This window comes from Cupressus sempervirens, chromosome 10, assembly GCF_028749045.1.
Source record: "Cupressus sempervirens isolate cs-2001-9-10 chromosome 10, ASM2874904v1, whole genome shotgun sequence".
Classification (NCBI taxonomy): domain Eukaryota; kingdom Viridiplantae; phylum Streptophyta; class Pinopsida; order Cupressales; family Cupressaceae; genus Cupressus; species Cupressus sempervirens.
This window is the reverse complement of record NC_143127.1, coordinates 945,808,221-945,880,309: the sequence shown is the minus strand read 5'-3', so window position 1 is coordinate 945,880,309 and position 72,089 is coordinate 945,808,221. Positions and strand designations below refer to the sequence as shown.

The following is a 72,089-nucleotide window of genomic DNA, read 5'->3' as shown; positions in this document are numbered from 1 at the left end:
AAGCGTTCGTATAATTCGATGCTTTGTAGAAACTAAGAAAAACAGACATTTGGTGGGGACTTCGTTACATAGCTTTGCTCTCCAAGTCGACGAGAGTGATAAAAAGGTATTTGAGACTTTGAACAGAAAGTATAGACAATCCAATGCCTTTTGAACCTGCAATTCAGGGAATGGCTCACGAGCAGGACAATGGAGGCGAAGGTCTGCAGGAATTCATTGTTGGGGATTTGCCCACAGTTATGTACATTTCAAATTTCATCACCGACTCCGAACAAAATCATATATGGCATCAGGTTTAATGCTTCGTTAATCAATTGCATACATCTAATTTTCTCAGCATAACGATACTATAATTTTGATATTAAACAAAATGTCATCGGTGGTTTTTCAGATAAATACAGTTCCCATGTCAAAGTGGAAAACCTTAAAAAATCGCAGGCTTCAAAACTGGGGTATGCTTAGAACCCTCATTGTTTTCTTTAAATTAGTTGTTTTCTCAGTTCCATGATGTAAAAATTAACACTATTCATAAACGATTATTAAACTGCCATAAATAAATTCACAGCTAATATCGAAAAATAACAGAACTACAACTTCACCAATAAAATATGGAAAGAAATTCGCAACACAGTGAACACAATATTTTCATACAAATTGTCCTTGAAAAAAACCCCTAAGGGAAAACTAGTTCTGCAAATAGAAAATATATTAACTAATCAAGAGATACAAAATCCCTTGCCTTTCAGTAACAAAATTCAAACAACCTCTTAATTTCTCCTGTTGATATTCCCCACTTCTATCTCCAGCACTATCATTGTACCCTTGCTAACACTGCAAAATTGTTCGCTATCACTTCAAACTCATTTGCTAACACTGCAAATGCTTCTACAACTCTTGTTGTTCTATGTTCCGTTCTATTCTCCAAATGCCTCCCTTGACCCCCTTTTATACTACTTAACCAAGAGGTTTCTAGTTGCTTCTTGATCAAAACAACTCAACCAAGAAGTTTCTAGTTGCTTCTTGATTAAAATAACCTAACCAATAGGTTACTAGTGGCTTCTACGAGTCAATTAATTAACAAATATTTCTCGTAACTCTAACAATTATTTTTCAATTAATCACATATGGATGAATAACTGTCCAAGCTACCTAAAACTAACACTCCCTCTTAGCGAGGAAGCTGTTTTGCATGACACCCAACTTTTTTTTAAAGAAGATGAATTTTGCCTTCCCCAATGCCTTTGTCAGAATATCTGCTACCTGCTCCTCTGTAGGTATGTATTGTAGCTGAACAACCCCCCGTTGTACACAATCTCTGATGAAGTGATATTCGATGTCTATATGTTTAGACCTATCATGAAACACTGGATTCTCAGGCAACTTGATGCAACTCTAATTATCGCAGTGTATCACAGTAGTCTCAACCTTCTAACCAAACAAGGCTACTAACAACTTCTGAAGCCATATAGCTTCACATGTCGCCATGCTAGCTGCTATGTATTTTGCTCTTGCTAAACTCAGAGCTATAGACTTTTGTTTTCTGCTGAATCAAGATACAACTCTTGATCCCAAATTGAAACAACACCCTAAAGTGCTTTTTTTGTCTATTGTACTTCTTGCGCAATCTACATTAGTATAGCCTATCAACCTAATACCTTCGCCTTGAATATATCTGATCCCATACTCAACCACGCAAGTAACGCAATACATGCTTGGCCGCTGTCCAATGCATTCTCTTTGGTTCAACCATGAACTGACTAAGAGAGTTTACTACAAATGTTATATCTGGCCTAGTGTTGACCAAATACATAAGCGAACCAATCAACTGTTTGTATAAGGTGGGATCTACATTCTTCTCCTTAGATGTATCTACCTCCCTCTGATTCGTGATCATGGATGTAGACATGGCTTTGCAATCCTCCATCCCAAATCTCTTCAAGATTTCAATGCAATATTTCCCTTGACCGAGGAAAATCTCTCCATCTGTCTACCACACCTCCATGCCTAGAAAGTAGTGCATGATTCCTAAGTCCATTTTAAACTCTTCTGCAAGGTCCCTCTTGTAGTCTTCTATGAGCCCTAGTGAACCTATAAGAAACAAGTCGTCCACATAAAGAACAAGAATGAGAATCTCACTGCCAACCACCAAGTAGTAGAGGTTAGCATTTGCTTCACTCTCCACAAAGCCCATTTCCTACAAGTATGTATCAATGTGCTAATACCACACTCTAGGAGCCTGCTTGAGTCCGTACAATGCTTTCTTCAATCTGCACACGTGGGTCTCTTTGTTGTGTGCTACAAAGCCTTCTAGTTGCTTTATGTATACCTCCTCCTTCAACTCACCATTAAGGAATGTCGTCTTGACATCCATATAATGGATCTACTATCCCATTTCTGCTGCAAATGAGATCACAACTCGTACAAAAATATACCTGGCCACTGGAGCAAATGCCTCCTCGTGATCTATTCCCTCCTTTTGAGAAAACCCCTTGGCCATGAACCTTGCCTTGTATTTCTCGATGCTACCATCTCCACCGTGCTTTATCGTATAGATTCAGTGTGATCCAACTACTACCCTATTTGTTGGTCTAGGAACTACCTCCCACACATCATTCTGCATTATTGAGGAATACTCCTCAACCATAGCATCTCGCCATACCTAATGCTCTGCAGTCTCCTGATAGCTGGAAAGTTCACTATTTACCAACCGACTAACTAATGCCACATAGTCATTGAACTCGACTGGTTGTCTCCCTGTCTAGTACTCTTCCTAGGAGCTCCCACAAACTCCTAAGTATCCCTTAGTGTCTCTTGAACCTCGTGGTTCCTACTGCCAACTATAGAGGATGAAATATCAAGCTCTAAGTCTTCTAGATGCATTTCCTGTTGCTCCATGCTCTGTGAATCTTCACCACCTGAGCCTACACTTGTACTAGTAATTGTACTTGTGCTTTGCTGCCCTTGACTAGGCCTTGGAGCTTCCGTTGGCTGCTCACTCTAATCATCTGTTGACAAATCTCTGGACCTTCTAAATGCCTTGACCTCCATGAACTTAACATCGCGTCTGACAATAATTATTCTTGTCTCAGGGATAAAAATCCTATATGCCTTTGAGGTTCCACTCTACCCAACACAGTACCCCCTCTCTGCAGTCTGATCTAACTTGATGCGTGTATCACCTAGAATATGACAATATGCCAAACTCTCAAATATTCTGAAATGGCTAACATCAGGCTTCTTTCCTGTGAAAGCTTCCTCTGGTGTCATCTTCCCTAGTACCTTGTGTAAAACCCTGTTCTGAAAGTAGGCTGTTGTACTACACACTTCTGCCCATAAGTAGCGGGGCATATCCTGGTCATGTAGCATAGATCTTGCCGCCTCCGATATAGAATGGTTCTTCCTCTCTGCAACTCCATTTTGCAGTGGATTGTAAGGAACAGTCCACTGTCTCTTGATTCCTTCTTTAGTACAGAACTCGTAGAAGTTATTTCCTTTGTACTTGCCTCCATTGTCTGATCGAAGAACCTTTATCTTCTTTCCTGTTGAGTTCTCCACTAGAGCCTTGAACTCTTGGAACTAACTAAAAACCTCATCCTTAGTCTTCAAGAAGTATATCCAGGTCTTCCTAGAGAAATCATCGATAAAAGTCATATAGTACTCATATCCTCTAATAGACTTTGTCGACATTGGTCCACATACATCTGAATGTACTAGATCAAAAACACCTTCAGATCCGGTATCACTCCTTGGAAAAGATGCTTTCACAAACTTCCCCAATGGGCATTCTTTACATACAATATCATGCTTTGTGCTCACCTCTGGAATACCTGTCACCATCTCATAATGCAATTTGAGTGCTCCATGATGAATATGGCCCATCCTCCTATGCCATAGCTCTTCAAGATCTCTAGGATTACAGCTGCTCATGAGTGCCTTAGGAGTATCAAACTGCAACCTATAAAGCGACCATTCCTATGGGTGATTTCCAATCCTTGTGCTTAATCAACACGTGTCCCTCTAAAGAGTATATTATACCCCCTATCCTAAAGAACAGATACAAAAATCAAATTCATGCCTAGTCCTGGCACATGCAATACATCATGAACTGGAATTGTCTTTCCATTCTCCCTCTAAAACTGAACAGTCCCTTTCCCAACCAAGTTGAGCTTGGACAAGTTTCCCATAGAAATTTGGATACTGGTGTTCTCCTCCTTATAACTAGAGCAGTGTTCTCTAACTCCTGTTTTATGAAATGACTCCCCACTATCTATATACCAGATAGTCTGTGAGGTTGAGCTCACCATACAAGCTATAAGTGCAAACTCATCTTCCAGTCTACTAGAGAGTTCTTCCGCACTTGCTAAAGCTATCGCTTGCTTCTTTGCCTTCTTCCTTTCTAGGCAATCACTAACATAGTGACCATACTTGTGACATTTAAAGCACTTGACCTTAAAAAGGTCCTTCTTCTTTTCACTTTGTGAATTCAATCCTTTGCTAGATCCCTTCTTTGCTTTCCCTTTCCCTGCCAGGGCAATGTTTTCTTGTTCCACCTCATTTTTTTGACTCTTGTTGGCCCCATTGACAAGACTTAGTCTAAACTCCTCTTGAGTGAAATCAGTCCATAGTCTATCCCAACTCGATAAGGTATCTAGTCTACTAACAACTTGAACAAAGACACTCCACTATTTAGAAAACCCATTTAGGGCTATTCTCACTAGCTCATCATCACTGAGACTATCTCCAATAGCTGCTAACTCGTCCTTGACAAGTCTAAGCCTAGTGAGGTAACTTGTAATGTCTTCTCCCTAGTTCACCCGAGTATTCTTTAGCTTCTCTCTGAGAATCATCTTCCTGTTGGTGGTAGCATTTTGGTACAAATTCAGAATGGCATCCCACATCTTCTTCGTTGTATCTAGCTCTGAGATATGTGGAACAATATGATCCTTGACACCATTAAGGATAATCCTCCTCGCCTTGGCATCATCCTTCTTATATGTTCCAAGTTGTGTAGCATCTTAGGTACAGCTATACTAGTGGTAGCATAATCTTTGATACCATTCTCTTCCAACAACAAAGAAATTTTGGCCTTCCAGACACCAAAATTCGAGGCAACACCCATTATGTTTTGATCTCTCAAACCAACTAAAGCCATCTTAAGGGATTAAAGCAATAATAATTCTGAAGAGATCACACTAGGTTATATAAACCCTTAATTTCTTTCCTAGGGCAAAACTCTCCTACCCTCAACACTGCTCTGATACCATGTGAAAATTAACACTATTGCAATCACTGATTATTAATCTCCTATCGTAAACGATTATTAAATTGTCGTAAATAAATTCACAGCTAATATCGAAAAATAACACAACTGCAACTCCACCAATAAAATACGGAAAGAAATTCACAATCAGACAAATTGTCTCGGGAAAAAACCCCTAAGGGAAAACCAGTTCTACAGATAGAAAATATATTAACTTCAGCAAATCAAGAAATACAAAATTCTTTGTCTCTCACTAACAAAATTCAGACAACCTCCTAATTTCTCCTACTAATATTCCTCATTGCTATCCCCAACACTATCACTGCGCCCTTGCTAACATTGCAAGACTATTTGCTATCGCTGCAAACTCATTTGCTAACATTGCAAATGCTTCTACAACTCTTGTTGTTCTCTATTCTATTTTGTTCTCCAAGTGCCTCCCTTGACCCCCTTTTATACTACTTAACCAAGAGGTTTCTTGTTGCTTCTTGATCAAGACAACTCAACCAAGAAGTTTCTAGTTGCTTCTCGATTGAAACAACCTAACCAATAGGTTACTAGTAGCTTCTAGGAGTCAACTAATTAACAAATATTTGTCGTAACTCTAACAATTATTTGCCAATTAATCACATATGGATGAACAATTGTCCAAGCTACCTAAAACTAACACATGATTCGCATGAAGCCGTTAGGGTTTCGAGTATGTCAACCCTCATTTATTTGTGAAAATTCCTATTGCAGTCACTGATTATTAATCTCCTATCGTAAACGATCATTAAATTGCCGAAGATAAATTTTCAGCTAATATCGAAAAATAACGCAACTACAACTTCACTTATAAAATATGGAAAGAAATTCACAACACAAAGAACACAATATTTTTGGACAAATCGTCCCTGCAAAAACCCCTAAGAGAAAACTAGTGCAACAAATGAGAAAATTATATTAACTTCAGCAAATAAAGAGATACAAAATTTCTTGCCTCTCACTGGCAGAACTCAGACAACCTCCTAATTTCTCCTGCTGATATTCCTCCGCTGTTATCCCCAATGCTATCACTATGCCCTTGCTATTACTACAAGACTGGTTGTTGTCACTGCAAACTCATTTGCTAACACTGCAAATGCTTTTACAAACTTGTTCTCCAAATTCCCCCCTGACCCCCTTTTATGCTACTCCTGTTGGAAAACCAACGGCCGAGATTGATTCTCAATCGACAGTCGAGAATAAAAACAATTTAACAACCTTAACCAATTCGGTTTCTAGTTGTTTCCAAAAGTGGTCAATTAATTAACAAATATTTGTCCTAATTCTAACAAATTGGTTAGCAAAACAATTATTTGCTAATTAACTACATATGGACGAACAGCTGTCCAAGCTACCAAAACTAAAATTATTTACTTTATTATGGTAGTTTTGAAGTTTAACGGAGTTACAACTAATATCTGAATAAATTTAAACTATAACTTTGATTCGTCTTTTTTGTTGAAACAATCAACTTGCAATAGTAGCACAGTTAATCTTTTTATATGTATGTTTAATGGTGTGAATCCATCGTTGTCATTTATGTGGTTCACTGCATTTCCTCATTATAAATGTTCGCTGAAGAGGAAAGGGGAATTTTTTTTTTGTGAATTGACAAAGTTTTATTGAAATTTTCAACAAACAAGTTCACCAATCAATAAAATTTTGCTAAAAATTGCTAATTTATCAGATTCATCAAAATTTACAAATATTCGTAGTGGCTCTACCATTCTGGAAACATTAAGTCAGCCTGCATGACTTCGGATTGAAAGTTTTGGCAACAATTTTTATGTTACTAAATAACATGTGTTTCTGCAAACTTTAGTGGTACTGAGAAGGCCTTTTGTTGGAGTTGATGAACAGGTGGCGTTGTGCATGAGAAGGGTCTTTTACCTCAACCCTGTAAGTATAATCTTTCATAACATCTTTCTTTAAGTTCATAAGATCAAATGCCATGGCAATGAGTTTTATAAATGATCAATCTCTGTTATATCCCAGTTTCGGGTAACCAGTAGAATCCTGGCACAAGTCATCTAGTCAACAAGTAGGTCCTGTGCAGTGTTTGTGACCATTACTATTCAATACAACAAAAGCACCATAGCAGCTTTAATGCTGACATTGCGTCACCTGAGTGATCTGAGGCATCAATAGAAAATCAATTTGGAGATGGTTTTTGACCAAAACAAATGCTCTCAGTACTGGAATTGTCTGTGCTGATAAATGATTTTTTTTTGACAAATTTATTTACAAATAATGGTTGTCATAGACTTAATGGAAATCACAATGTAGAATTTACAATATCAGTCCCTCCTTTCTTCTTGTACTCTATGACACAGAAGTTTCTTCAGAGTATGGAGTTGCTACTTTATATTTTCTAACAGTTTTTATAATGTTTTTCAGCCCATGCACTAGATATAGGGCAGGGTTTGCTTCATTTACACCCAGATCTGATTTGTTTTGGGCCCATAGGGGGTCACACATTTTTGAATAAGATAAAACAGGTTTTGAGGGGACACTGAAACCCCGTACAAACAGATTTTGACAAGCTCTGGAACCCACAAAAATGGAACGCTGCTCAGACAAGGGCCAGCAGCCCAGAGCCAGCAGAAAAATCAGCAGCTAAAAGAAATAGAGCATACAAAGAACTAGCTGCAACCGACACTCCAAATGAGGAGGTGAATACATTGAATCAGCAAGAGCCTCCAAAACAAGGAGCTCAGAGGAGATTTGATGGATCCCCAAACCACACTTTTGGGTTTTACCATGGACCCCAAAACCATCATCCTGAACAGCCTTCATAAAATGATCATCAATGAGTTTGCAGAAGCTGAAGGAGAAACTCTCCAAAACAAACCAGGTATTGATCACACCGTTGTCAAGGCCTATACAACATAGAGTCTCCTACAAAAGAACTTCGATCACCACTACCCGAGAATTCATGTCTACCTCTATAGGAGTGAACAGCAAGAGTAACAAAAGACCTGTGAGCCAAATCCTGTGTGTAGGAAAGCCAAGAAGCCCCACCTCGATAGGGGCCAGCTCCCCCTCAATAGGAACTAAACATGGTTGAGGCCAACCACGAACAAACGCAAACCATGAGGACCCAGGATATACGAGGGATCCAGCAAAACCATTACTTAACCAAAAGCCAGCAAGATTCAAGCCGAGCCCTTTAAAACTGCCAACATTGGCCATCGGCAAAAAAACTTTACAACAAAAAACAATAGCATCCAGACATAAGGAGGCACTAACATAAACCGCCAGAATCAAAATTGTTGCTCCCAAAAGAGTAATAGAGACGCTGAGAAGGAAGGCAGTCTCAAGAAGGCTAGTAGGGGTAAGACCCTGAGCACAGATGGATCTCCAAAAGCAGCCCCCAAAAAAAGTGTTGGTACCAGAAGCAAAATCTCTCCCCAAAATAGCAAGAGTGCACCGAATAACACCAGGGATAGGAACCAAAAAGGCCCTCCTCATAGAAACTTTAGCCTCCAAAAGGAAGACCATGAAACCCTCAGAGGGAAGAAACTTGTCAAAAGATCAAAGATCGGCACCACCCAAGAACACATGTTGGAGACAGCCAATCTGAACCACCAGCAAACACCACCAAGCCCCCAGACCTGGCCAGCCATACAACAAAACACCCTCGGATGCAACAAGTTAGGGTTCAACCTGGACTAACCATACCCAAACACAGTAGGGGCCAAGACGAGGAGATCTCCCCATTGCCTAGCTCTAATAAAATAGACATCCCCATGCCAAGGAGGCCAAGACACTCCTAGCACGGGAGCACTGCAAACCTTCTTCCCCACAGCAGCCAAAATCAACAGCATGCATCCCGACCAAAGGGTATTAGGCATAGCAAAAGCCCACCAGCCATCAAGGCCATCCACAATAAACATAGAAGTTCGAGAAACAAAGCCATGACTACCCCTCTAAAAAGAAGCACAAATCTGCCAAGACCAACCAGCCCCGCAGCAAAACTCCTCAAGACGCAACTAGTTGAGAAATGTTGCAGGCAAACCCAAACCAGAAGCATAGAGAGGCACGATAGGGAGGACCCCCCATTGCTCAAAGGCCACAACAACACCACCAAAGCATGATCTCCCACCACAGAGCTGTAGCCGAGATAACTCCGTGCCCTTGAACCTTAAAAAACCACAAGTATTCGACCGCTAGAAGACCCCCAAAGCAGGAGCCCAGCCAACCTTCTCCAACAGCCTGCAACAATATGGAGAAAAAGACAAAGAGAAGCCCCAACCAATGTCTCGGTCATCCTCATCCCCGCTGCCATCAGTGGAAGCCCTAGACTCTCTTTGCGCACAATTCAACCTAACTCCCCCACCCCATTTCCTGCCTGACGCCATTGCTTCCTTCATTAATGGATAAAGGGGGTCACACATTACTTGTATATGTCTTAACCTTAAACTCCAATGCAACTCGCCACCTTGAGGATATGTTTTGGGGTTTAATTAGTGCCCACTATCCACACGTTTAATCATTTATAGATCTTGTTTTAGCTTTCTGAGTCCACAAATGGGATTTTAGAAGACATTGTCTAGAGTTTTGAGTTCTAATTAATGAGTTTCAAGGCCAAAGTTTTCGTGTATTATCACTACCCATTAGATGTGGCTTCTTTTAAGGCTCTAGCGGTGGCTTTGGAGACCCAAATAAGGTCTCATCCTATTTGAATATTAGTCTAGTCCATAAGCCCACACGTTTTACAAAGTTCTGTCACAGGGTTCGCTGAATTTTCAGCATCAGATTCGAAATTCAGCGAACTCAAAAAAACCAAAAAAAAAAAATCATTAAAATTCGTCCAAAGTTCATACAGAAAGTTACAGTTGTCGTCTCACCCTATTGTTTAGGGTTTCAACCATTTTTCGTTAAAAATACAGCCACCTGCATACTGAGAATACACCAATAGTTTTGAGCATCGGGCTTTCGTTTGCATTTTTGTGACCATCGACAGTTAGAGATTTCGTGCGTATTATTCAACACGTGGATCTGGTTCAAAGCATCGATGGCAACTGTCATTTGTGACTCAAAGCGCAGATCACATTGCTGATCAGAGTGGAATCTAGTGGGATTTCATTCCAGTGCCATCTCTCTTTCTCTAGTCTTTGCAACCTGACAACCAGCCCGTGGGATTTGATTCTCAAACGAATTTCATTCATCTGCAGCCAGATGACCACCCGTCTGCAACGATCTCGGCTTTGGCTTTGGCAACGAACTGTCTGTTCTTCCACCAATGACCACCAGGTAGGATCTAATTTTTAAGATTTCAAGTTTTTGTTTTTAGGTTTAGGTTTATTTTAAAAATATATTATTTTATGTTAATGTTATTTAATGTTATTAGATTTAAAATATTAAAACAATTATAATATTTCATTGGGATTCGATATAGATTTTAATTTGTTTTTATTTTTTATTAAGTTGTGTTAATGTAATATAATTTTTGTAAATTTTAAAATGGTTAACTTTTCACATATACATTTTTTGAACTTCAAATTTTTATGTTAAAATATTATACTTATTTAAGAAAATTGTAAACTATAAATATTATTGACTTTATTAATATTATTTATCATGGTTACTAGGAGACCCGTCTCCTACACCTGGAGACGCGTCTCGGAGACCCCCAGTACCGGAGACACGTCTCTAGGTACCAGAGACGTCCCCAAAAATGTTTGGATGCATGAGGTTTTGGTTGCCATCTCCAAAGTCCCCCAACCAACAATTGATGTCTCCCACCAAAAATATTGAGCATAAGGCAGTCATAAAACTCCTAAATCTTATCCTCTATCATCACCCCTTAAAAATTTGTTATTACTTATATCATATATGTTAGTAATTATAATAATAGCCACTATAGTTTTCCAATCAATTTGCTTAATTGCCTCTAGAAAGACTTGTCAATGATGTATAATTATTTCTTTATTAAAGAACAATTAACGTCTCCAAGTACCCTTGTCTACTATTTTTGAAAATTAGCCGTACCAGTACCAATACCAGTCTCCAAGGTCTCCAAGTACCCCAATCTCCTGGTAACCTTGTTATTTATCTTATCTTTATGTATTTTTAGTTTGTAAAATTCAAAATATTATATTTTATAGGTCTATAAATTATTACCAAATTATTTATTATATATTATTTTGATTTAGTAATATAAATTTGTTTTTCAAGTTTAAAATAGTTTTAACTTTTTATTTTATTAAGAGTAAAAATGGTCATTTTTTATTCCCCTAATTAAAATAAATTTGCTATTTTTTTATCATGCATTATAGAGTTTCAAATAGTTATTTCTGATATTTTGTTAAAAAAATTTAAACTATAAATATTAATTTTCTTGTACATAATGCAGGTTGTAATTGAATAGCTCCCAAAATATTGAATTCTGAAGTAGGGAAATATGTGACAAAGGATGATTCTAAACTCTATTGTACTAAATGTATGAAAGATTTTACCGGAAGTTTAACAAGGGCAAGAGACCACTTGGTATTAATGGGGGAACAAGAGGTGTTAGAGCATTTCCAAATGTGAGTAATGAACTGAGAGCTGATATAGAGAGAGAACTATCCCTTTTGAATGAAGCTGACTTGAAAAAGACGCAATAAAACAAAGAATTCAAGAGGATGTGTCTAGGTTCTCATATATGGCCTCTTCTTCTAGTTTCCTTAAGTCTACAACCACAGGTGCAATAAAACAAAGTGGAACATTAAACAACTTTTGGAAACCAATAGAGAAACAATAGGTGGATGATGCATGGGCTGATTTTTTTTTACAAGTGTTACTCCATTCAATTCGGCAAGAAATCCCCATTTCCATAATGCAATTTCAAAAACTGCAGAGTTTGACAAAGGTTTCATACCTTTATCTTCAGAGGCTATCAAAACAACTCTTTCAGAGAGGTTCAAAGATAGAGTGACGAAAATTAGTTGATATCAAAGACTCTTGGAAGTCAACAAGTTGCACTATATTGAATGATGATGGTCAGATATATGTCAGAGGCCATTGATTAATGTTTTAGTGGCTTCCCCTGAAGGTGATGTGTTCTCGAAAGTGATTAACACAATTAATCAAAAGAAAACTTGAGAATATATTTTTTAGATATTAGTGGAAGCCATTATTGAGGTAGGGGTGGAAAATGTAGTTCAGGTGTTTACTGATAATGCAGCAAATTATGTGGGAGTTGGGAAACCGATTATAGAGAAGTACCCGCAGATCTATTGGAGCCTATGTACAACCCATAGATTGGATTTTATGCTGCATGACTTGGCCAAGTTCCCATGGATACATGAAGCAATTCACAGAGGGAGAGCAATTGCAAATTTTATTAGAAATCATCGTCTCACATTGAGTCTTTACAGGCAACATGCATCTAGGGAGTTGTTGAGGCCTCGTGACACAAGGTTTGCTTCATTTTATATCACTTTGAGGAGAGTGATTGAAGAGAAAGCAGCTTTAAGATTCGTGATTTGTTCTAATGAGTGGAAAAATTCAGCTCTTTCTAAAAGTGCTAAGGGGAAGAACATAGAGAAAATCATTTTAAACAACAATTTTTGGGAAAGTAGAGCAAAGGTTTTGAATATATGTGAACCAATTGTTGATGTTCTTCATATGGTGGATGGTGACACTCCTTGTCTCGGCATGCTTTTTGAAAGCATGGACCGTTGTCAAGAGTCCATTCAAAGAGCACTAAAAAATGTAGAAATAGAGTACATGGAGATATGGGAGGAAGTTGATTCTAGGTGGAAAATGATGCACACACCTTTACATGCAGCAGCTTGCCATTTGGAGCCAAGGTTATTTCGTATTGATAGACAAACTAATTCTAAAATTATGACAAGGCTTTATGATGCCATTAGCAAGTATGAGCAAGATCAAGACATTGCATTTCTGATCAAAGAACAATGTTGGAAATACAAGAAAGCAAAAGGGATGTTTGGAATGGAAGCAACACAATATGACATGACACGAGCTGAGGTAACTGGGTATAGATGGTGGATGAGCTATGGGGCACAAACTCCTGAACTACAACACTTTGCCATTAGAGTATTGAGTCAGGGATCAAGTTCATCAGCGTGTGAGAGGAACTGGAGTTGCTTTGGCCACATTCACTCTAAAAAGAGGAACAAGCTATTGTCTAGAAAGCTGGGAGATCTTGTCTATGTTCGCAGCAATTAGAAATTGCTCATGAACAAATCAGCAAAGGACTCCACATCTTTGCAACAAGGAATTTCAGAAGACATGGCAACTGGAGCTACAAAGGAACGTGACTTCTTGGATGATGAGCTGAATAGTGATACTAATTATGATTCTACAGCAGATCAGCCAAGTGCTCTTGATGACTTGGAGCTTTTTTGAAGTTTTATAGTATTGACTTTGAACTATAACTTTTTGACAAAAACTATCTTGGTACTTTTGATAATTTTGAGTTATTTTGAAGTTCTGAAACGCTGATCTATGTTTTGGATAGTAAAAGAACTTTAAATCATGATTTCACATGTTTCTTATGGCTTATATCTTATAAATGTGATATCTTTTCTGGAATGATTTCAAATCTATTTTGTAATGTCAAACTATTTTGATTAAATATTGGATATATTGTTGGACATGAAGAGATGTTTTCTTTTGTAGTTTTGAATTGAAAAGTTTTTTGCTTGAAACTCAAATATATAACAATCAATAGGATATATTTATATTTTTTTGAAAATTACATAAGGCGAATTTAATATCAATTTTTGTTTTCAATTTTTTGACTTTTTGTACTTCATCCGAACCTAGTCACAAAGGCCCATATATCTTGTCATTCAAATGATTTCATGGGCCCAAGGCCTCCAACAATGATGAGGGCTTATTACTAAGCTTTGGACCCCTTGGGATTTGGATTTCAAGCACTTTCTACTAGGACTGAACTTCCTGTCTTGTCTGTATTTTACCTTTGCCCAATCATGAGAGGAAGGGGTGCTTCCTCTACCTATAATATGGGACAAGGAGGTGCTGTGTTTAACTAAACTTGAGACTAAGAGGGGCTTCCTCTACAGATGAAAGGGTGCTTCTTCCCATTTCACACTTTGAGACAAAGAGTTGCTTGTCGCCTGCACATGAGACTAAGAGGTGTTTCATCTCCTTCCATACTTTAGGCAAATTTATCCTTAGTTCAAAAATTCCTCTTCAATTGCCAACTTCCAGACTTTGCTAAATGTTGCAAATTTTTCAAATTCTACCCAAAGAGGGCCTTTTAAATCCTAGACTGTTGTCAAACTCAGTCTACCACCTAAACCTATCAGCAAAAAGAGGGGGTCCCCATGTTCAATAGGGCGATGGTGTGAAAACCACACAACAAGACTGTAGTTGTGTGACTGTAAAACTAAGTACTTTGTACCATTGTCAAAGCTGGGTCTTTCAGTATGCCAAATTCTATATAGAGAACTCCAATTCAAACCTTTCTGGTTCTTTATGTCAACATATTAGCTCAATTTCCAATACAATCTTTACTTTGTGGCATCATATGGTATGGGAATTCTAGAAGAGATGAATTGTGCTTTGAAAGTAAACAAAACCTGCTACAAAAACTCATAAGAACCATTTAGATGAAAGACCCAAATTGTCAATATGTGCAGAGACAGAAATATGAAATCTTGACATAGCTAAAGATGCCGAAGTCACAAGGGTAGAAGTTTGTGCATAGAATTTTGCAGTGTATAAAATCTAGTTGATGAAAACTCAAATAGTTGAAATAGAAGCAGGTGGATAGCAAATGAACGTAGTTATAGATCAGTGTGAGTGCTAAAAATGTTTGGAGTTTGTCACTAGGGCATACCAAATGGACTTGGAGTTTTTTTCCTTTTAGACTCCAGTATATATTCTTCCATAGCAGGAGAAGCATCTTTATTTCTTAGAAATGAAGTATGATCCACCTAAATAAGAGAATGATACATATCGTATCAGTGGGCAGAATTGAGACAGATGCAACATAATCTTGGGTTTCAATAGAAAGGAAGCTTCTCATTTGATTATGGCACTCATGTAGTTATTTGCTTGTGTTATTTTTGTAGCGGATATTTTTACAATCTAATATTGTAATCCCTTATCCAGTGGAATTAGAGCAAACTTCCCCACACAACTTTGGACTATACTAAATGGTAAAGAAGCTTTGGAGTCATGACATCACAAGCTTAATATAGATGTTGGATTTGTTGTTGAAGTCTTTCAAGGCCTGCCTCTTGGTCTTGCAAATGCCATCCTTGTGATATGGAATGTTGAATGCATCCCTTATTTCATTCGCTGTTAGTGCAGTTACAAGGCTCCCCTTTGGAGTGAAGATATTCCTTGATTGTGGTACAACTCTTGGCACATTCAATTATTAGCTCTGTCCATTCTATTGCCAGTGGGTAGGCAGCTGCATGCACTACTCCATTCCTCACCATCTTCCTTGCCCACTTTGATAGATTGCTTTGAAAATTCGACCTCTCACTAAATCATATTGAAAGGACCAAGGTATGTATCATTTATCTTCTTCTATTTTGATGTAAACTTGTTGCCAGAGTCATCTCTTGCAAGTCGTGTTTGATTTGTGCTTGTCTCAATTGTCTTGAATTTGTTCCATCCTTAGCTCCCATCATCTTTGATCTGCAATACAACATTATTTGTTAAACATTTGGATTTTATATTTCATCCCAAGTCAAAAGGTTAGTACTAACAAACCTAAATTCTTGATAAAGACATTCTACCTAGACAGCTTCTATGAACCTTCCTTTGAATTCAATGTCATAGATTATCTCGTAAAACTTGATTACATCTAGGCAACATGAAGACTTCAAATTAAACAATTAATCACACATTTCCTCAAGTTTGAATTCCTCATTTAAAAAATGCACCTACAGCTCCTTTACCATCCATAGATTGCCCCTAAAACTTCACACACCTCACTGATTGCCACAAAACTCTGAGTTTGTAACTCAGACTTGGAAGTGTTCGATCCCCTAGAAGACGTATTTACTTTCAGATTTCTACTTTAGGCACAGATTTGCAATTCGCACCCTCTCAAGCCTGATTTTCTTTGAGAAACTTGATTTTAATTCCTTCAATTCGTTGAAGTCTTGGTGAAGTTCCATGTCTCATTTCAAATGTTTTCAACGTTATCTCCAAAAACAACATGCTTTTGTGAAATTCACTGGCTTGTATAGTTGATCTGCTCTGCTAATGTGTGATCAAATTGAGTTGGGTTTTGAAATGAATTTCAACACCCAACATATATAGGCGATGGGCTTTCATTTCAACACCCAACATATATAGGCAATGTGCTTTTAAGGGTGTGTCTCTTTGAGCTGGGCTGACCTGGCCTTTTGTCAACAGATTAAATCCAATTCATCTAATCTTTTAATGGGCTGACCTTAATATAATGCAAGGTTATAATTAATAAATGATTTCATTTGCATTTAATGATTGAAATCTCCTTGTCGTTGACTTGTCTGGGCGGAAATTGTCTCTAGCTTTGGCGCCTTGATGCCTAGGCAAAAATTGTTCATGTGCGGGGCTCCAAGTTTAGTGCTGGGTGGGTCTTGCTAATGCATGGGGCTCCATATATGGCTGGAGCGGAATCGACAACTCCTTGAGCGCATGCTCAAACCGTCGATGGAGAATGCATTCTTGTTGGACAAAGTGGTTGGGCGGCTATTTCATAGCTGTTGGGTGCCTTGCTTAAACCTTGGGGCAGAATTTGACTTTCTGTTGGGCTCTATGTACCACCTTGGGCGGAGAATGCTCATCCTTTGGACTCGCATACTTTCGAAAACACCAAGGCAGAAAAAACTCATTTGTGGGGTTTGGACGTAGAATGCAAATTGAAATTTGCATGAGTTGGGCTCATCTTCATGACTTGGCAGAATTCTTGATCATCTTTGGAAAAATGACTAGGTGCAGGTTCAAATCTGATCCTTGCCCAAACTTTATGAACTCTATGCTTTTGACTTAATCATTCCCAATCCTAATTTCATTCTTCTCTTGGGTGCACATGTAGGATTGATTGAAAACTTGATATACTTATGGCGATTGGATCAAGTCGGAAAAGCACTTACAATCCCCTTCCAAGGCTTGAGCACTACATATTGTCTAAGGTTCTGAACTTGTCATTCAACTGAAAGCTCTTACCTCCCTCAAGACCAGCCTCACCCAAGACTTGGATTTCTAAGGACTTGCAAGACCTCTCCAAACTTTGAATCATTGTTAATCTATTCCAAAACTAACACCTATGAACAGATCCACCTCCCTAGCAACAACAGGAGGCTCGAGAGCCTCTGATTCTGAATTAGGCACATCAACTGTAAGATGTTCTCGAAGAGAGCCCTACCAAGGGGAAGATCATAGAACCTTAATGCATGGGTAATTAGAAACCAAATGGCCCATGGCAAAGTAACACTCGCAATGAAAGGAAATGTCTTCATAATAGATTTCTGAATAGGTGGTACTAGATGATATATGTATCCATTTATTCATATAGTTGCGTACAGATTCACAGAAGTGACCAAGGAATTTTGAGTCCTACATGATTGGATACAACAAATGTTGATGAATGTAATGCTTTATTATTATTTGCCCTTTTAAATATGTAATATTCTTCTTTTGGACTAAGATTTATTGATTTATCAAATTATGTAATGTCTTCATCAGAGTCCTGTCGTTGAATTTCCATTGTTTGGTATGTCACAAAAGAGGTATTTGTGATTGCCAATTGTATATGTAATAGAATGCAATGTCCCAATTTTATATTCCATATTTTCTATGCCAACGCACTGTGTGACTTTGTTATTGTATCCTTGAATATATGTCAATTTATCTGCATCATATTTTTACAAATTAACTATATTTTTTAAATATCTATCATGAAGATGGAAACTCATATATGCATCTTTTTTCATCTTTTGTTCATAGCTTCATACTTAAATCCACCATAGGCCTTGAGAAACTTGGTGCCAACTAAATTATTTTCCACTCTGATTAACATTTCATACTCCACCTACAAGTGGAAAATGGCTGTAGGACAAGAAGTTTTGCTGGCTTGTTTACAACACTATGCACATGAAGAGAAAATATACTGTTATTTTTTTAGTCTAGGATAACTATTTCATGTTTCTACTTCGCAAGACATTTTAAATTTGAGATCATGCTGCTTTTTTAAACTACAGCATATTAGCCATTATGATATATTTATTTTGTTTGAATAAACTGTATGACTTGCATGCAGTGCCATCCTGGCTTTCTACAATCACACAAAAGATTGGCGATTGGACAAAGTTATTTCCTTCCCCAATCAATCATGTGCTAATAAATGAGTATCTACCAGGCCAAGGGATAATGGTATTTATATGACAACATTCCAGAATATATACATATATTTTTGTATAGTTACCTATTATGGTTTTTTTTAAGGAAAGCTCAATTTTGAACTCTTGCAAATACTCTGCAGCCTCATCAAGATGGTCCTGCATATTTTCCTGTTGTTGCAATCATATCTCTTGGGTCACCTGCAGTGATGCGTTTTACTCCTCATCCAAAATTGTTAAGTTTTACAGATACCGAGACATCATCATCAGATCAGGCAGCTTCAACAGAGAACACGACTCTAACCTGTTTACATGAAGGAAACTATGAACAACATCAAATAAGATCAGACAGATCTAATGTAAGAAACCAAACTAAGCACAAGACCTTCTCTATTGCTTTAATGCCTGGAAGCCTTCTCATTTTCAAAGATTCTGCCTATGTAGGTAATAACATCTTTTTTATCCAGGCATCATTTATATCATGAATATTTACATTAATTTTTTGTCAGTGCTAAATTTCACTTTTTTTAATTGCCTCAATGGCTCTAAGCATGAAAGACTGTCAACCCCTCATCTGCCCCATCTCTCTTTAAAGATATGAACATTTAAACATTATGTACGTGAAATGCAATCTGTTATCTCAACAATTTCTACATATTTGAAATTTAACTGTTCAAGACTTTGTTTCCATTTCCTGCTCTGGGTCACGTAGCATTTGTCTAATGCTTGAATGTTAATGCGTCCGGTGTCCTGATTCTTTCTTTCTTCTATTGTATTTCTATTCAGACTATCTACATGGTATAGAAGAATGTACCGTACATGAATTTGATGAGGTGAGAATTCATTACACAATTTTTTCATATTTTCATTTTCGTGCTTGTACTGTTAACTGTAGTAAGTCCTGAAAGGACTTGCAAATCATACTATTGTTTTCTTGTGTGTTACAATTATTTTCTCTATTCAGGTTATCAATTCAGATGCTGCTTTTGGAAACACCATGAACAATGCTTACAATACAAAGCTAGTCACAGACCACAGTAAAACTGTAGAAGCGCCCAATTTGGAAAAGAAGCCTTCTATAAGTCGGACAGGAACACGGATTTCACTTACTTGCCGCCTAGTGCCAAAGGTGAACAAAAGCCTTATCAAGCTTTAGAAATAGGCTGGTGATAACAGCCAATAATAATACACTACTCTAAGAGACTGGCAATCTTTTCTTATCATGAGCTGCAAACTGCATATTTTTGGTCAAATATCAATTGGGAGTTGGCATGGTTGTGTAATTTAGAAATGAGGTCCATTGCTTGAAATGAAAGGCCTCTGTACAAATTGCACACAGAGAACCAGTTATTTCTGAGAGATGAAGGTATATCGATGGCTTGACTTTATTTCATATCTGCTATAAAGAGCAAGGCATGTAGCCATTTTTTTTTTTTTGTTAAATTCATGATGAAAATTTATAGAGCAATTCATCTAAACTTATAACGTCAAATTTTAATAAGAATAGGATCAATAAATAATCTTCCAAAAATTTTATGCTCTCTGAAATTTTACGGTAATTTAGATGTGTGGAGTCTGCAGACTATGCAAATAATTCTGGGAGCTCCATACTGATGCAACAATTGCAATGTGCATTTCATTCAGCAACTTCTGATATAACATGTGGTTGGGTCAGTTGAAGGTCTACATTTATTTGACAAGGAATAAATTATGCAGTAGTTATTGCCAAAAAGATGTTTTTATGGTACTATGATGATGATGCATTTTAACTTCCTTAACCCCAAATATTCTGAAGTGCTCAACAAAGTGTAGAACAATACAATACAACTCTTTGTTGAAATATATTTTTCAAATTCTGTAGTTCTGTAGAGGACAAGTTTATGGGAAAAACTATGTTTTGTTTACATCAGTGTTCCAGTTTGTTGTCAATAATTTGCTATTACATTTCGTTTATGAAATTCAAACGAATAAATTGGCAAGTCCCTTTTTCTTAAATAAATATTGGACTCTTAAGAGGCAATATGATTGCATTTATAGAAGTCAAGCGATTGTCAAAAGAAGGCAGGGCTCAAACATTAGTGTGTCCTACAACCCCTTATTTGATATGATACATAATGGGTCTTTAGGTGTTGTGATGCATATTAAGGGGTCCTAGGACACTTGATGTGTTCTAAGGCATTCTAAGGGGTACTAGAACACATTAAATGTCCCGTGGGATGATAAATATTCCTAGGACCCCTTATGATACATAATGAGTCTGAAGGGGTCCCGATGGGCATTAAGGGGTCCTAGGACACATTTATGGGTCCTAGGACACATTTATGGGTCCTAAGAGTTTCTAAATGGTCCTATAACCCATCAATGGTTCTTATGTCCCATTATGAGAAATAATGGGCCATTAATGGTCCTAGGATATATAAGGGATGTTAAAGGCTCCTAGGACGCATTATGGGCCCTAGGATATCTTGATTTCCCTTAAGTGTGTCATGCCCAAACTACGAGGCAAGAACACTATTTTTTTATTTTTTTAATTAATAATTAAAATGCTCTAAGTTCGATAAGGTTGTGATCACAGTTTAAGATAAATGATTCTCTACATAGCATCTTAAGTTTAAAAACTCTAGTGGATGAATACATCGTTAAGATTTTGAAGCTTTCGTTATTAAGTTGATATCGTCAAAAGTTATGATATTACATTAACGTACAATGATATGCGAAAATTACTTAAATAACAATGTAAATGAATTCGGATTTTAAATTAATTGAAATATCTAATCAAATAAAACCCCCATTTAAACTTATCTTAAATAGCCAATTAACCTTTAAATTAAAACCAATTAATACTCAAAAATTAAACTAACTTTAATACTAAAACTAAATACATTTAAAATTTTATTAAAAGAATTAACACGTCTACCCATACACCTATATATACTATACTTAATTATGATCAATTATCAGTCAGAGTTTTCTCTCAATTCTCAACCATTAAAATCTCTTAAATCAAAGTGTTAATTCTACATTTACTGATTTCATCAATATACATATATATAAAACATTAAATGACGAACATCAAATATCTGAAAGTAATATCACACAACATGAAATAATATAATATGTTCAAAGCTATCACTAAGCTACGATGGGTCGGGTCGGGGCGAGGCCTCACAAAGTGGTACAAAGAGGTCTTAGGATTACTCATTTATTATCCTTTTAGGGGTCGTTTGGTTCATGGAATTTTAAAAACTGGGATTTCTACAAACCTTGGTTTAGCCAAATCAAGATTTTACAAATCTTCATTCTGATTTTTGGGATTTTACTTAAACCATTTGTTTCACTTGGAAGATGCGTGTGAAGACACATTTTTTTGCGTGAGCTTGGAGTTGAAGGCAAATTTCAAAAAGTAGTCCAATCTATTGTTTTTACACTCCTCAAAAAATAGATCCAAGTTTTGATTTTCAATTCCTACTTGCTAATAAGAAATTGAAAAACTTAGTTTTTGAGGCAAAATTGGAAGTTCGGTATGCTAATTCCATTTTGCCAATTTTGAAACAAATGCAAAAAATTTCAAATCTAGATTTTGAAAAAGTCAATTCCTATCATCTTCTAAGAACCAAACGGACCCTTACACAATAAAAGTAAATAAATTTAATGTATTACTTGTTGTAACAAAAATAACAAAAACTACTAAAAAACACAATAATAAAAACACAAAATATTAAGAGTCTACCTAGTAGGTTAGAAAAATATACAAACAAAATGAGGTATCGTTCCAAACATTACCCTATTTTGAAACGAGGTAACGTTTGAAACAAGACACTATTTCAAAATGGGGCCCTATTTCACAAACTTAGGCTCGGGGTCTCATGCCTCAGACGATCTCAATTTGAATTTCCACTTGGGGCCCCAAAGCGTAACATACTCCATTTTTAACAAACAGGACTATTTTGTAGACACCATTTTTGAGAAAATAAAGTGTGAAAGTTCTCCCTTAAGTGGATTCATCTTTTTGCCTTAACCCACTAAGGAGAATTAAATACTAGTTGGGCTCCAAGAAGGTTTTCAAAACCATAGGAAAGACCAATGGAGATTATTGTTTCAACCAAAGAAAAATAAAGGAAGTGTTTTGTCGGGACCTAGACAAGCTATGAGAGCCCCATTGGAGTTTGACAACAGTTTTATAATCGAAGGTCATTTTTGGTGAGTACAAAATGCTTACATGTTAATTTTTATATTTTAAATTAAATATAAGTCAGGTTCACATGGATCAATAGACTCAACACATTAGGACACAGATTTAGTCGAACTGAATGGCTATCAAAGTTTTTTTTTTAAGTACAGCAAAAAATTGCGGCTACATATACTAAAGTAATCAGTTTCTTTAATGTTCCCATGACAATTTAAGTGCAAACCATCAAGATTGCACTTAAAATGATCACACATCTTTAGGACTTTCTAGTCCATTGGGGTAATATCCTTTTCACTCTTACCTAGTTTCCTCCTACCTCCACATTCCCTCAAGAGTATTGATATGGATATATTCACTTCTCGTGATAGGATCAAGATAGCCGTGGAGATCTTGATTCTTGTTCCAATGGTCTTGTGTCTTAGGATTCTAGGGACTTTATTTTCTAAGGGTTTTAACTTTCTCATCTACCATCCCCAAGGCGAGGCTTAGGTTGGTTGAGCATTGGCAAGTTCCCTTGTGTTGATATATCTCTAGTTCACACTCAACAACTTGTATAAGATGATAAAGAAGATATCACTTCCCCTAGTGAGGAGATGTAGTGTATGCCCCTAGTTCACATTTCTATTATCATTGTTGAACTCTTTTAGGCCAGTTTTGTGCTTATGATTAGTAGCATTACTTTGAGTTTATCAGTTATTGTTTCAGATTCAGTTGATTTTTATATGAGATTATTTGGTACTCTATATTTCATGTATGTATGATGATTATTCAGTATTTTCAGTTATTGGTGATGATAAGTTAGGTGGATTATAATATGTGTTTCTTATGGATACTTACCCCATACTGCATGTGTATGGTGCGCGTGTTTGTTTTCTTTATGTATGGTGTTTCTGATTTGGTTAAGGAAGGGAGTCGTAGTCACCTGCTAGTCGGAATCTACACGATGCACCACTTCCTGTCATTGCTTGTTTAGCTTACAATATTGTGTCTGTATATGCGTGGATTTTATGCAGGTTTTAGGTACCGGGTATCGACTTCTTTGAATTGTCAGGATGAGCATACCCTATCGCATTATCTCAATGGTAAGAGAGGGGAGATAAATTCTTAAGTCCAAATTCCATACCTTTAAGCCATTTTTCCTAATTGAAAATTAGGACAAGTATCTGAGTCAGTACCCTTCGAATGCATCGAATGACATTAATTCATGATTATAACCTTTTTTGTTTGATTTGATATGTGCTTTTCTATGATGGGTTTTTGTATGTTGCTTTATGAGTCTTTCGTGTAATTTTTATTAATTAAGTTTAATTAAAAGATTAATTAATGATTTAATTTAATGAAAAATTATTATGATATTTTAATATTTAATTATATTTAATTAATTGAGAAATTAATTAAATAAAAAGAATTAAATTTTGGAGATAAAAGTTTTAAACATAAATTTAGAACGTGATAATATTTAGTTAATTTAATAATAATATATTTAGAGTTCATTTTTAAATAAATGCTAAATATTATTATTATTTGAGTTAATAAATATTTTATTAATTAAATTTCTAAAATAATTTAAAAAGTGAAAATATAATTATTTAATAAAAGATTTTAGATTTCATGATGCGTGCATGAGTATAAATAGAAGAAATTAATTAAATAAAAAGATATTTTAATTTCATAAAGTGTGCATGAGATTAAAGTAATTAATTAATTAAAAATAAAAGTCTAGTGAAAATTAAATAAAGTTATTTAAAAATTCATTTAACGTGAATAATAAGATACTGCAAAGATAAAGAAAGTTAATTTGGAGTTTGAGTCTTTGTGAGCAAGGAGTCCTCTCGGGTGAACGCACAATCAATGTCTCGATTTGAGGAGAAAACTTCTTATCACAACTTTGGGGGTTCATTTTTGAGGACCGTGAATTTTGGAGACAGAAATTTTGGGGAAGACAATTTTTGAATAGGAATTGGAGATGAAATTTAGAGACGAATTTGGATGCAAATTTTGGAGGTGAATCTTTTCAAAATTCTCGGATGTTTGTGTGTTAGCATCAGGTTCAGGTAGGGTCTTGTGTTTTGATCATTGGTTGAATTATGCAATTGTAAGAACTTGTCTTCTCAAATTTCACAAATCTGTCAATTCTACGTTCTAAGTCTTTTGTTGTTCAATTTCATCTATATATAGGGGTTTAATGATCTTTTAGAAAACCTCGCTGAATATATTATGAGGAATTAAATTTTATTCGAATAAGGTTGATTAATAAGTCAAACAAATCTGAGATCCTCTTTCATAATCGAATGTTGGAAATCGGGTTTTGGGTTTGAATAAATAAATAAATAAAATAGAATTGTAAGATTAGAGATTGACTCGAGTAGAATTTGAGATAAAAGAAAATTAAAAATTAGAAATTTGAACGGTTAATATTTCCTCTCATATTATATTTATTAATATTTTTAAAATGAAAATAAAATTAATAAAAAAAAAAAAATTAAAAAAAATTATTTATTCAAATTATTATTATAGAAACTTAAAATAAAACAAAACACACATTTTTATGAAGGAGAATTGATTTGAAATTATTTATGATATATAAAGTGTAAAATAATAAAATAAATTAATATATATACACACATAAATATTTTGACACAATTTGGAGAGGAATGTTTTAATGTTTAAAATTAAAAATTAATCAAAAATAAATAAAATAATAATAAAGTAACATCACATTTAACCCCCCACTTACCTGTTTTCATCGGTGGATTCCTTGCACGCGGGTACTACGTTTTAAACGCAGTGTAGGCTTAATTTACTGGCGGCTCTTTATTAATGAAAAAGGGGTACGTTTAAAAAGGTTTTATAAACTTTTAATTAAAGTAAGATATTTAAGAGTTTTTATAAAGTTTTATTAAAAGAAGATACGTGTAAAGTTTTCATAAACTTTTATTAAAATTTTAAATTAAAGTAATTCGTTAATAGTATTATATATTTTTAATTATTATTTTTAATTTATAATATTTATGAATTAATTCAATAATAGTTATTTAATAAATTTAATAATTATTATTAATTAAGTATTCTTTTTAAATAGTTTTATTTTATTTTCATTAATTACTAATTTGTAATGCTAATTATTTGTGTGAATACGAATATAATTATTAATGAATTTAATTAAAGATAATTTAATTAAGTTTAATTAATAATTGAAGATAATTTAACGGAGTTTAAAATTTATTTAATTATTATTGATTAACAATATTGATTTTTATAAAATTATAGTTATTTTATTTGAAGTCAATAAATAGCTATTTTTGTAAACTAAATAAATAAAAGAATATCCTTAGATTATTTATAGGGTAATTGTACAATCATTTAAATATAAAAATGGGTTGATTGCAAGGGATAGTTGCGAAAACTTGTTACTTGAAATGTATATGAAACTGAAAAATAGAAACCTTACTTTAATTCAGCAATATTTTATCTTTCAAAACCAATTGTGATATTTTGATGATTTATATGTATTGTCTATGCTTTGGGGGTTTTGGGGTTGTTTTAGATGTTTCCTAGTTTAGGTTGTTACCAGAGGCTCGGGGTTATGTGATTGTGGTGATATGATGATTTGTTCTCGATCTTTCTAAACCCAACCATGGTGATTTGTTAGTATGCTCTATGACATGACTGTATTTACTGGTTGTTATTGCTTTCCAGTTTCCTTGTGAGAAGCCGAAATGTATGTATTTGAGATACCTAACTTAACCATTTTTGAGTCTCGATCAGTTATATTTGATAACCATTTTTGAGTCTCGATCAGTATATTTGATTTGCCTTCCAGTCGCTTTGAGAGGACTGAGATGTTTTGGATGGTTTACTCTTGATGATGTCATGTTGTGACATGTTTTGACTTGACCATTTTGGAGTCTTCAATCAGTATTGTGATTTATTATTGGGATACTTTTTGGTTGCTTGTTGGAGAACCATTGGATATTGTGATTTATCATTGATGCCTTCAAATGCTGATAGAGATCTGTTGTGATCATTATGATTATTATTTGATGCTTTTCAGTTGCTCATGGAGAACTGATGTGATTATTATGACTATCTTTTGATGCTTTCTAGTCGCTTGTATAGGGCTGAGGTGATTTTATTATGATTCTTTGATTTGAGATTTCATGAGCCTATGGTGGGTTATCTATGTGTAGTGTCGGGAAGTGGCTTGCAATGGGGGTCGGGGCCCTAAGAGGCTACCTGGAGAAACCCATTGTAAGTTGTTTTTAATAAGTGAAAATATTTACACTAAATGGGGATTAAAATTAACCTAATAAGATAATTGTATGTTCTCTCCCATGCCTTGAGTGCTAGTACAGACTAGGATGGGGTAGAGAGAATGCTTGGTTGCGACCTTGCATTCCGTAGTATGCCTTGTCAGTACGAGAGGATACTAGTGGCCGCAGGAACACAGGGGACCCAAGATTCCTAGGGGATTGCTCGGGTAACTTCCAACGTGATTCGTGCAATGACACTTTCTCGCTTGCATAGTAGGTTTCCTACGTGTCTGTGTGATGCCTCTGGCTCTAGATGTCGATCTATGTGTTGGAACCTTTGAGTTAGTATACTTTTAGGATTTCTTGGACTTAGAGAGTACTTGTGATTATGTGATTTGATATCCTATTTGGGACTTGAGACTATCTCCTCAGCGCGGTGGGAGTGGACCATTTAGGTTCCACGTGGTCGGGTGGTAGTGCTTTTTACTCTTACTCTTTGAGATCCGTCCAATACTACCATGGCTGGAGCTTCTTGGGATGCTTGTTTATCATGGTTAGATGATGTTATTTATTGGTGTATTTCCTTATATTGATGATTGGCATATTAGATTTCTTTATGCATATGTTGTAGCATGTTTAGGTGTGACATCCCTATCATGATAGTACCAATGATCTCTTCGATGACTTGGGATGTTACGTGTGGGGGATGGCTAGGACCCACGATGGTCTAATGATGCTATTGACGGTTGGGAGGAGCCACGCACTTAGATTAGTTGTATTTTATGATGTTATGTCTTTATTATAGATGTATCATGTATGCTATTAGTTTCATTTACTTTATTGTACTTTGTATCATAGATTCGAGGATGATGGTGTATCTTTATATGTATATTCTTTTAGCCTTTCATACCCTGTGACATGTACAGTGGATGATTGAGCATTCCGAATTAATTTGCCAAGAGGCATTCAGAAAAAATGTATAATATGGACTTTGGATTTTCTCATTATTCTTTCATGTGGATGTGGTAGTTGTTAGACTTAGAATTAATTAAATTTAAATGTGACTCAACGTCTTGGGATCCTTAAGGAATGTAACCTGTTATGTATGTTTACAATTGATTGTATGTTATTGCTTTCGCTACTATGTGATTGATGTGAATGATTTATCTTTCTTGTTTTTTGTTTTTTTTTTAAATGTTTAGCAAACTTAGTAAAACTTTAGGTTAATTCTTTTGGGTCCCTTGGCGGGACGTTACAATGACACCACCCTTGGTGATGTTTGGAGGAAACTTGGTAATCAAGACCTCCCTCTTCCACTTGGCATAGCCATAATTGTTTAATTATGTTTTTGGATTTGGCCCCTTTGTTATGATCCTTTTGATATGAATTTTTTCATATACCACTCTTTTTTCTGGCTATTATATTGTTTACTTTTCTATTAATGTAAATTAAAGAGAAAAATACATAGAAAATAATATAAATATACATTTGAATGAAAAGGCAAGTTAGACAACAACTTTCATTTGAACCTCTTAGTTTATTTTCAAAACAATATAAAATGAAATTCAATGGTTTAATATTGCTCTAAGCACATTGAAATTAGTGAGTATTTGAATTTCCAAGATTTGAAGGGAATCCATTAGCCCCATAAGCATTTAGATCTAAACACCCTTGATTTGGCCAACAAATCATAAAACCCAAAACAAGTTGTATGTTGTACTTTGCCTTCTAGAGGTCATAACACAATAGAAATTTAGTCCAAAAGCTAAATCTATGTTGTATTTTTTTTTATACTACACTATCTTCCTTGAATGTTGCCTCTTGTAAATAAAGAATAATGATCACTTATCTATGTATTCCTTCTCACTGTGTATCTCATTTTGCACAACATACGTTTGACCAGTTCAACCTTGGAACACATACACAATGAATATATCAAACATTGATGGATGTTTATGTATTACGTATATTCATGTGGGTGTGTTCCATTGGTTAAAAATTTATTCCTATATTATATGCTTGGAATGAATTGAATGATAAAAGAGGGAAAAAAAAAAAAGTGTACGCTTACTTTCAACCCTCCTCTTTTGACTACCTAGATGACATGTTTGCAATGCCTTTTTCTCCCATTTTATTTATTGATAATATATTTTTTATCTTACTAAAAATGTTTTTTATGCTTTCATAATTTTCTAATGCCATAGGAGGCTGAAACCCTAACCCATTATGTTTGTTTTTCAACTTGTTATGATTGTTGATATACATCGGTTCAAATTCTTATACAATTTACATTGATATTTGTGAAAATTATTAAACAATGCATATATTCTATTTGGGATAGATTGTGTAAACAATTTTTATCACCAATGTTTCAAATCATAGTACATGAACCATCCTTGGGTGCAAGAGAGAAAAGGAACATGATTTTTCATGTTCCTTTTCTCTCCTGCACCCCAAGGATTGACCATGTGGTATGATTTCATGTTCCTTTGCTCTCCTACACCTCAAGGATGGATTGTGTAGTATGATTCATGTTCCTTCTCTCCTACACCCTGAGGATGGATCATGTAGTATGATCCAAAACATTGGTGATAAAAATTGTTTACACAATCTATCTAGAATAGAATATATGTATCAATATGGATTGTGGAAATATGATAGACTTAATTGTTAACAATGTTATTCTTATATTATAGGTTGATGGTCTAGTGTCATTCAAACTCATTCATTCATTCATTTAATTTAATTATAAGCATATGTGTAGAAGAGGTAATTTGAGAGGCAAATTTACTCTAGATTGAAATAAGAATGTTAAGATTTGATAATTTAAAAATCCCACAAAAAATTAATTACTTAAAACTATTTTTAGGCAGTGAAAATATGAGGAAATTAAGTGAATAATTTGCGTAGAGAACAATTAGCTATGGATTTAAAATTGGTTATAAGGTCACTTGTTGTAGATTGATAGTATTATGTGGAGATTTAGAGAAGTATATGTTTTTAGTTAATGTTTGTTTAGAAAATGCAAAGTTTATAGAGATTTTATTTGAGTTAAAAGATAAGTGTATTCATGTAGAGAACGATAGGTTGACTTGACTTGAAATAAGTTTTCTTTTTGATAAATAAGGGGTCAAAGTTGAAAATTTTGCATTTAAATTTTGATGAAAAATAACATAGATTAAATCATCTTAGCTGCTAGATAAGATAAGATAAGATAAGATAAGATAAATTTATTAATGTCCAACAAAAGACCACAACATGGGTCTATGGGACTGGAAACTTACAACAAGGAAAAAGCAGACAAACGGAGCACCAAATGGTGTCCAAAAAAGAACAAGCACAACAGAAGAAGAAGAAAGAAGGAAACATCATAGAAAAGATTAGGTATCCGTTTTCACAAGGAAAAAGTCTAACAGTGACTGATATGTGCGGCTACCAGAAGCCCTGTGATGAAGCTGAGTGCCACGAGAGGAGTGTCGTTGGCAAAAAGGTCCCCTACAGGGTCTCACCGATCTGGAATAGCTCGTGTTAGGGAAACTGTACGGTCGCTTCACACCCCGATCTGGAGTTAAGGGCGAGAAGAAGGTCGTAATAAGTTGTGCCTGGGTCTGACTCCTGGGAAATGAAAGCTGTAAAGTATGGTCACGAAGCTGTAAGGACTCGTGGAGATAGAGTGCAATGCAACATTGATCGGTGTACCTAAAAAAATCTGAGAGGGATCTGCAATCTCTAAACAGACAGTAAAATCTCCCTCTAATCTTGTAGTATATGGGGCATCTGAAAAGAAAATGAATCTCAGATTCTGCCTCTGCTAAGGTACAAAGTGTACACACTCGATCCTCTCTAGCAATATGGTGATCGACCTGAATCTGGAGTTTGTGTGAGCCCACCCTAAAGGAGCCAAGGGAGATACGCAAGGCGTGAATCCAGTATCTATGTAAGTACTCAGGGCGTACAATAATCCCATCTCAGATAACTAAGAAGTGCTTAGCGTAGAAAGCCATCCTTGGACGTAGTCTCCCTGGAGGATCCACCCAGGTCCGTGTGATATACTCCTTGTAAATGTCAAGTCTGACATGACCTTTCAACTCCTGCCGAGAAGGGAGTAGATGAGCAGAGGCATCCAATGAGAACTAGTAGGGAGGAAGATGATCAATGTCGATCCCCACTGAACTCAGTAGGATAGTAGCCTGAGCATACCAACCACGGGCTCTAGTGGCAGGATCGACGTCAGCAATAGCAACTGAGGAGTAGTAGGCTAAATAAGGGTATCTATGTTGGCCTTCCTCTGAGTCAGAAAAGCCACGAAAACGGTGAAGAAACTAGATCAAGTCAAAAATGGTTGCAAGTCTGAATGGGTGAGCACTGAACTTGGCCAAAATAATACTATGGGGAGTAGAACCATGACATCTGATAATCCGATGGAGGAGCATAATCTGGGTACGCTTGATCATGGCCCAATCCGAGTCTAAAAGAGAAGGACCCCAAACCACCGAACCATAGAGCATTATGGGTCTTACTAAGGAATCCAGGAGGGATAGCTTAGACGATGTATCTTGAAAGTGGTGTCTGAAGCACTATCTCTCAAGCATGGCAAGGGAACCCAACCCTTTACTAATCCGAGGCGAAATAGCTGATCTCAAGTTGAAATGAGATCCAGAAAACTTAACCCCAAGGTATGTGTAAGATGATGTAATCTCAACTTCCCGATCCTGGAAGTGAAAATGGAGATGTGAAGTCTTCAGACCATTGAAGACCATAACCCAAGTTTTCTCAAGGTTCACAACCAGCTATCTCATATCACAAAAAGATGCAAGTCTATCTAAAAGCCTCTGAAGACCCTCAGGAGAGGAAGCAAGAAGAACTACATCATCAGCAAAGAGAAGGATGGAGATCAATACCTGGTGTAGATGACAACCATCACCTAGAAGCAAGGAGTCACTAAGAAAAGCCTCGAGTTCATCAACATAAATCTCGAACAAGGTGGGTGAGAGAGGGCAGCCCTGCTTCACCCCAATGGTGCTCTGGATAGGATCAGAGAGGCCCTCTGTGGTCCTGAGTCTACCAATCACAGTCTCATATAACCTCATAATAGCCGTCAATAAGATCTGAGAAATACCAATATCTCTCAATCTCTAAAAAAGGGTTGCACTGGGGATGGAATCAAAAGCCTTACGAAAATCCACAAAACAACAGTAGACTTTCTTCGAGTGATGTCGAGCCTCCTTGATAATAGCTCGTAGTGTAAAGATATGATCTATGGTTTGGTACTCTGTCTTGAATCTTGCCTGACCCTTAGCCCTGCAATTCCTCCTATCAAGCTCACTAGATAAAATAGTATTCAAAGCTGTAGCGTAAAGTTTGGCAAATGTATGCCCAATCATGATGGTCCTATAGTTTTCGGGATCAGAGGTTAGCCCAAACTTATGGATCGAGTGAATAATGTAACTCGACCAAGAGTTCAAAAAACTAAAACAAACCACTCTATTAAAGAGCATAGAGAGATAAGGGCCCAAGATTGTGGTACCGAGTTTGAAGAGCTCCGCCTAAAAACCCTCCTCATCAACCACCCTGCTGCATCTCATAAGTCTAATGGCCTCATAAATGCTGGAGGTGGAGAATAAGTGACAATGGGGGAGCGGACTGGGAAGGGAGATGAGTTGACCCGGGATGTCATACAACATGGAGATATGGGAAGCAAGGAGATGAAGGTCGGGGGTGGACTGGGGTTGGCTATGCCTGGGGAACATGATGTGCCAAAACAACTTGGGATACTGAATAAGCGTGTCTCGGAGGGATTTGCCTTGTGAAGCAATAAATAATCACTTCTTATGGCGAAGAAAGCATTTGTAAGAGAGTCGTAAATTGGTGAAAGCGAGGGAATGAGTATCAAAAGTTAATTGCAAGGAGCGGTGGAAAGTTTTGCAGTCATCATCAAACCACTGATTCATGGGACAAGTATTTCGTCGAGCCAATCTATGAGTGCTAGAAATGGAGCGGTGAGGGATAGAGAGGAGAGCCGACTCCCAAATCACAGTAGCTAGTGAGTGAAACATGGTGGACACCTGACTGTGATCTGTGAAGCTAGTTGGGCAAAGGAATCTTCTCAAATGGAAAATGAAGAGGTCTTGATCACTATCCTCGAAACAGAAATGAGTGTGGGGGCGGAACCGGGCAGGGTGAGTAGAGATGGGTGATAAAGGGTGGGAAGAAACATGGACTGAAAGGCTAAGAAGGGCATGATCAGCCAAGGGAAGACGGGAGATAGTTAAATTTTGGATGGAGGGGAGGAAGGAAGCAACAACAAGGATGTAATCCACCACGCTCACACCCCCACTATGAGGCCAACACGTAAAAAGCTTAGAACCCGGGAAACAAGAGAGGCCATTCAGAATCACCAAGTTGGAGGACTCACAGAGCTAGAGAAGGTGGTGATCATAACAAGTTAGAGGTCCACTGTGATCCTCAGATAAATGATGAAGCCCCATACTAGTAAGATCCCTCTCAGTAGTACAAATCAAATCGGACCCACGGTCATATTGGGGGGCCTAGAGATCTTTAGTCCGTGCATTAAAATCTCCTAAGATGATGATGTCGCCCATAGCCCCAAACTTGGAGATGCTCTCGAACAAGTTTGAAAAAGGGTTCCCATCCTCAACACTCTGAATGGCATAAGGTGAGGTAGTCAGCAGAAAGTAACAAACAGCAATGAAGATATCTTTCTGACGGTGACTGGTACCTCCAACTCGGATCCACATAAATTTGGCATAAGTGTTAAAAAGAACCAATGTGGTATTACTGAACAGATCATCTCTAATCAAACAAGCAACTCCACCGAAACCACGCACACCACCCGAAGCTCGGACCTCCTCTTTGCAAACTGAAAGCCACTAATACCCTATGTAACCTGGAAGGGGCCAAGTAGGACTCTCACGAGTCTCGGTAACAGCTAACAAATCAGCATCCCCAACTGCATCATGAAGTAAGCCTGGCAAAGACCACAGGGAACCATTGCCATTCCAACAGTTGACAAGCAAAGAGCCAATGGAGGGTTTAGACTTGCCAAACTGTTGGTGCTCAGACTGTCATTTGGCTTGGGTATGTCTCTCATCCCAACCCTTGGGAGGTGAGTCACGAATAACTGCCTTTAGATTCCTTATAACTGCCCATTTCCCATTACTCCTTGCTTCTACCACAAGACTCCTAGAGTGCTTTAGTTTAGCTACCTATGATTTTGTGAGGTCCTCATCAAGAAATATCTTTGTGGGAAGAAGGAAGAGCTTCTTCTTTTCCCTAAGAGCTTGTAGTCGATTAGCCAGTGAGAGAAACCTAAGAAAAAGGGTGTCGTCATGTCCAAACCATGCTCTGTCTAATGTAATATCTGAAATACCCAGTTGCCCGTTGAGAAATGAGTAGCCTGTGAGGAGAGGATCAATGGAGGATGAAGGAAGACCTCTAACCCGAAGGTTGAGTTCCCTGAAGCACCTAACTCAGTCTTCTACCAACTTCTCTTGGACAATTTTTTCAACCACTGGCAGAGGCATAGTGCTAGAGTTTTTGCAAGTAGAGGCCCAAGTTTTAATTTGCTGCTCTGTTTCAGTCAAAAGAGATGATTGTTTTTTAACAAGCTCAGTCTGCTTATCCTTGAGGTTTCCAATGTCTCTGAAGTCTTCAATGATGGAGCTGATATCTTTTGTAATGCCTATCATTTATGTGGTAAAAGTTTCAGAAAGGTCCTGGATGCGTGAAGAATTAGCTACAACCTGTTGGTTCAAGTCATTTAATGATTGAGATAGGGAGTGAATAGTATCCTGGAGAGTTTGATTCACTGATTCGAACTTCTGGAGCTGCACTAAGAGACCTTGGGAAACTGCTGAGAGAGAAAGAGTTGTGACTTTCAAAGCTGCATTATCCTTCTCTAATAAAGCCAAGTGGCCAACTATCTGTTGCAATGTTGTTGGATTGGGTGGGGGTCCATGATTCAAAACAATACTAAACAATATTAAGTCGTAATTGAATAAAACAAAGCAGAAACAGTATCGGACATTCTGCCAGACAAATCATATACGAATTGTCTTGTGGGTCATAATCTGTCTTGTGGTGTAGGTACGGACTGATTACGACTTCTCCATACTATACTTGCATGTTCACTGTCGTAACCTCCTTGCTTGACGTGAAGTTCAAATGCCGAAATACTGATGAAGACTAACTCCCGTGAGCTATGAAGTGACCCAAAACTTCTCAAAAGCAATCGTAGATGGTTCCCGTGAATCCTAAAGTAACCTACGGCTCCAAAATTTCATACCAATCACTGGTCCAAACAAGGATCTGACTAACAAGGAGATGAATGCAACCACGAGAAGTGCTAAAATCCACTTGTAATAAATTTTGAGTGACTATTATTGTTATATCTCAAGTTTATTGCAATGGCCTATCTGAATTCCCACGCGACATTTCAAGTTTAGACAAAGGGCAGCACCCGTCCACGAAAAAGATAGCAGGCCACCCACGGGAGAGCACACATGCCACAATAGAGGGCAATACAGATATCCTTGCAAACAATCCCCTTTGAACAAAGAAACTAAGAAAAAATAAAAGGGGAAATAGATTCAAACTAAAAATGAGCAGTCTAAGAAGAAAATCGACTCCACTAACCTTACACTGGAACTACTAAGAGATCAAACACTAGAAGCTACAAGAATCATTTTACATAAAAATGTGACCAAATAGAGTAAAGAGATTATTATCTAGTAACTCCTTAGTTTAAGGAAGTTAGAGATCCCTTTTCTAGCGGGTATTGCTAAGGGTTTAGTCTTTGGAAGTCTTCCTATTTTGCCTCTGCTACATCTATATCCCTTGACTTGGACTCTATTTCCTCCTCAAACTATGCTATTTCCTTCTTCCTATATACCTCTTCCTCTTCTTGTTCATTATTTTTCTCTACATATGCTTCTAGCTCCATTGTTTCTTCTTTCTCACTCTTTACTCGAGCGAATATTGATCGACCCAGTCTGAATTCTCTTGAGCTTTTCTTGACCAAACCCCCCCTTTTTTTCAAGTAGAGAACAATAAGGAAATGTTTTCTTTTGATCAACTTGATTATGTTAACCTTTCAAGACTTCTAACATTCCTTCCTTCCTCTAAATGCCCATTTGAGATGATTTCCTTCCGCACCCATCTTGGCTAAACCATCTGCTAAATTGTTCCCTTCTCTGTGGATGTGGTTAAATATTACCCCCCCAAATTTTTTAAACAAAGATAACACTACTTCGAACAAAGAGTGCAATCTCCAATTTGTGGTAGCCTTAGATCTTATTGCATTTATCACAACCATTAAGTCCCCTTTAATTTCTAGTTTAGTTAAGTGTTTATTATCAATAATAATTAATATCTAAATTTAATTTTTGCATATGGTTGGACATATTACATAGCTATTTTATATAATGTTTGTGTCTCCAAAGTCATCCATATTTTAGATAATGACTATAAGGATTTACATTTTTATGAGATTTGACAATCTAATGGAAGCCCCCTTTAATTTCTAGTTTTGAAATAAGTGTTTATTATCAAGAGAAATTAATATCTAAATTTAATTTTTTGCATATGGTTGGAAATATTACATAGCTATTTTACATAATGTTTGTGTTTTCAAAGTCATTCATATTTCACATAATTACTATAAAGATTTACATTTTTTTGAGATTGGAGAGTCTAATGGAACATCAAATGGATGGGTGCAATAGGATCACAAAAGAGAGTGGAGGCACCAAAGACAAAAGGAAATTATTTTTTTGCTCTTTTCTATGAATTGTGATATTTTTGTGAAAATAAAATATTACAAAGGTTTTAGTGTAAAGATATGAAATAATCTAGTTTAGATGAAACTCAACGTATATTGTTACCTAGACAATTCAAGTCTATGAATTATGAGAATTCTATCACTATGAAAGTCATGAAAGAACTTAATGAAGTTGTAGCTCAACATTCAAATAATTTGGGAGTTTGAGAAGGGCATAATCTATAAACTTGAGAATTTAAGTTGAAAGAGAAAAACCTTTATGAAGACTTTAAGGTATCTAGATAGAATTATAACTAGTTAAAAAAAAGTTTGAAGAAAAGTTTATAAAAGTGTGTATTATGATTAGTCAAATGTTTAAGTTTTTTTAATGATCTCACCTTACTCACTTAATGATCTGTTATATTTGTGTTATTTTTGGGATATTAATTTCTTGTAGGAATTTTTGTGTTGAAGAATGCTTTTGTAATGTATACATCTGAAGTGAATAATACAAGTTCTGTTTTTTTAGGGAATAATAGTATAATTAACATTTGAGTACCATTATGTATGCTCTTCCATTTTCAAGTGTTGTAATATGACTTCTCAATATTTTTCAAATTCATATATTTATCATTGTTTCATTATTTACATTTATAACTTTTTTTAAACTTTATTTATTGATAAAGATAAACAATTCATTTGTATTTATTTTGATAATAGTAAAAATAGTATGTGTATGTGTGGATGTATATAATATGGTTTATTTGTCTTTTTTATCTTATCAAAACAAATTATAATTGTTTTTTAAGTAAATGATACCTTTAAAAAATATAAAAGGAGAAGACATGTTTAGTGAAAGTTCTTTTTGTCTTTATTAACTTGCAATTTGGTTATTTATTTGTGTAAAATGGATTCTCATCTTAGAAGGAAGTGTTGATATTATAGATTATGTGCTCAAATATGATGAACAAAAATTGTGGTCACTCACCTAAAAAAAAGAAAAAATGAGCTAAATGCATACGTGTTTTTAAATAATTAGAAAACTAATACATATTATGACTTTAAAAAATTGAGCTAAAATGAGTATGTGTTATTTGAATTAAAAAATGAATGTTATATTTGAAATAAAAATGTCTATGTGGTATTTGAAATAGAAAAAAATCCACACTTTTATCAGAACAAAACATGTACATATAAATTTCTAAATAAATAACGCATACACATTATATCAAACAAAAAAAAATGTGTATGTGCTTCTTTAAATAAAATCTACATAAAATATATGTTGCAAATAAGATTTTTTGTTTTTGAAAACGTGCACATTATAAATGCTAATTCTTTTATCCTTCTCATAGTGTTTTTCCATCAAGATATATACACAAAATATAACATTTAAGCATAAGTTATATTTTTTCTTTTTATATTACCTTATTACACTTAGTCATATTTTATGTATACAATTCCAAGATGTTTGAGAATAATTTTAAATCTCTAGGAGTTTATATATATAAAAGGTGATCCTATTTTTTTTTACTTAGTCAAATTTTAGTAATAAGAGGGCTCTTATCTCTCTATCTCATGTTCTTTGTGTCCACCAATCTCAAGACCTATCTATTTCCCTATCACTCTTATTTTCCTCTTTTTACCCTTTTCTAAATCTTAAAATTTCTTAGACTTATTCATTTTTTAATAATCACTAAGCTCTCTCTCTCTCTCTCTCTCTCTCTCTCTCTCTCTCTCTCTCTCTCTCTCTCTCACACACACACACACACACACCCTTTCCCTATCTACTTTTCCATATCTCCCTTCTCCCTCTATCTACATACCTATGCCTCCCTCCCTCTCATCCCTATTTATCGACAAAAATATCATTCTTTCTCTATCTCTTGCTTAATCCTTCTCTAATTATCTCATTGTCTCCACCAAGATTTATACATATCTATCTCCCTGTCACTCCCTATCTCTCCCCTTTACATCTATCCCTCAATATTTAGACCTATCTTTCTGTCCATCTCTTCCATCGTTCACTCTTTGCTCTTTTTCTCTCTTGATCCATTTATCTCTCTCAACATGTACCTTGTTATCACTTGTTTCTTATATTTCTCTACATGCCTATCACTTTTTGCTTATACAATAGAGATATTTTGAATTCTTATTCGACTTTGTGTGTTCTTAATGTTCCAACAATCTAATAGATTTTTTTGATCTCACGAAGTTATTTCTCAAATGGAGAAGATTAATGGTGCATAGCACAATGTCCCTTGATCGATAGTTGATGTCTCTCTTGGATCATTGCTTATGTTTATCAAGTTGAGGGAGATCTTTATGATTTGGGTCCTAGCCTTTATTTTTCTATTAAATTTTCTGCTTCTTAGAAAATGTAATTGACTTGACCAACATTTTTGTTGTGAATTCTCTATACATTAGGGAAATTGATCTTTGTTTGTGGGGGATAGTCAATGGTAAGAACAACCTCTAAAAGGTTAACACTGGGGTTTAGATCTAATTTTTTATTATAAATCAAGCATGTATGCATAAGAATGTAAGTTGCATGTTGTCGGCCAATTTGATGTAAATCTTTGATTCTATAATAATGCGTGGATTTTTTTAGGATGTTGATTATCTATTCTTGTGTTTGGTGTTGATTGTTTCCATCGTTTGACTCATGTTGCATGGCTTGGACCATCTCCATTGGGGAAACTCCTACCATTATTGTCCAAAAAGGTATTATAGAAAGGTTGATGTTCTTCTGTTAGCATATCTGAGCTTCTGATCTTGTGAAGCCTTGGAATTATTATTTGTGGGGTGGCAAGGTATGGATTTGGCCTGTAATTATAGAGGAATCGCACAAGAGGATTGAAGAGGAGTGTAATATAGTTTGTAACATGAATTATCAAGTTGGAAGTAGTTTGCAAGTGTGCTTGATAGATCTCTAAGTAAGAGGCAACTGGAACCTTGTAATCAAGTCACCAAAGCTAAGGAAATTGTGCACTTAATGATCATAATTATATCACCTAGAAGGCTAGAAAAAATGATGGAAAACTTAAAGAATGAGGAATGAGATCCAAAATACTTTGACTAGATTACAAAGGAATCCTAAGAGTAAGGATGAATATGAGGAAGTTATTGAAGATATTGAGATTGTAGATAATTAGATCCATGTAGATGATGAAAGATTATTGAGAACTATGGAATAACTAGGTAGGAGTCATATAATGGATGTGTCCAATTTATCTAGTTATTTACATCCAAATGGTTTGACAGATTGGATTGGTGAATTTAAAGGTTTCTTTGAGATTAAGGATATCTTAGATCCACAAATGGTTAGGTTAGCATAGACTAATTTGAAGGGTCATGTTGCCTTTTGGTGGAAAGAGTTATAGAAAGATAGGGAGGATAATGATGAAATGATCATCACTAGATGAAGGTTGATGGTTGATAGATTGAAGGATAGTTCATACCTAAGGCGTTTGAATTGGAATTGTTCAAAAAAAATTTGAACTTGAAGATGGACATGAGTGTAAACAAATACATAAATGAGTTCTACAAGATTAAAATCATATTTGGACCGCAAGATTTGTCTAGTGAGAAGGTGGATAGATATATTAATGGTTCAAGATTTTTTATTCAACATCAAAAATCTCTAGGCTAGTTGTACTATAGTAGTTATATGCTTCTAATATCCAAGCTTGGGCTTTACCTTGCATCTCCTGGATATCCTCAAACATGGCCATCATGACCTTATTCCGATTTTGTATTTTCTCAATCCAGTCATCAATTTTATCTAGGTCTTCCCTATTGTATATACTCAACAACATCCTATATTTTTACCCTTTAATCCTCTGTAAAGCAACTAAGTCTTCAAACCATGAGGACACTTCATTTATTAACCCAAAATCTTGGTTGACTATTGTTGCCAACTTTCCCACATTACTTTGTATGTCATGTAAAAAATGCACATTTGCTTCAATGATTTTGGCTCCATGTTCCTCAATAGTGTGGTCTCACCTCTTGCAGGCGTCCAAAAATGAATCACTCGATGGAGTGGCCAGAGCTTGTTTCTCGATAAAAGCCTTCAACCCTATCTTAGAGTGATTAGGTTCAATGTGACCCACCACCTCTCTCACAAATTGTCATAAAATCTCGTTTTGCTTCCTCAAAACTTGGATCTCTTCCTCTCCCTGATTGAACTGATAAAAGACTTGGTGCAAATCCATGGTTGTCAAAACTCTAGCCATGTCCTTGGTGGCCTTCCCAACATATCTCTTGTATTTGGTAATCCTAGGACATTATAGTCTGGGAATTAGCGTACGATAGAGGAATGGCTACGTCTGCCACTAGATTGTCCTTCCAATTCCTCATTGTGAACATCATCTATTGGGGTTCCTCCAGCGTCTATACAGTTGGTTGTAAAGCATCTGTCAAAACTTTCATACCCTATGTCGAAGTAGTAACACATGTCCTCTTCCAAGCCTCTACCACCTGTGTCATCCATTTTGGAATAGTGCCCAATGGAAACATAAATTGACTAGGTGAGGAGTCATCACTAATGCTAGTCCTTTTCCTTTCTCTATTCTCCTTTTTGGAGTCTTCTTCACCCTTCGTTGTTCTAGCACGGATGTGGTCATCAAAGTTCTAGGAGGAGAGGAAGGTAGTTGCAATGTTAGAGGATATTTCTCTTCTGCTAAGACCACTTGTCCTTCTATGGAGCCTCTTTGACTACAGGAGCCTACTTCACTTGAGTTTTATGTACGTGTTCTGGTATTTTATGTTGACTTTTTTTTTTGACACAGAAGGAGGCACTAGCATCATTTCTGATTCTGAAGGCAGTAGAGGTGTCTCTAACCTTCCCAAAAGTGGAGGTATTTCTATTTGGCCTTGTGGGAATGGAGGAAAAGTGCCCAAATCATAACTTTGCGATTCTTGGAAGGGCACATCCCTTATTTCTCCTTCCTCGAAGTAAGTTCCCACAAACATGAAATCAAAGTCAGAAAAATCAAACTCATATGACCCACACCCTATTGTAGACTCAGTCCATCCTTCCTACTCCTGATCTGTGGACTCTTCAATCTAGATGGGTCGGTCTTGTGTGGTTGGAGGTGTTTGTGTTACGCTTCTCCTTCTTTCCTATTTAGTTTCTCTCCTGTTGAGCGCATTCATCTATTTAGAGGGATGTGTTCTACGTAGTCCTCTTCCCCTTCCTCGGGATCTTCCAATATTGTCTTAGGAATAGAAGGTGATGTGGTGATTTTCTTCTTCAATTGTCTCCTTTAAACTCCAATCACCATCGTCTTCATTCTACTCTTCTTTGGGACTAAAGGGATGACCATTGTTGAAGCTTGTGGCTCTTGGAGTTGTATTTCATGTTCTTTTTCTGTCATAGCCTTTTTCTTCTCCTTCTTACCCTTCTCCTTCTCCTCCTGACAGACATACCACTTCCTTGTCATGCATGTGTACTGTTTCAAGCCTCATCAAAGATTTCTCCTTATACATAGGGATAACCTTGGTCCCCTTTCCTTTCTTTGGCCTAGTCGGTGCCTTCAGAGTTGGTATATTAGGAAAGGGATCCAAGGGGAAGGGCCTTCATACCTAGTCTCTAGTCACCTTAAAAATAGGTTGAGCTCGATGTTGAATATCATCATTTTCATCCCTATTCACCTCGACATTCATTATTGGGCATTCAAAAATAATGTCCTTGTTATAGGTGGGATCTAGGATGTCAGGAGTGTCCTTATTCCACACTGTGAGAGGAATATGCAAGTCCAGTATCTTTTTTACTAGTGCCAAATTCATCTTGCAATAGTCTTTCATCTGCACTTCATAATCAACACAATTCAACCAGTGATCTTCTATGGATGAATCAAGAATATATTCCTTTCCCACTATGTGTTTAAACATCTCTATGTTATCAAAATAGGGGTGGACCACTAGGTACGTACTCTTGTAGAGGATACTTCTCCTATTCAATATCAAATGTGCAAATATCTTGCTTCTGATTGACTTCATAGGGCCCAATGGTGATGGGCCAGGTCCATGTCTTCATGTGTTTGTCTTGTATTATTTCATAAGATGGTCTTAGCTATCAGGAAATCTCTAATAAGATAAGTTTATCCATTGTGAAGCATGGTAGCTTCTTGGGATGCAATAGGGAGCCAACCACCCGAATGTAAGTAGAGGTGAGGTATTGGATGCAATATCCTCCCACTTGTGTGATCTTTGTTGCTTCTTCTACTGATAACCTTTTTACATAATCCCCTTCAACGAACTAGATTACCGCAAAAATGGAAGAGCTATTGACTATCTTGTATTAAAGGCTCTCTTCTTGAAGTTTCTTATGCACCGAGGGTACACAATATGTGGCCACACATTGGCATCTTCAATACTTCCTCTTCTTGTTAGCCTCGGATATGTAGCCCTCGTTACCAATAAGTATACTACATACGAAGTCATGTAGAAGCAGGGATCATTCTGAAGCAAATTCAGTTGTTCGTCCAATGAATCACTGATTATAGCCCCCCAATCAATCTTGTTGGCCCTTGTCTTGATCATCTCTATGAAATGGACCATCCACGTCTCCAAATGGCTCATGGCAGGAAGGTCCATCACTCTATTCAAAAGAACTATGTAGTACCCAATATCTATTTCCATATACCCCCAGGTCATGTCTACTTTGCAAGGTCTATTGTGTGGGGTTCTAGTGATTAGGTGCTTATCTTGTACTATGGTTTTAGCTTCCTTCTAAAGCTCCCTATACCATTTATCTGCGCTCTCATATATAATCTCATAGTATTGATCAGCTGGGGGCAAGTGGAATACTTTCTCTATGTTTTCAAGTCGGATGTCAAGTATAATTTCCCCAATGACACTTTGTATGACATTCTCATCTAGAATGTAATGTTGAGCCAAGGTCATGATTAGTTTTGAAGATTGCACTGAAATTGGGCATGGGGCAGCATTCACCAGTCCGCTCTGTATAGTGAAGTGATCATTTTGGATTTCTCATGGGACTTGTTGTAGAGCACCAAGAATTCATTCCTTTCTATGTGTCCCAGCTTCATGTCTCTAATCTTTGCATGTAATTCATTGAAATGGGGCTTCTTCAACACTCCTTGGAATTTGAAGGTTACTAGCTTCAGAGAGATCATAGCTGCAACCCATGATTAGGACGTCATAGTGATCTGCACAAAGTGAAAAATGTCAGTAAGCCTTGTGGCTTGGAAGATGAAAATGATGCTTGACAACTCGAAAAGAAGACGAAAAATAGAACAAACTCATAAAAAATAAAAAGACTACACAAAACTCAGAGGTTGCATACCTAACACGCTTGTGTCGAGTGCACAATATATGCAGGGCATGCATATGAGCAAGGGGGACATATAGGGTTTGTGCCTGTTGCACACATGCATAGATGTGCAATGTGCACAACTAAGCTCATTGAAAGTGCATGTGCATCCCTTGTCAAGGTGGAGGCACAGACCCTTGCAACTACGCAATGTTTACCTTAGTGCGAGGTCATGGAAGATGAAAAGTTCACAGAGGCTAGGATTGCATAGATCTATAGTCGAAGAGCTCGTGAAGAAGAATGAGCGGATCAAGGGGGAGGGTGGTCTTCTATTTATAGGTTGGTCTTCTTTTGCACTATTAGATCAAAAGGATCAATTTGATTTACCAAACCCCAATGTCATTGCCTCCTACTAATTACCCAACCCACGTCGTTGTACTCCCACTCCCTAAGGTATCTCAGAAGACACCTTTTTCTAAGAAGTTGGTTCTCATGACTTAAACAAAATGGGGTTCCCAATTTTCGACTTCAAAAATGGGGCACTTGTTGTGAAGCTACAACAAATTCTAGTACTCGTCTCTCCTCAATGACACCTTCTCTTAAAGGAGGAAAATCAAAGAAAAAAGGACCAAAATTTTCTTATTGTCAAAAGCCCAATCATGATGAGTCACATTGTTATGAGAAGATAGATGGATATGCAAAACGGGTTTCAGATTTGACCTTTCTTCTTCATAAGAGAAAGCTTGATATTCCTTCTTCTACTTCTCACAAGTCTTCTATGTCATTAATTCAAACATATGGACAAGCCACAGGAAATGATCATGCATTATGTGCAACTACTACTCCAAATTCTTCTAGATGGCTACTAGATTCCAATGCTTCATACCATATGGAATCTTCTCAAGATTTGTTCTCTTCTTTTGAGGCTTATCCTACTCCACACGTTTTGATGGGGAGCAACATTGTTATGATTGTATGTGGGAAAGGTTCTATTGACAAGTATGACGATGCATTCCATGATGTTTCATCTTTGTCCTCTAACCTTCTCTCTACTTATCATATTACTCCTAGTGGGACACAGCAGACAGTTGAGTTCACACAAGATTCAGTACACATTAGAGATAGTGAGATAGACAATATTCTTGCTACAAGGACTATTGATCATTCTTCTTGCATGTACTCCTCTCATTTTGGTCCACCATCTCCACCATTGGAGAATCACTCTCTTTCTTCACGAGAGCCTATTGAGATGAAGTCAGGTCACTTGAACATATGTGTTGTTCCTTAGACTAGTGTTGTGACTTCTACACCTCCACCTCCTATTTAGATTTCATATGTTGCACAAGATTAGTCTTCAACATTACTTGCCATTGCAGCTCCATTCATCGAGCCACCTAATGCATTTGTTGAGGATATATCAGAGGACATTCATCTCCTCACCTCCAGTGGAGATTTTATTATAGGATTCTCATGTATTCTCTTTTGAGCATCAACCACGAATTCCACCTTCATGTCACACTCAGAGGTTTCATTTGTCTATCCACTATCTTTGTTTCTTCCAAATTAGAGCCACATTGGTCTCATTATCGACATAGGAATTCTACCATTGTGGGGGAGCTATGGAGTCTCAAGCCTCTATCATACGAGGTTTCATTGTACTTATAGTTTTGAGAGAGTCTCTTGAGACACATCATTTGTACTTTCTTTTCATCTCTTTTTGGAGTAGATTTTTTCCCATGTGGTTTTCTCTATATCTCTTCTTTATAGAAATTTGGTTGTGATTAGGTACATCATCAAATCATGTTGTTGAGACCCAAGTTTGCATTCAACATTGTAGTTCCTTTGCTTTCTTTCTTTCATTGTTTGCAATTGCATTGTTTCTCATCTTAAGGGGGATGTTAGAGTAAAATATTAATTTAATTGTATTGATTAAATTAACTTTACATCATTCTTAAGATTTTCCTTTCATTCATTAGTGACATTTAATAGTTATATTAATTATTAAATGTATACCTCGTAAGGTTTCCTTTTTAGGTTTTGATCTCCCTTTATTAGGATTGATCCATGGTAGATTTCTCATTATTCTAGTATGATAATATAATCTTCAATATTTTCAGAGCACAGACTCTTGCCTTTTCTTCTCTCTACTTCTCTGTGATAGATTCTTGCATGCAGGTGTTCTTTTGGCTATGTAAAGTTGTATTTCACAACTTCTGCATATAGCATATTAGCGATTTGCCTTCATGTTGTTATGCCTTTAAGCATTTACATCAAGCTAGTCTAATATTGTTATTCTTATTTTATTTCCAGTTATTGATCTAACACTTTTAGTTGGATTCTTGGATTTTTTATTTTTTAGCATATTCTAGCATAAGGTTCGTCCTTCACTAAGAGAGTGTAATGGGAATGATTAAGTGATTAAATAAATTTAATAGAAAAATTACTAAAAATGAGATCAAGACATACTAGTATAAACTGATATTAGTCTTAAATTGACAAAAATCAAAATCAAAAGACAAAAGTGACTTGATCCACAAATTTCATTAAAAAATGGTAGGGACAAGGAGAAGGTTTTTTTACCCAAATGATAGGGCAAAACTTGAGTCGTTCACAACACTTCTGAATGAAACTTTCACAAATTTTGCAACTATTCCTTTACTATCCAGATTTGAAATTGTGGTTATATAACCGAATTCTTGTACATATAAAAATTGGGAAAATAAATTTTGATTAAGAAATACCTTTGGTTCTTAGCAATCATGTATTAACAAAAATACATTTATGTTTCAGTTTGTTCTTGGTTTGTTATCTTATACAGCTTGAGTGATCAGTTGAATTATGATCCATCGGTTATTTGTGTTACATCTTGTACAATTGGAAACTTATTTAGGACCTAGTTGTGGATTATTTCCCTAGCTCACAGCGCATTTGGTCAACTATTTCTTGAGTTATGTCAAACTCTCATCAGGTTGCTATATCGTTGCCAAATACTCAACCTTTTCATGGGATCTAATCTTCCAACAAAGGTATTGATATATGGTTAGTAACACTTTTCTATGTTCATGGCTAGTGTGAGGAACTAAATATTGGATCACCAACTCTTATATATATTTTTATAATGAGTTATATATGATTTACGACTTGACCTATTTGTGGTAATACATCTCCTATTCTTGGAGAATACAATTCATTCCTTGGCCAACCTACAAGCCATGTCGCCTATATATTGCAATGTAATAGATCTATTAAGGAATGATGGTGATGATTGTGATAAACCAAAGGATTCAAGGTTTTTAACTAAAGATTTCCTAAATTATCGAGCTTGGTTTGCCTGGCATGTGTCAAGACATGTCAACTCAATGTGCTTAAAATTCCTATTGAATAAAGATAGATTGGTGTGTGTTATCTAATCTTCCTTCTTGATGTTGTGTTTACTCTTGTTACACGCTTAGACAAATATCCTTGAGGTCCCTCCATCTGTGACTGCACCAAGTTTGCCTCGGTCAAACCTTAAGATTAGGAATCAACCTTAAAACATGATAGAAATTGCATAATTGAAAGAATGTTAAAAGGAAAATTGTTGATTTATCTTACATAAAACCCTCATGAATGGATGTAGAAATCGCTCTAATCCATGAAGATGCTTGGATGTGCTTGAAATCCAAACAGTTGACCATGAAATGTGAAGTAGAATCAAAGATGTCCTCACAAATGCATAGATCTATGATTGCCACTTCAAGATATAGAATGTAGATATATCTTTGATAACCACATGGAAAGAAGGAAATAGAGGGAGGGATGAATGGCCCTTCTTGCTTGATTGGGAATTACTTGGCCGTCAAGGCTAGAATTTGAGTTTTGTCCACTAAGGCAAAAGTAGACAATAAATAATTCAATAGTTGATCTTCCAAATCACAGTTCAACTCTCTTTCATCTGCCACACAATCATTAAAAAATAATTTGAAGCCAACTGTCTCATTTGAGTATCAATAGTAATCTCTTGGGTCAAGCAATCCTCAAGGCTTTGAATATGATTCATCTTCCTCGATTTGCCATCAGACCTACGAAGGAATGTTGAGTTCCTACCCCCCTATTTCAAACTCTGCACTTTGGCGACTTTTGCTTCCAATAGACAGTTTTCCCTTGATCACAACTCATTTGGTCAACTATTTCTCGAGTTACGTCAAAACTCTCATCGGGCTGCTATATCATTGCCAAATACTCGACCTTTTCGTGGGATCCAATCTTCCAATGGAAAATCTTGATATATGGTTAGTGGCACATATTTCTATGTTTACGGCTAGTGTAAGGAACTAAATCTTGGATCACCAACTCTTACATGTTTTATTTTTTTATAATGAGTTCTATATGATTTAGGACTTCACCTATTTGTGGTAATACATTTCATATTCTTGGGGAATGCAGTTCATTTCTTGGCCAACCCGCATGTCATGTGGCCTATATATTGCAATGTAATAGATCTATTAAGGAATGATGGTGATGATTGTGATAAACCAAAGGATTCAAGGTCTTTAACTAAATATTTCTTAAATTATCGAGCTTGGTTTGCCTGTCATGTGTCAAGACATGTCAACTCAATGTACTTAAAATTCCTATTGAATAAAGATAGATTTTTGTGTGTTATCTAATCTTCCTTGTTTATGTTGTGTTTACTCTTGTTGATTGCTTAAACAAATATCCTTGAGGTCCCTCCATCTATGACTGCACCAAGTTTGCCTTGGTCAAACCGTTTGATTAGGAATCAACCTTAAAACATGATAGAAAATGCATAATTGAAAGAATGTTAAAAGGCAAATTGTTGATTTATCTTACATAAAACCCACATGAATGGATGTAGAAACCACTCTAATCCATGAAGATGCTTGGATGTGCTTGAAATCCACACAATTGACCATGAAATGTGATGTAGAATCAAAGATATCCTAAGAAATGCATGGATCTATGATTGCCACTTCAAGATATAGAATTTAGATATCTTTGATAACCACATCCAAAGAAGGAAAGAGAGAAAAGGATGAATGGCCCCTTCTTGCTTGATTGAGAATTACTTAGCCATCAAGGCTAGAATTTGACTATTGTCAACTAAGGCAAACGTAGACAATAAATAATTCAATAGTTGATCTTCCAAATCATGGTTCAACTCTCTTTCACCTCCCACACGGCCATAACAAACATAATTTGAAGCCGTCCCATTTAAGTATCAAAAGTAATCTCTTGGCTCAAGCCATCCTCAAGGCTTTGAATATGATCCCTCTTCCTGGATTTTTTATTAGACCCATGAAGGAATGTCGAGTTCCTACCCTCTATTTCAACCACTGCACTTTGGTGACTTTTGCTTCCAATAGATAATTTTCCTCGCGAAGTTGCTTCTCTATGTGTCGCCTCTAAACGATCTCCCTTGGATATTTGTTCTTCGACAACGAGCTTAGAATTTCTTTTCTTTTCGGCAAAGATGTCTCTGATAGAGAACTTATTCCATCCTTCAACTTTACTCATAATAATATCCAATTTTGTGCAACTCTATATATAGGTGTCCCCAATATGAGAGTGTCCTAGATAGAAAGCCCACATAATCTCAGAGTTGCATTGTGTCTAATTTTGACTCTATGAGGTGATCCCCCTTCTAGCAATTGTACCAAGTACACCTTGGACAATCAAATCAATATCAAACAGGCCTATTCTAATGATAAAGTTAGCCACATCTCTCATGCTATGAGAGCGATCCACTAGCCCTCCGAACTTCTCTAAGAGGAATAAAGGATAATTCAAGTCTCCAACAACCATCCAATGAATATTCTAATCAACAAGTAAAATCCAAGAATCTGCCATTTATATGTTTAATCCTATAAAAGATGGTGTATTTACCATAACAAGCAGTGAGACTGAATTTATGGCAAACGTATGAACTCGATATTTTTCTCCTTTGTCTTAATTTGGTAATACCTACATATACCGTGTTAGACATTTGATTCTCAACAGAAATCTGCAATATCTCAAATATAAAATGGTATTCCTAATATTACTCAAGCTTTAAATTAATAGAGGATCACCATACTATTGCCATATATCATCGTTATCACTTCCATAATTAAATTAGCAGTTTTTAAAATTAGTAAGTAGAAGAAATTTTGCACTGCAAGTCATTTCAAGTAGGAGATATTTTCCACGGCAGTTTTAAAATTGATTAGTAGGAGAGATATTTTATCACAGTTTTTAAAATTTTCATTATGAAATGTTTAAAACATATCTATTTCCTTAATATTATATAAACACTGCATTGACAAGGTGGTTTATTTTGCATATCAAGTAGCAGTTAAACTTTGGAAGCATGCAGACCACAAAGTGACATTTCAGTTATCATAATCTCCTACATTCCATTCATCAATATAATCTGATAGAGCATTCTTCGAAAGTTACTATGCATGCACTTCACCTGACACTTACACATGAAGGATAAAAAACTCCAAAATGCTACAAGAAATATCTTCAACCTCCCATGATATAGATTCTGGGCTTGCATATTAGGACCAAAATTTATTGTACATCTCCAAAGAATCACCTATCAAAACTCTTGCTAACGATCTCGACTTTACATATGTGCACATTGCACAACTCTCCACAATAAAAATGATTGTATGGCAATACCTTGAGTGGAAGGAATAGTGGTTACAATACCAACAAATGCATTCATGATATATCCTGGATATTCAGGATATACATGTTCAATTAGGGAAATTTTGCTCTGCTTTCCCCTACAAGATGAAGTTAAGACCCTCGTAAGCTGATTTAAGGGTCCTGGAATGTTGGGACACTTGCAACAAGTTACCTCTATGCATACAGAATCAGTTGAGACTGCTGAGGACAGAGCTACTGTTCCAGATCTGTCCCTTCCACAAGCACACCCGCTTTGAACGCAATGGATCCGGAATCTCTTCAGACTTCTCAATAGTACAATTTACGGAATGAATTTCTGTCTCAGTTTTAGAGGAGGAACTCCTCTTATTACCAGAAGATAACTTCAAACCTGTAGAAAAATAATGCTTTTGCTCTAAGTGTGATGAAATTAAAATAAGCATGAACAGTAAACACAAAAAATAATCTTTGGCTTACCAGGCAAGACATTATTATTGTTATTTTGACCTGACTTCCTGCTACAAAATTACAAAGCAATGAGAAACCTCTCTATCATTCAATATTTTATACCAATGCAGCAGATGCCCATGAATACATAAATTTTATGATGACTGGTGCACTTTCTATATTAACAAAAACATCTCCTGATTTATATGAAAACCTCAAAAACATTTATTAATGCATCTCCTGAAGAAACAGAATACAAAAAATTGAAAGAGTAGCATCACTGCCTTACTCAATGATCGATATAAATATAGCTCTGTTATTACAATAGTGAAATATAAATCTAGCAACAAACTTGAAAGAGAAAATTCTGTGGATAATATAGACCTGTACATGTGATTGACAAACTCGTCAATGAGAAGTGGCCAGGCGCCTGCTGTAAATGGCATACCAAAAACACTCAGTAAAATTTACAGAAATTTTACAGCAATTTTAAGTTGTTTGAAAAGATCAAAGATTGATTCATACAAAACGAAATGGCAAAAATGCACAAAAACATACAAAAAGATTCAACAGATCGACATCAGTAGCATCAATGAATTTTTATAAATATCATATGAACTATTGTGAATCATTTTCACAAATCCAATCTCAAAATCACATGGCAATATTTGCACAACGTAATATCATGGAAATTCCATCTGAACTCTTAGTAAAACAGACTTATAACTAATCAAAACAAAGAGAAATGATTTGTTTGCAGTGTCATGAATACTAATAGCATACACAATTTCAGATAGACCTAATATAAAAATAATATGGCACCACTGTACTCAAATCAGTGTTGATAAATGACATCGTGACCCTGATAGTAGACAACTATGTATGATCAGATATGTCAATTACCTAAATTTCTATCACAATTTCTATGGAAGGTTGTTCTTTTAAGAAATATGTTGTCAATTAAAACAAAATTTAAGCACATGAAAAGATAATTTATTTCATCTATGCAGCTCTCTCCAATTATATTCTGACCAGTGATAGATTTAAAACTGTTATTCATATAAAGAGTGTGCTTCTAGAATCAACTGTGTGGGTTCTGTTTGCATCAACCTTTCAGATCATCGTCAATGACCCATCATCAGGATGAAAGAGGGCTGTCAAAAGTTGATGAAAGAGACCTGTCAAAAGTTAATGGACAAAATTGCAGACCTAGGTAGTAGAAAGGTGGGCGAGGAGATAGACTGTGCAGAATTCAAAAGAGATGGAGAGAATAAAAAAGATAAAATAAAGAGCTAACAAAATATGATGGAGGGGCATGTCATAATAGAAAAAAACAAAATCATAAAATCAATAACTGTAGATGGAGGGATGCAACTAAACTATAATTGCAGGGGGGCGGGAGGGTGTCATCAGAATGTCTTTTTTGGGTTCAACAGAACATGGGAATGGTTCATTGGGCTCTGTATTTGTCTAAGCCACTTGACGATCTGCCCCTGTTTTATACAGGCCTCAGTTCACCCCCAGTAGATCCCTCCCTCCCAATTCACTTCACTCTCCCTAGACTCAGTCCTTTGCAGGAAGAGCCAACTCTCTCAATAAATGGGGGCGGGTCGTCAATTAGGACAGACAGATCATTGAGTGGCAGACACAGAGATGGAGCCCGATGAACCACCCCCAAGTTCTGTTGAACCTAAAAAGGACATCTGACAAAAAACCCCACCCCCCACACAATTATAGTTTAGTTGATGAAAGAGAGCTGTCAAAGTTGATGGACAAAATTGCGGACCAAGGTAGTAGAAAGGTGGGCGAGGGGGAAGACTACAGAATTCAAAAGAGATGGAGAGAATAAAAAAGATAAAATAAGGAGCTCACAAAAAATGACAGAGGGCATGTCATAATAGAAAAAAACAAAATCATAAAATCAACAAAAAATACATATATTGGGGGGTAACTATAACTGGAGATGGGGGGATGCAACTAAACTATAATTACAGGGGGGCGGGGGGATGGCATCAGAATGTATTTTTTGGGTTCAACAGAACTCAGGAATGGCTCATTGGACTCTGTATTTGTTTATGTTGCTTGACGATCTGCCCCTGTTTTATGCAGGCCTCAGTTCACCCCCAGTAAATCCCTCCCTTCCAATTCACTTCACTCTCCCTAGGCTCAGTCCTTTTGCAGGAAGAGCCGACTCTCTCTATAAATGGGGGCGGGTTGTCAATTAAGACAGACAGATCATTGAGTAGCAGGCACAGAGATAGAGCCCGATGAACCACCCCCAAGTTCTGTTGAACCTAAAAATGACATCTAACAACCACCCCCGCCCCCACACAATTATAGTTGAGTTGATAAAAGAGAACTGTCAAAAGTTGATGGACAAAATTGCAGACCCAGGTAGTAGAAAGGTGGGCGACGGGGAAGACTGCAGAATTCAAAAGAGATGGAGAGAATAAAAAAGATAAAATAAGGAGCTAACAAAATATGATGTAGAGCATGTCCTAATAGAAAAAAAACAAAATCATAAAATCAACAAAAGAAATACATATATTGGGGGGCAACTATAACTGGAGATGGGGGGATGCAACTAAACTATAATTGCAGGGGGCGGGGGGTGGCATCAGAATGTCTTTTTTGGGTTCAACAGAACTCAGGAATGGTTCATTGGACTCTGTATTTGTTTATGTCGCTTGACGATCTGCCCCTCTTTTATACAGGCCTCAGTTCACCCCCAGTAGATCCCTTCCAATTCACTTCACTCTCCCTAGGCTCAGTACTTTGCAGAAAGAATAGACTCTCTCCTTAAATGGGGGCGGGTCGTCGATTAGGACAGACAGATCATTGAGTAGCAGAGACAGAGATAGAGCGCAATGAACCACCCCCAAGTTCTGTTGAACCTAAAAAGGACATCTGACAACAACCCCCGCCCCCAACACAATTATAGTTTAGTTGGTGAAAGAGAGCTGTCAAAGTTGATGGACAAAATTGCGGACCCAGGTAGTAGAAAGGTGGGCGAGGGGGAAGACTGCAGAATTCAAAAGAGATGGAGAGAATAAAAAAGACAAAATAAGGAGCTAACAAAAAAAGACAGAGGGCATGTCATAATAGAAAGAAACAAAATCATAAAATCAACAAAAAATACATATATTGGGGGGTAACTATAACTGGAGATGGGGGGATACAACTAAACTATAATTACAGGGGAGCTGGGGGATGGCATCAGAATGTATTTTTTGGGTTCAACAGAACTCGGGAATGGTTCATTGGACTCTGTATTTGTTTATGTTGCTTGACGATCTGCCCCTGTTTTATGCAGGCCTCAGTTCACCCCCAGTAAATCCCTCCCTTCCAATTCACTTCACTCTCCCTAGGCTCAGTCCTTTTGCAGGAAGAGCCGACTCTCTCCATAAATGGGGGCGGGTTGTCAATTAAGACAGACAGATCATTGAGTAGCAGGCACAGAGATAGAGCCCGATGAACCACCCCCAAGTTCTGTTGAACCTAAAAATGACATCTAACAACCACCCCCGCCCCCACACAATTATAGTTTAGTTGATAAAAGAGAACTGTCAAAAGTTGATGGACAAAATTGCAGACCCAGGTAGTAGAAAGGTGGGCGAGGGGGACGACTGCAGAATTCAAAAGAGATGGAGAGAATAAAAAAGATAAAATAAGGAGCTAACAAAATATGATGTAGAGCATGTCCTAATAGAAAAAAAAAAAAATCATAAAATCAACAAAAAAAATACATATATTGGGGGAAAACTATAACTGGAGATGGGGGGATGCAACTAAACTATACTTGCAGGGGGCGGGGGGTGGCATCAGAATGTCTTTTTTGGGTTCAACAGAACTCAGGAATGGTTCATTGGACTCTGTATTCGTTTATGTCGCTTGACAATCTGCCCCTCTTTTATACAGGCCTCAGTTCACCCCCAGTAGATCCCTTCCAATTCACTTCACTCTCCCTAGGCTCAGTACTTTGCAGAAAGAATCGACTCTCTCCTTAAATGGGGGCGGCTCGTCGATTAGGACAGACAGATCATTGAGTAGCAGAGACAGAGATAGAGCGCAATGAACCACCCCCAAGTTCTGTTGAACCTAAAAAGGACATCTGACAACAACCCCTGCCCCCCACACAATTATAGTTTAGTTGGTGAAAGAGAGCTGTCAAAGTTGATGGACAAAATTGCGGACCCAGGTAGTAGAAAGGTGGGCGAGGGGGAAGACTGCAGAATTCAAAAGAGATGGAGAGAATAAAAAAGACAAAATAAGGAGCTAACAAAAAAAGACAGAGGGCATGTCATAATAGAAAGAAACAAAATCATAAAATCAACAAAAAATACATATATTGGGGGGTAACTATAACTGGAGATGGGGGGATACAACTAAACTATAATTACAGGGGAGCTGGGGGATGGCATCAGAATGTATTTTTTGGGTTCAACAGAACTCGGGAATGGTTCATTGGACTCTGTATTTGTTTATGTTGCTTGACGATCTGCCCCTGTTTTATGCAGGCCTCAGTTCACCCCCAGTAAATCCCTTCCTCCCAATTCACTTCACTCTCCCTAGGCTCAGTCCTTTTGCAGGAAGAGCCGACTCTCTCCATAAATGGGGGCGGGTCATCAATTAAGACAGACAGATCATTGAGTAGCAGGCACAGAGATAGAGCCCGATGAACCACCCCCAAGTTCTGTTGAACCTAAAAATGACATCTAACAACCACCCCCGCCCCCACACAATTATAGTTTAGTTGATAAAAGAGAACTGTCAAAAGTTGATGGACAAAATTGCAGACCCAGGTAGTAGAAAGGTGGGCGAGGGGGAAGACTGCAGAATTCAAAAGAGATGAAGAGAATAAAAAGATAAAATAAGGAGCTAACAAAATATGATGTAGAGCATGTCCTAATAGCAAAAAAACAAAATCATAAAATCAACAAAAAAAATACATATATTGGGGGGCAACTATAACTGGAGATGGGGGGATGCAACTAAACTATAATTGCAGGGGGCGGGGGGTGGCATCAGAATGTCTTTTTTGGGTTCAACAGAACTCAGGAATGGTTCATTGGGCTCTGTATTTGTTTATGTCGCTTGACGATCTGCCCCTTTTATACAGGCCTCAGTTCACCCCCAGTAGATCCCTCCCTTCCAATTCACTTCACTCTCCCTAGGCTCAGTACTTTGCAGGAAGAATTGACTCTCTCCTTAAATGGGGGTGGGTCGTCAATTAGGACAGACAGATCATTGAGTAGCAGAGACAGAGATAGAGCCCAATGAACCACCCCCAAGTTCTGTTGAACCTAAAAAAGACATCTGACAACAACCCCCGCCCCCCACACAATTATAGTTTAGTTGCACCCCCCTCCCCCCATCTCTAATTATAGTTGCCCCTCAATACATATATTTGCTGTTAATTTTATGTTTTCATTTTCTTCTCTTATGACATGCCCTCTATTATATTTTGTTTAGCTCCTTAATTATCTTTTTTATTCTCCATCCTTTTCGTATTCTGCGCAATCTTTCCCTTTCTCCCCTTTTCCTATCTACCTGGGTCCACCATTTTCTCCATTATCTTTTGACCCCCCACTTTCATCCTGATGATGGATCATTGAGTAATGATCCAACATTAATGTAACCAAAACCAACACAGTCAAATCCAGAAGCACATTCTTGATACAATGGACTGTGGGAATCTAATGTCTACAGCTGTTATATTAGATAAGGAAAATCACTAAACTGTACTTTTTATATCGCCAACAAAGTTTTAAATTAAATCAATAAAATAGCATATGCATTCAGATTTTGAGAAGGTGAAATAATCTTATATTTCTGATGGCAGCAGCTTGCAATGAACCAAAAGCAAATATATTGATTTAAGAATTAATGAAGATTGTTTACAAATTATAACATATTTTCCATCATTAAAAGAAAAACACATAAAAGTTAAAAATAAAAGATGTTTCATAATTAATTAAATATGCTCCATCTTCAAACGAAGACAGTAAACTGAAAACATGATACCACGAGCAGAAAGATGTTTGCGGAATTAATGACGCTTAAATCATAAAAATAGTAACTAAATAGGTACCTTCTATATCATAGCCTTCAAGATTTTCAGGTACAGATCGACTGAAATCCAGTAATCCTCTCCAAGTATCCTCGGAGATACTATGCCGTTGATTTTTCTATTTGTACAAAATTAAACAAAATTAGGATGCACTGAAATGGAAAACTATAAAGTTGCCATATAATGAATCAAAAATATTCCACAGCATTTTCAAAGAGTTCAAGCATTTCCCCACATGGATTTTGTGATCTACAATTTAGCTGTCTTAACAATATCTATTTCTTTTCTAATATTGTGTCTCTAATTCGGAAATATAACAGAAATCTCTTTTCTAAAATTGTTGCAATATTTCCTGTATTAGTCAGTTTGTTCCCTGGTTTGGAAGATGACAACCAAAATCTAACCCACATACTAATGTTTAAACCCTCACTCTAAAATGTTGATTAACATCTAAGCAAGCAAGGGCAAGTAATTTATTGCATGACCTACCATAAGGAATATCCTTCTCCAATATCAGGTGGTCCAGCAACAACACTGCAATAATGGTCGAATAATCATTAACAAAAGAGAATCCAAGCTCCATGGTGACCCAAATAACATAAACAAAAGATCATGTCCATGTCAAACATGCATGGTTTTAGTGCAGCCTTCATCTGAAGAGGCAAGTTTCTACGACATATGTTTTGGCAGATAATATTGATTGTGTCACACTCATAATAGTGGTCCCAAACACTCATATGATACACCAGGCTCCTAGATTGACTAAGCAACAACACATTGGCCAGGTGAATGTGGTAGTTGACACACTATACACCAAAGACTACCCTCAAACATAATAGTGGTCTCACTCACATGATACACCAGGCTCCTAGATTGACTAAGCAACAACACATTGGCCAGCTGAATGTGGTAGTTGACACACTATACACCAAAGACTATCCTCAAACATGTTTGCACTTATATTTTCAAAGGGTCAGGGGTCTCCTTGCTAGAAGAACTCCTCTGATTGTATCTTGTTGATATGTTAAATCATCTTCAAACCATGACATTCACATAAGGACATGATCAGATCAAGTATTGGTACTGTTATGATGATGTCATTAATTACTGCCAATCCATGCATCATTACAGAAAAATGACAGTGTTAGTTTCTAGCATCGGCACCAATTTTGGTCTTTACCTGGTCTTTGTTTCCACCAGGTCTACTTGTGATGTACTAAGAATATGGATCAGATATAATTTTATGTACAAGCCTTAGAGCCGGTCAATTTTAAGCTTCATTCTACCTCAATACTATTCTAATTTTAATCATGTATTTTTTGATTCCTCTGACATATGGCTACTTTGATCATTCATGGACTTGAATGTAGAATTTCTTCTTGTGGTACTTGAATGTAGAATTTCTTCTTGTGGTACTTGAATGTAGAATTTCTTCTTGTGGTTGACATAGGTTCTCAGTTGTGCTTCTCTCCCTAAGATCTTGTGCAAGCACCACATGTCATAGATATTATATTAATTAACAGTAAAAGCACATGCATATCTTGACCTCACATATGGGTTTCAAACTTTCAAGTTAATCATAAATAATCTTATCTTAGCCTAGCCAGATACACTACAGTCTAAAACGCTTGAATTTATTTCATTTTAATATTTTATTTCAAAATACGTGTTTCTGGAAAAGGTCTAATCCCTTAATCATCCTGACACATGTTGAAGATATCCATTTTTTAACTTCTCAAAAAGTTGCATGGTATAGGTCTTATCTTGAATTTGGTTCTAAAAAACAGTTAAGAAAAATTCTAATGCTGTGTTTATTTTCAAACTGGCAAACACTTGATATGCAAATAACCCCCATTAAAGTTTAAAACAAGAGTTACCTGTACAAAGTCACACCACTGATCTAGCAATCGATATCTTCCAGCAAACACCAATCTCCAGGCCTCTATACTTGTGCCAACAGCTGCAAAACAAAAACATTTTTGGTACAGGATCAATATCTTACAGCTAAAGTTCAATGAAGCTCTCAGAAACTGGAACTTGCAAATGAGCAAAGCCTGAAGTTGGAATTTCAATTTTCATTTAGCCTTCTAAATTCAAAAAAGAGAATAAAACCTAAGCACCATTCTCAATTTCACCCTTCCTCTTAAAGAATTAAATACATTCCAAATAAAACCTTGGAAAATAGATAACTGGTTGCATCAGGCATTAGACAAGATTTAGAAATACCAGATGGATGAGAAAAATAACAAAACCTAAGCCTGCTCGGTGTTTCTTCCCAATTCTAAATTAATCTCAGCATCTTGCTGTGGAAATTATCTCCTACTTATTAATCTCAGCATCTTAGTATGAATTGGATCCAGCTGACTTCAATTAGAACAAGATACTCCCAGGACCCAAAGGCATTTCCTTCCTAGGCATTTCCTTCCTAACAGATGCAACCCAGAAGTAACTTTCTACCATACCAACCCAGTTATTTTCAAGTGGATCGACAAACTATTGCCACAAGTACTACACAACATCTCTAGCATCAGAAAATGTTCTCCCCAACCAAAAAACATACATATAATTTAATATAAACTATTGAGTTTTGAGATTGTTCTTACCAATGCTCCTTTGCCCATTTTCACAGCACATAAAGAACACAAAGTAGTAGAAGCAGCGAAATCGACAAGAATCTATCTGTACAAGTAAAATCCGTATGAGTAAGAACTCGTCAAAGTTATGGTTTTTTATGAATCATGAAAATCAACAATATATGCAGAAAATAAAAAATAAAGTATTTGAAAAATACCATCAAATGCTGATTTTCATCAAGCAGAGACTTCAAAGAGTGAAGACCATTAAGGGCATTCTGTCTGCAATTATATACATTATTTAATCAATTAGAACAACACGATGAACAACGTAAAAGAAAAAGAATTAACAGAATTTTAAAATGACAAATTTAAACATTCATTTCTGAAGAGAATCAAACAAACCATTCTGATAAAACATGTGCTTATCTGAAGTATCACATACAACAAGACATAATTCAAAAACTTTCCAGTTAAATTCTACATGGAAAAGACTGCCATCAGAAGGAAGACATTATAAAAAGATAGACTACCACTGGACGTATGGCACAATAAAGAACAAAAGGACATACAATGTGATTTTAAAAAAGAGAAACAATGAAATGCATACAAAAAAAGGACAATTTATTTCATACCCTTTTAGATCTCGCAAAACATCACCTGAAATTATAGCCTTTGCTGCTCTAGTTCCATTGTGGCATAAAACTCCTGGAGATTTAATAACAGAAACAATCTCAATAGGTTATTAAACCATGAAGCCAGAAAATAAAAAAGAATTAAACTTAAGTCTAGCCTAAAGTCTAGACAAATAAAATATTCTTAGATTACACAAAAGCAAAATGAACCAATGTTGCCCAAAGAAAAAAATCAAAATATTCTCCATCCGTCAGACATTTCCAAACAAAATTCAACACTCAAAAATTCACAGTTCCTTGAAAGACGAAACAAAAGCAATGAATTGCACAAAATTATAAATGTTACCAAAGACAAGATCAATACTATCTCAATGTGGCTCTACTACAAAAAAAAATATGTTTTTAGCTTCTGTCATTGCTAAACAAACTGAGGTGATCATTTGCAAAATTCAGTCGCTTCAAAATCCTATAAGATCAGTTCAATTGCAAACTGGCTGGCATCAGATTCTTTCTATGAAAAAACATCAAGGATCCCCACCAAGCCCAAAAGAAAAAAACTCTGCACAGATTAATAATTACAAAATTTTCCGTCTAGCAAGTGAGATATGACAAGCATAAAACATGAGGACAATTTTGCACAAAGTACAACCATGTAAACAATGTGGCATTAAAAATATCAACCAAGTTTTAACCGAAACTCCAATGTCAAAAAACATATGCTGCTGCTCCATCCACAAATTGAATCTGTCTTCAAATGAGGGGCACTCATAAGGGCATGACCTCACTTCAAAACCCTATATCTTGTTCAACTGGTTAAAGCATTGGGTTCTCGTGTGGAGATCCAAGTTCAAAAATGCAAAGTGACATCTATGGTGGAATTCTAAGTGGCGTCTCTCAGAATTCTGATGTTCGGCTTCTAGTAGTTATGCCTATAGATATATCTAAATTGGCTAGTTAAATATCAATACTCCTGTAGAGCTCAGGATTGTATAATCGATAAGGAACTGAGCATTAGTATCAATTCCCTCAGATGCTCGTTTGAACTATTTGCAGATCATGCTGAATATATTTTAGTATTTATAAACCCATATTTCTAACAAGGCAGCCCGTATGTCCACTGGACTTGACACCAGGTTGGTGTGCATCCATAACGGGTACCGCCCATTTTTGGATATAATAACAGCCGGTTCCAAGCATATTCCGCACATAACCTACCAAGATAAATAAAAATTTGCAGGCACCCAAATAAGCATATATGGAAATGCAAGTAAAATATACAGGCATTTTTACTTACTACAAAATTCTTCAAATATAGTCGACATCCTCCGCGCAGCAACATCCGCATCCACTGGGGATCCCTGTTTATCAGGGCACCCCTGCAAGATAAAACCCTATTTACGATCCTTGTAAAAATTAAAAATTCATAACCCTAAACACCTTTACCCACTTATGCGAACCAAACCCTGGGTATGTCTCAGCTAAGCATCCGACCAACCACACTGTTATAAATTAAAATAGAGAGCCCAAGTACAAAATCGGAAGGAAAGCTTGAAATCAGCAAAACTAACCATGAAATTGATCATTATTGGATCGAACTCTCAACTTTATCTGCAACAGAGCTAAATAAGAAGAATAAAAGGCCAATTTAACACCAAATTTATCAGCATCAGATTTGAAATGACAATAACACTGCCGTTGTGAATCTGAAAAGCAGATTGCGAATGACTTGAACTTATCGATGTTGTGCTTCCTAAGTAAAGTGAGTTCAGGTCTGCCACGTAAAACAACGGGAATCCCCTGCTTATAATAAACGGGCTAATTCCAAAATGTGCGACTTGATCGGGAAGCTGTATTTTTAACTTGGCGCATAGGAATGGATAATAGCCATTACGGCCCCGTTTGGTGAGCGGAATAGGAATACGTATTCTGGAATACGTATTCCAAAAATGACGAATTCCTTGTTTGGATGCACCAAAACGGGATTGGAATACGAAGCAAAAATGGAATACGTATTCCATTTTTGGCCCAAAAATGGGGTTTTGCAATTCCACCAAAATAGGTGGTATTGGAATATGTATTCCTATTCCATTTTTTTTTTATTTTAGAAAACATAAATTTTCGGGTCCGCGAATTCCCATCAAATATTCGCTGAACCAAACGGAGAACAGGAATACGTTCTATTCCGGAATACGTATTCCGGAATACGTATTCCAGAATACGTATTCCTATTCCGCTCACCAAACGGGGCCTAAGGAATAGGAATGGCTATTCCAATAACAGCTATTTTTTGGAATGGGTATAAGTTCATTTTAGAGGCAAAATGGGAATACAAAAATCGTATTCCAAACTTTTCTATTCCTATTCCATTAACCAAACAGAAAATAAAAATCGTATTCCAATTTTTCTATTCCTATTCCATCAATCAAACGGGCCCTTTTTTTTTCTACTATTCCTGAATTGTCTATTATCTATTATTATTATCGAAACAATGAATGTCATTTCCCCGCTCATTGGGAGGATTTAAGGCGTTCCCTCAATAGGCCAACAATAAAGCCTCCGGATGTTGAATGAATGAATGAAGGTATTTTAATGACGTTGATGAGACCAGCCAGCCTATGGAACCCTTTTTATGTTCTTTTCAATGTCAACTCGCCTATTATGAATCTGCTTTAAGAAGCTCGTTGTTTTATGGAGTCTTGTTTCCTCAAAAATCTGGTGTAATTGGCCCTCCTTCAAATTGTCCTCGAACTGCTCTCAAATATCTTGGTATGTCGCACACTCAAAGATGAAGTGTCATTCTGTTTTGACACATCCTTTACTGCAGTAGATGCATTTTCTTTCTTCCCAATCCTCCTTGGGCACTATCCATCTCCCCATCTCACACTATAAATGATGGGATCACATTCATAACTATGCCACCAACAGCCTATATTTACCTTTCATATCTACATGAAGGTAATCTTTAATCTCAGGGCACCACGTGGGGTTGAACTCTTTCACATGGTGAGCCTTTTTCTTCCCTATATGTTTTCTCCACATGATTGCTTTAAATTTTTCCAGTAGGAACCTTTTTATCTCTTCATTGGTGTTGGAGCATTCCAGTATGTTAATGTCCCACTTAATTAGTCATTTTTTATTTTGCTTCATCCACGTTTTTTTTCTTCGGGCTAACCCCTCTTCAACCACCAGTTTGGGCCATCATTGCTTGTCCATATTTTCCACCTTGTTTAAATAGCTTAACAAATGTATAACTATAGAGGCTTCCATCGAGAACATCCCTACTTCAACCAAGAGGATATCATATGGTATAGTTGATTTGACATTAAGGTTAGTAGTGATGAGGTTCTTCTGTATTCTTTCTATTTGCTTCCATTTGTAGTTAGATAGGCTGCTCCCCCAAACCTCACACCAATATAACACAACAGGGGTGACCAGCAGTCCAAAAAAAATCTTTTTGGTTTTCCAATACCAAAGCTTTGCCTATCTACACTTGTTTTATAGCAAAAAGGAAGCCCTTGAATCTGCTTAGCTCTACAAGTTTCCCAATTGAGCTTGTTGTTAAAGTCTATGCCTAATTATTTATACTCTTCCACAATCCCAAGAGTATTTCCTTCAAATTGGAAGTCAACTTCTTGTTGTTTCTTTCTTAGAGAGAAGACCATAACTTTAGTCTTGCTAGTGTTCACTTGCATCCCAACTTTGTGGCAAAAGCTCTCCAAAGTTTTCAAGTGTTCTCTTAGATCCTTGGTTGTTTGTGTAATTAGGATAAGATCATCTGCATAGAGAAGCAACTTCACCACATATTTCGCAAGTTGGACTCCTCCCTTTAAGTTTAATTTAGCCATTCCTCCAACTTATCAATATATAATCCAAATAGGGTAGGCAAGAGAGGGCATCCCTGCTTAACCCTAATATTACTACTAAAACATTCTAACATGTCATTGTTCGCTCTGATTCTAGCTCTAACATTCTCATAAAATCTATGAACAACCACTCTAAGCTCATTTGGAATTTTAAGCTCCTCCATCCATTTCCAAAGTTTGTCTCTAAGGACAATGTCAAAAGCTTTTTTGAAATCCACAAAACAACAAAAAGCCCCTTTGCTTTGGATATCACAAACCTTCTCAATAAGGTGTCTAAGAGTGATGCAATGGTCAATTGTAGAATATTTAGGTTTGAACCTAGCCTTCCCTTTTGCTCCCTTTTCTTCTTTCTTAGCCTAACAATTGATTAAGTGCTCTATCATGCCCCCAAATAATTTGTCGAGGAGATTAACCATAATCATGTGATAGACAGATTGGTGATATCTCCACTCTTGTGTAGAGGTATGACCACACTAGTGGTCCAACTTGTTGGAAAGTCATTTTGATTAACTTTGTTGAAAATATCTCGAATGTGCGAAGTGAGAAGTTCCATGCCCCACTTTAAAATTTCAGCTTGTAGCCCATCAATATCCTTTGCTTTATTACTTGCTAGATTCTTTATTCCTTTTTTAATATCCTCTATTGATAAAAGTTCAATAGAGGTACTAATTCTGAGTGTTGAAATAATAGATGTTGCACACATTGTATAATATTGTTATATTGTATTATTTTATTTTATTATGTAATGTTGCACCTAGATGGGCATGCAACATGGAAAGATTCCCATGGGATATACTTGATGAGTTGTATTGTAACATTGTGATAATATTTCATGTAATTATTTAATATTGGGGAAAAAAATTAAATTTCCAATATTAAATGTAGGGTCAGTGCATTAGGTAACACACAGTTTTAGCACTGTGTGTAACCTCTTGAAGCAGAATGAGATTGACAAAGGGCAGGACTCCCCTCTGGTGGCAGAGACTCAGGGACCAAACAAACACACCCGAGCTCATTCTAAGAAGAATGAGGATGTCAGTAAGAAGGCCAAGGTGAAGGCCAATGCTGATAATATGCATATTTTGGAGGATCAGGTTGTTGACTTGATCAAGACTTCTTAGTTGGTCAGTTGTTGTTCTTTTGCTATCTTTTCCAGCTCTGTCTTGGGTGACCTCATGGTTGTTCTTTTTGGAGGTTTGTTTCATGTTGTCCTATATTGCTTTTCTCTGATGTTTACATCTCTTGTTTATTTCTAAACTCTTGTTATTTTGTAAAAGTTTCAGGTCCTTTAAAACCTATTTTTACTTAATAAAAAAAACAACACAATTTTAGCACATGGTTTATGTAATACCACTTGGTGGTTTTTTGGGACTTGTTACTATGTAACCAGCCACAAGGCTAGTTGTAGTGAAGAAGGCAAAAGGAAAGAAGGCAAGAGTTGAGTGAGACAAGGCTTGACAGGTTAGCCAAGGGAACATTTGTGAAGGTTGGAAGCATGGCATGGGTTGTGTGAATTCATGCTTGTTCACATGGATTGCTTGGTAATGGCTATGGATTTGAAGGCTTTCATAGTTGTATTGCAATGGTGTTTTGTTGAATAATACATGGTGATGGGTGCTTTTGGAGGCTAAGTTTTTCCCTCAATGAGGGTTTCCCAGGTCATATCTTGTGTCACAATTTTTGTGGGTATGTTGTCTATTCTCTTGCATACAGATTTCAATTGCATATTTGTTTCAAATCCACTACAAGTTATGTGGAAATGGTTATACTTTTTGTTGCAAGTTTCCTTACAAGTGGTCTCAGAGATATGGTTTTGTTGTTGTAACCCTAGATTGCATCCATGGGAATGCATGAGAGGATAAAAGAAAGAGCAAGATATATGAGATGTTTATTGTAAATCTAAGGGTTTTGGGTTTGTTATTATGATGGGATGTTTGAAGATTTTGGGCATGTGAAATTGTTGGACAAAATGATTTTTTGGATGTTTCATTTAAATGATGGCTTTAGGGGGTGGCTTGCAAAAATGACCTCTTGGGCAAAAACAGACCTCACCATTGGATCTGGGTCGATGTTTCCATAAATTTTAATATATATAATGCCCTAGTTTGGCCATGTTCAGAGGAAATGAAAGAGTTTGTGTCAACCCATGATGGTCGTCAAATTCAATATCGTCAGAATTTTCATCAGAAAAAAAAATCGCAGTGAAAATGGTAAAAAGGATGTGTTGGTAAAATGACCATAACTTTCTCTCAGGATATCAGATTTTAGACTTCTTACAAGCATTGGAAAGCTAATTCCGAGCACTACAACTTGGTGTAGGTTTGATTATGTGATTTTGATATTTGTCAGATTTTAAGAGCCCAAAAGTTAGATGTTATTTATTTTGAGCACAAATTAGGGTATAATTTGAGTATACAGAGTTAGATTTTGGACTTTGAGTAGTCAACGGAAAGCTCTTGGAGAGCTCTACACATTGGTTCAGATTTGGTGCAAATTTGACATGATTTACTTGGTGATATATTGATCTGAACAGTTTATGGTATATATTGACTATGGTAACATTATGAGTTTATGAAATTATATATTTATGATATTTGGATTTGATGTCATTGTATACTTAGTTCATATTTCAGATTGGCCTCATGATGATATGATTATCAGTGTTTGGTTTGGATAAGTATGATGACTTGTTGGGTCTACAAGTTGTGCAGTGTTGTAAGTAGTCTATACTTATAGGTTGTATTTATAGCTTGGTTATGAGTTGTCTTTGCCCATTGATTTTTAATTATTGATGCATATTCAGATCGGTGGCTTGGATTTGGGTTGTCTATGCCCTAAGTCACATGATTTGCTAATTTTTCTTCATGTAGAAGGGATGAGAATGTTGTTACTAGGTACAATCATGGTGGAAGATTGTGGTTGACTATTTTATACTGATAGGTTGGACACATTGAGAGTTAGATACTCAGTTCATGGATGTGATCATAGTCCCATAGATTTTGGCATGACATGATTGGATATACATGTACATCCTTGATGTTCATTGGATTTGATTCCTTATTTGGTTATGGTGATATATATCTTCTTGGTTGAGGATCATGGTTGTTTGATTTCTTTTTGAGGAGCTCATGATGTACACTTTGAGTTCTTTGATGGTTTGATGCCTTGGTTGATTCTCATAGTTAGAGGAAGCTTTTTTAAATCACAATATCATGGATAGCTTAGATACATGATTTAGTGAGAGCTTGTGGCAATGATGAGGTGACAGTGCAAGATTAGTTCCTGGTTTGCCTTGTATCTTCTTGGTTTGGAGACTTTGGTTTCACTTGGTATTGACACTTTGGTTGTGTGAGTGTAGACCTAGACAATCTTAATGTAGGAGATGGATTTTATGATGTCATAGGTGAATTGGTACCATGGTTGAGTGGGATTTTTATTTTTTGGCATTTATTGAGTGTTTTCAGATGTTGAAGATTTGCCTTAGATCTTGTTGATGCAAAAGCATCTTTAACATTTGCATGGTGCACTTAGTTATCTTCATGGTGTATAAAGATGGTTAGATCTTGAGGGCTCGTGGAGTTTTTGCTTATCTTCATGGTGTGTGGAGATGGTTCTTCATGGTATGTGGAGATGGTTTTCTTTATAGTGTATGGAGATGATTGCATCTTGAGGGCTAGTGGGGTTCTTGGTAAAGGTATGGTTTATGCTTTTATTTGACATGTTATCCTTGGTGTTAGGATGGTTTCATTTTTTATGTCATGGTATACTCTTGATACACATTTATAGTTTTGGCATGTTACAGTATGTTCATATGAAGCATGTTATCTCTTTAGTTGAGATGGTTTAGATCATGTTGTCATGTTTTATGTTCTTGAGGCCACAGTTGGAAATTTGACATTGGTCTTGGTTTAGTTTCTTGGTATTGAGTACATTGCTCGTAAGTTGGATACTTCATGATATTTCTATGTTGCATTTGGAGTTGGCATGGATTGATTGGTTATAGGTTCTCATGGATACTTAGAGATGGTGATGATGTTGATTTCTCTTTGATTACAAAAGTATTTATTGGGACAGTTATTTGGTTTTAGTAGGAAGTCCAAGGGGCATTAACCTAATATGGACTTGAGAGTAATTTTTTTTTAGATGAGTCTTGGTTGGAGACTTGGATATCTTAATAAACATTCGCATTCCCGACTCTTGGTCTACTTAGTGGTTTGCTACTTGAGAGGTATAGCTCATTGTTTCTCTCATGTGCATTATGTTTATGCTTGTCTTTCATGGATATGGATCTTGAGCTATAGTACATGAGTTAGTTCTAGAGAGTTCATTTGATGGTTTAGCATTGGTTATCTCCATTTGCATATATTGTTATGTTGGTTAAGTTTGGATGAAGATTTTATATTGGGCATATTCCTTGGATTAGGAAGGGTTTATGAGTTTGATTTTCTTGTGAGAGGCTTACATCCATGATTAGTTATATGGTATAGTTTGGGTGTTGTTAAGGTTTCTTGTTGGGGTTTTATGGAGGAGATCATACTTGCACAGTTTACATCTAGAGGTGTGTGTAGCAGGACATGATATATGTTATGATTTGCATGGTTTCTTTTTGGTCTTGCTTATCTTCCTGGATGTTTAGTTTTGCTTACATTGGATTCAAGATTGATTAGAGATTGTGATCATTGGTTTGTGTTCATGTATGTCATGTGAGAGATGACATGGTTATTCCTTTAACTCTTTCCTTTGTTAGTTGTGGAGAACTTGGGAGAGCATTGGAGGTTGGTTATGAGAATTATTCTTGCAGGTTATTGGTTTATGTGTTGTGGATGTCCTTGAGACTACATGGATTCACTTCATTGAGATGTTGTAAGTGGATTGGTTATAGATTTGACATTATCTTTTGTAGTGGGAGCTTCTTGGTATATATGTGGCAGGTATTGCTCTCGAGGCTTGTGATTGCAAGTTATAGATTGGATATGTTGATGATTTGAGATTCACTTGGTATATCTTTGGAGGGATGGATAGTTGGATGGGTTTGGCACTTCTTGTGGGTGTTATTTCAACTATGGATATTTGACAACTATGGATACATATGATTACCTTTGTATCAAGTTCTTTTGTGCTTGGCATTTCAGTTGGTACAGCAATTTATGATCTTCTAATGCAATATGTTGGGTAGCTTCTCTTTGGATGACTTCTATGTATGTCCAGTGGCAGTGGCATAATAGGAGGTGGCTTCATTCATGTTTGTGATGTTGGATACTTTGATTTTGTTGTTGGTACCAAGATGGAACACTTCATGCACTTTGGTCCATGATGGTAGATGTGCTAAGAAGGATTGTTCTCTTGTTCATTTATGTGGCTACCAAGTTGACCCTATGTAATGTATACAACAAGTGGGAGATTGTTGAAATAATAGGTGTTGCACACATTGCATAATATTGTTATATTGTATTATTTTATTTTATTATGTAATGTTGCACCTAGATGGACAAGCAACATGGAAAGATTCTCATGGGATATACTTAATGAGTTGTATTCTAAAATTGTGATAATATTTTATGTAATTATTTAATATTGAGGAAAAGAATTAAATTTCCAATATTAAATGTGCGGTAAGTGGGTTAGGTACCACACAATTTTAGCACATGGTTTATGTTATAACACTTGGTGGTTTTGTGGGACTTGCTACTATATAAACAACCACAAGGGTAGTTGTAGTGAAGAAGACAAAAGGTAAAAAGGCAAGAGTCGAGTGGGATAAGGCTTGACAGGTTAGCCAAGGGAGCATTTGCGAAGGTTGGAAGCATGGCATAGGATGTATGAGTTCATGTTTGTTCACATGGATTGTCTGGTAATGACCATTCAATGGTTGTAATGCAATGGTATTTTGTTGAATAATACATGATGATGGATGTTTTTGATGGCTCAAATTTTCCCTCAATGAGTGTTTCCCAAGATATATCTTGTGTCACAATTTTTGTGGGTATGTTGTCTATTCTCTTGAATGTGGATTTCAATTGCATATTTGTTTCAGATCTACTATGGGTTATGTGGAAACAATTATATTTTTTTGTTGCAAGTATTCTTACACTGGGAGGCGTATTTCTACTTGGATTCTCTTATAAAGGAGTTTTGCATACTCAAACCACTGGCTATCTATAATATTATTTTTTATTTGTTGCTTCTTTTGTTGTAGTTCTTTCCAAAACCTCCTAGGATTGTGCTTCCCCAAAGATATTAGCTCGTGTCTTCTTGATGTGACATATCTCTCTTTTTTAGCTCTTATTAGCTTCTCATATGATATTGTCTTTTTCTTGTTTGATTCATCCTTTTTGAGTGCTTTTTTTGTTGCCTTGCACTCTTTGTCATACCAAAGGTTTGAAGGGAAAGTGTTGTTGTCTCTCTTTTTAGATTGAGATCTTTTACATGTTTCTAAAGCTCTATAAATTATAGGGATGAGTTGGCTGCTACAAATATCCTCCCTGTTCGCTTGCGAGATTCGAAGATGATGCTCTAATGCGGTCACAAATAGCTCCTGATTTTCTTGGTTTAAGCTAATTTTCCCTTGAAAAGTATTGTTCCTGTGCAAGATTTTATATGCTTCCTCCACTCTCTAATTTTGAATATCCAATTTCACTAAGAGTGGCATGTGATCAAACTTCAACTCAACAGGACATGCTCTAACTTTAAATTCCAGCAGTCTAGAAATAGAAGTTTGAGAACAAAGGATGTAGTCCACCATGCTGTGACTATTGTAGGTCTTACATGTGATACCTTTCAAGCTCAGCCACTTTGCTATCCCATTACAAATGATTAACTCATGCAAGTTGCAAACTCCTAGCAGGTCAGCCCTAAAGTGGGACACATTACCCTACCCATCTTTTGAGATCCATTCCCATATATGATCCCCATTTTCCTCTAACTAAATAGGATTATCCTCTACTCTCTCCAATTTTTCTAGCTGAATGGCCTGATTGTTTGTTGTCCTTGCATTGAAATCACCCATTAGAACTATCTCTCTTGAAGAGTCAGAATTCAAGATGTGTTTTCTTAAAGTGGCATAAAGGTCTTCACTATCAAGACCATTCTCTTGTAGAACTTAGAATTTTTTGGGGCAAAATAGAAAGCAACCATCCATATTATAGTACCTTTTTCTACTAGTTTGAGCCATATATATTGCTTGCTTGGGTCTTCTTTTTCTACTTTTATGGTGCTCTCCCAATCTTTCTTGATTAACACTGCAAACCCCCCATGTCCATTCCCCATTTATGATCCTTTCTTCCATATTGAGATTTTATTGTCGCCTTCAAAGTTTGGTATTTTGTAACCCTCATGTTCATGCATCTCTGTGAGAATAATGATGTCTTTCCCTTCTTTTATGGGTCCGAAACCTGGCACTTTCCTCCATGGAAAACCTCTACAATTCTAGCTCATCGTATGTAGAAGATTCTTGTGGGCACTGCATCCTTATTTATTGAAACTAGATTTCTCACTAATTTGAGCTTTGTCATTTTTCAGTGTAGCTTGAAGTCCCTTTTCTTTTGTAGCCTTTACGTTCTCTCATTCTTTCCTCTGTTCTTCTTGTTGTGCAAATGTAAGATCCTCTTCAAAGTAAAATTATGTGTGTTTTAGCATTCCTCTCAGCTTTAAGATTGTATTTTTGTTTTCCAAATCTTTTAGTGTAACCCTTACATGTCTATATCTGTTATTATCTGGTTTCCTTCCTATCCTTGATG

At 36.4% G+C, this 72,089-nt stretch overlaps 2 protein-coding genes across 5 annotated transcripts; one reads left to right on the top strand and one right to left on the bottom strand.

Annotated features, from left to right (window-relative positions):
• The first annotated feature begins 4 nt into the window (after nt 1-4).
• On the top strand, nt 5-20,041 carry LOC149537095 (oxidoreductase). The gene is made up of 7 exons (XM_089807104.1): nt 5-293; nt 392-452; nt 7,148-7,186; nt 18,531-18,643; nt 18,753-19,053; nt 19,396-19,442; nt 19,574-20,041. The coding sequence occupies exons 1-7, from the start codon at nt 144-146 to the stop codon at nt 19,763-19,765; spliced, it is 903 nt and encodes a 300-aa protein (XP_089663230.1). The 5' UTR covers nt 5-143; the 3' UTR covers nt 19,766-20,041.
• A 30,445-nt stretch (nt 20,042-50,486) lies between these two features.
• On the bottom strand, nt 50,487-62,343 carry AAR3 (defective in cullin neddylation protein (DUF298)). 4 transcript variants are annotated; one of them, XM_089807089.1, is made up of 10 exons: nt 62,059-62,343; nt 61,785-61,866; nt 60,491-60,563; nt 60,074-60,137; nt 59,886-59,961; nt 59,160-59,242; nt 57,304-57,400; nt 51,597-51,645; nt 51,243-51,283; nt 50,487-51,156 (listed from the first exon to the last, which is right to left on the bottom strand). In XM_089807089.1, the coding sequence occupies exons 1-10, from the start codon at nt 62,071-62,073 to the stop codon at nt 50,975-50,977; spliced, it is 762 nt and encodes a 253-aa protein (XP_089663215.1). In that variant the 5' UTR covers nt 62,074-62,343; the 3' UTR covers nt 50,487-50,974. The 4 variants fall into 4 exon arrangements, with proteins under 4 accessions (XP_089663215.1, XP_089663216.1, XP_089663218.1 ...); XM_089807090.1 differs by having other exon boundaries at nt 51,243-51,280; nt 62,059-62,341; XM_089807092.1 differs by having other exon boundaries at nt 51,243-51,280; nt 51,597-51,642; nt 62,059-62,341.
• Nucleotides 62,344-72,089: the final 9,746 nt, after the last annotated feature.

Bases quoted from the DNA above. Each gene is read 5' to 3' on its own strand.
- LOC149537095 (XM_089807104.1), top strand. From the start codon at position 144: ATGCCTTTTGAACCTGCAATTCAGGGAATGGCTCACGAGCAGGACAAT. The intron at 294-391 runs GTTTAATGCTTC...GTGGTTTTTCAG, and splicing joins AAAATCATATATGGCATCAG to ATAAATACAGTTCCCATGTC. The intron at 19,443-19,573 runs GTGAGAATTCAT...TTCTCTATTCAG, and splicing joins CCGTACATGAATTTGATGAG to GTTATCAATTCAGATGCTGC.
- AAR3 (XM_089807089.1), bottom strand. The intron at 60,564-61,784 runs GTAAGTAAAAAT...TTAAATCTCCAG, and splicing joins TATATTTGAAGAATTTTGTA to GAGTTTTATGCCACAATGGA. The intron at 51,157-51,242 runs GTAAGCCAAAGA...ATTTTTCTACAG, and splicing joins CAATAATAATGTCTTGCCTG to GTTTGAAGTTATCTTCTGGT.